We start from the raw sequence: 72089 nt of genomic DNA, 5'->3' as shown, positions 1-72089 counted from the left end.
CCCAATCATATGACATCCATATATCAGGGCCTAATGAATTTTTCAATTTACTGATTCCCTTATATACCTCAGTAAAGTCTTTGGAATTGTTGCATGTTGCGTTTATTTTTGTACAGTAGTTAGTCTTGATCAGAGATTTTGTATAAAATAAAAATTATCTATACTGGTCCCAGATCGGTTTGTCGTCTTTCCAACTACTATGGTCATTGTCATGCCAAACAGTTTGACACGTGGCTATACAAAGCTCAAACAGATTTTGGACCATCTTGTCAATTGCATTAATATAATACAAAAATCCCCATAAAAATCAGTGTTTAAGTTGGACTTTTTTTGTGTGGGCTGCGTCTCAATCCACTGCATGCGCCTATGTCAGCCTTCCACGTCTGCGATGGCAGGTGGCAGAGCTACAGCGCTGTTTGTCAGATCAGGAGACATCCCAAAAATCTGTCTTCTCACGAATACGTCTTTAGCGTTTTGCTCTACGGCCCCTTACGGGACTCGTCTGAAGTCAGTACCAACTATGTGCCAACTTCTGTCTGTAGCGTCAAAGGTTTGGCTACAAACTAATGACCACTACTGTTGTTGCGACACCAGATGTTTTAGTTGGATACCAGGTTTAGTATCAATACTCAATATCTTAACGATACCGAAATGATACCACAGCAATAAAATAAGAACCGCTGGGCTTCATTTTTTTTTAAACATTGAGCAATATGTTTAACTGGACGAACAAGTAGAATATCTGTATTACATTTCTTACAAAAAAAAGAATACCAACAATTTTCCTTATGCAAAACCATATCGGAGACTCAGAGCAGACAAAATAATGGTACAATTAGTTCATCTGTGGCCATAATATTTGGTCAAATGACATTAATTACAGCTCAATAATTTAATGTATTCAATTAAGTTTAGTTCCAAAACGACAAACACTTTGAAGCTCAATTCTGACATGTAGTCTAAATGCCATAGAAATACAATGGAATTTACACAGCATACTACGATTCCCAGAGTGCATTTCACTTCCCAGAGTGCAATGCGCCTTCCAGGGCTGGCTACTGCTAGCAAGCCCAGACAAACACAAAGTAGTTCAAATATATTGCTGTGAAGTTATGAGTGCATTTCACATTACTTTTGGGTTGTGTAATCATAATGCTCACATGAATGTCATGCAGAATATATGTTCATGTCATTCACTCAAATGATTCACATTTAGTGGAATAACGACAACGTTACAATGAATGTAATGTGTAAAATCATTTTGGAACTAAACCTCCCTTGCACTGCTTTGTTACACCTTTTTGTTGTTTCTGTGGTTTGGCCCTCATCTGCTCTGTAATCAAAGTATTCCTATAGTTTGCTTCTGTAGACGGTTTTGTAAACAAGCTGCGGGCATGGTGGTAAGCTGTTTTCGTTAGGAGGATGCCTAGTCAATTGTACAACAGTGCGTTCAACTGAAATGTGTCTTTTGCATTTAACCCAGCCATGCTGTCTGCATTTTCTCTCTGGCTTGCTTCTCAAATGTGGCTTACGCTGTGTTAGCTGCAAGCGCAGCCTTGTAGCTACTGCCCCCTTGAAGATTCAGAAAATTACTAGACAGACTCGATCCTCTCAATCCGTATATGACGTGAGACACATGACAAAAGTACCAAATGTTTTTTCATGTTTTGGTATCGGAAAAAGTACAGAAGTTTCGGTATACATTGCAACACTGACCAAGCTATGGAAACGGGAGACTCACGAACACGATGGTGTTCTCTCCGTGTTGCCCCCTACAAGTGTCACAGGACTCATCTGAAGGTAACCCGGTACCGTTTTTTTAAAAGGATTGGAAGTATGGAAGTAGTTTTGTGCCAACAAACAAATTTTCTTATGATTTATTTTTTGACTGTCTGTTTCAATGTGTTATTCAATGCATTTCTATTGGCTATAGCCAGTGGTCTAAAGTGTGACCAATTTGGTCCCATATGCAACAAAATATTTTGCTGTGTGACCAGGAAAAAAAATCTCCCAGATAATTGTTATAATGATAAGTCTCCGCTGTACCGTTGTTTCTGATTGTCCTAGAGGAAAAAAGTGAGTGCAAATTCGATAGCGTCATGATTGTACCATTATACAGCGGAAACAGCTTGCTTCTAGCACACGCCCTAGTAGTTTTAACAGATCTGGGCTGTTAAAACTACTCGGGTGTCGTTGACCATTTGTTTAAAAACTTTTCAGTCATTACATCATTGGGTTGCTAGCTAATTTGACCACATTGTTACAGCCTTAATCTAAAATTGATCAAATAAATCCCCCATAATGACAAAGCAAAAACAGGTTTAGAAGTTTTTGCACATTTATTTTAAATAAGTATTCAGACCCTTTCCTATGAGATTTGAAATTGAGCTCAGGTGCATCCTGTTTCCATTGGTCATCCTTGATGTTTCTCCAACTTGATTGGAGTTCACCTGTGGTAAATTCAATTAATTGAACATGATTTGGAAAGGCACACACCTGTCTATATAAGGTCCCACACTTGACAGTGCATGTCAGAGCAAACACCAAGCCATGAGGTCGAAGGAATTGTCCGTAGAACGCCGAGAAAGCATTGTGTCGAGGCACAGATCTGGGGAAGGGTACCAAAAAATGTCTGTAGCATGGAAGATCCCCAAGAACACAGTGGCCTCCATCATTATTAAATGGAAGATGTTTGGAACCACCAACTCTTCCGCCCAGCCAAATTAAGCAATCGGGGGAGAAGGGCCTTTGTCAGGGAGGTGACCAAGAACCCGATGGTCACTCTGACAGAGCTCTAGAGTTCCTCTGTGGAGATGGGTGAACCTTCCAGAAGGAAAACCATCTCTGCAGCGCACCAGCAATCAGGCGGAAGCCACTCCTCAGTAAAAGGCTCCTTGGAGTTTGCTAAAAGGCACCTAAAGGACACTCAGACCATGAGAAACAAGATTGAACACTTTGGCCTGAATGCCAAGCGCCACGTCTGGAGGAGGATACCTGGCACCATCCCTACGGTGAAGCAAGCATGCTGTGGGGATGTTTTTCAGTGGCAAGGACTGTTAGACTAGTCAGGATCAAGGCAAAGATAAACGGAGCAAAGTACAGAGAGATCCTTGATGAAAACCTGCTCGGGACCTCAGACTGACCTTCCAACAGAACAACGACCTTAAGCACACAGCCTTGAGTGGCCCAGCCAGAGCCCGGACTTGAACCCGATCGAACATCTCTGGAAAGACCTGAAAATAGCTGTGCCGCAGTTCTCCATTCCATCCTGACAGAGCTTGAGAGGACCTGCAGAGAAGAATGGGAGAAACTCCCCAAATACATGTGTGCCAAACTCGTAGTTCTATACCCTTGAAGAATCAATGCTGTAATTGCTGCCAAATATGCTTCAAAACAGTGCTGAGTAAAGGCCCTGAATACTTTCCGAAGTCACTAGGATATCAATGATAATAGCAATGAATGAATGACATCTCTTGCATGTCATTGTCAAACCTGACATTTTAAAGAGATTTTGTACAATTTTCTATAATTTATCTCAATATGAAAATAGTGCTTTTACACAGTAAAGAAACCCAATATTCCACAAATGACTAATTTCAATGACTGGTATTTGTATCAGCATTTTAGCTTTTATAATAAACTAATGTCTTTACATTAGTTTATTACAAAGGTTTATACTTTTAGGGATTAAAATGGACAGACCTTTTCCCCCCAGAGTTTGCTGTTTTGTTGATCACTGATTTTAATTTGGCTCCTTATGATAAGGTCCATTATCACTGGCTAACGACCCCTGCCCTGTGTCTTTCCAGGTGATGCAGAAGGACAGCGAGAAGAACATGTCCATCAAGAAACTCTGGAAGTAGACCTTTGGGATTTTTTGGGACCCGAACGCAGATATTTACCTGCAAAGTCAAACATGTATATTTTTACTCTTTTGTTTAAGATTGGTTTATAATTGTTACCCAAAATTAAGTCTAAAATAAAATGGTGTCTCCCCACTGAGAAACAAGTCCCCATTTCCATTTTTTCCCCCCACCCTCCTCTCCTGTAGCCTGATCCAAGGTCTGTTTGTGCTTGGTAAGCCTACACAACTATAGGAGTTGGCTATACAGGCTCTCTTCCCCCGCATTCAAGGTAAATACTGCAGATGTTAACTCAATTGGAAATGACCTTTTAAATGTCAAGCGCGCTATAGCCTGGTTTCTGATTGAATCCCAGCCTGAATAAGGAATATTCTTAGTAGAATTCCAGGGGTCTTTATCTTTTCTTTCCTCGATTCCTTGTGTCCCATCTTCTCGCCACTCTCATCCAATATATCTCATCCATTGGTTTGTGCAGGGCCTAGTAGAGCCCTATGCTGTAACAGTTTTACTCCACAAGTCGTGAACCACTTTTTACACGCCCACAACCCAATCATCAGATTACGAAAACCACATCTTACTGCAAGGTATAACCGGGGCTAGAAGGTCAATGACAAGTGAGGCCAAATAAACAGGGTCACCGTGTATCTTTATGGAAGAGATTTTCTTGAATGGTTTGGTTAAATTTGACATCTCACAATCAGTCATCAGTGTTATTTTTCATAATCAATATCTTCATCTTGTCAACATCTGTTTCATTTAAACCAATACTGATACTTAGTAGACTAATCTACACATTCTAGATTATTATAGAGGGCATAGCTCTGATAAATAGTATATACACTGTTTAAGACCATTGTCCAACATGCTTTTTCATGGTTTTCACATTGCCAATTAGGATTAGGCCTATTATGCACTACACAAGTCCAGCCAGTATCCACAACTCCCAAATTGCGCAAAGACACGAAATAAATACAGTAAACCGGACAAGCTCATACAATGAGAATGAGCAGTACAATTTTTAAAATTAGTCCATAATGCAAAATAATTGATCTTGAGGTGACAACATCCAATACTTCTGATCCAACTTGTAATGGCAACGACAATTCTCACAAACAGACATCCATTGTCAAGAGCTAGGCGATTCCACTGTATTCACTTGAGTCACCACCGATAGCTGTTCACCTTGAGGAAAGGTCCCATTCCCAAGTTCCCTCTTTATTCTCCACTCATCTCAATGTCCACCACCATCTCTCTGGCAGTGGTGGTCTCTCGTGATTTAACGTAAGTGCATGTGAGATTTTGTTCTGGTTTCTGAGATTATGGCAGTGAAACACTTCAGTCCAAATCCATTCCCATTATCTCTGTCACCAGCTAGTTTCCATGGTTTACTTAAAGTAATGGAGCTTTATTGTATTATATGCAGTAGCTCCAGGGATTGTATGCTAGGTGGTTTGGACCCAGCAAAGTCACCCAGTGGACCTCAATCTCAACCCTCTGCAGGATGTCCCGGAGTTCTAAACTCAGCAAAAAATTAAACGTTCTCACTGTCAACTGCATTTATTTTCAGCAAACGTAACATATGTTCATACAAATATTTACACAAGATTCAACAACTGAGACAAACTGAACAAGTTCCACAGACATGTGACTAACAGAAATTGAATAATGTGTCTCTGAACAAAGGGGGGGGGGGGGTCAAAATCAAAAGTAAGCCAGTATCTGATGTGGCCACCAGCTGCATTAAGTACTGCAGTGCATCTCCTCATGGACTGCACCAGATTTGCCTGTTCCTGCTGTGAGATGTTACCCCACTCTTCCACCGAGGCACCTGCAAGTTCCCGGACATTTCTGGGGGGAATGGCCCTAGCCCTCACCCTCCGATCCAACAGGTCCCAGACGTGCTCAATGGGATTGAGATCCGGGCTCTTAGCTGGCCATGGCAGACACTGACATTCCTGTCTTGCAGGATATCACGCACAGAACGAGCAGTATGGCTGGTGGCATTGTCATGCTGGAGGGTCATGTCAGGATGAGCCTGCAGGAAGGATGCCACATGAGGGAGGAGGATGTCTTCCCTGTAGCGCACAGCGTTGAGATTGCCTGCAATGACATCAAGCTCAGTCCGATGATGCTGTGACACACCGCCCCAGACCATGACGGACCCTCCACCTCCAAAACAATCCCGCTCCAGAGTACAGGCCTCGGTGTAACGCTCATTCCTTCGACGATAAACGCAAATCCGACCATCACCCCTGGTGAGACAACCGTGACTCGTCAGTGAAGAGCACTTTTTGCCAGTCCTGTTTGGTCCAGCAACGGTGGGTTTGTGCCCATAGGCGACGTTGCTGCCGGTGATGTCTGGTGAGGACCTGCTTTACAACAGGCCTACAAGCCCTCAGTCCAGCATCTCTCAGCCTATTGTGGACAGTCTGACCACTGACGGAGGGATTGTGCGATCCTGGTGTAACTCGGGCAGTTGTTGCCATCCTGTACCTGTCCTGCACGTGTGATGTTCGGATGTACCGATCCTGTGCAGGTGTTGTTACACGTGGTCTGTCACTGCGAGGACGATCAGCTGTCTGTCTTGTCTCCCTGTAGCGCTGTCTTAGGCTTCTCACAGTATGGACGTTGTAATTTATTGCCCTGGCCACATCTGCAGTCCTCGTGCCTCCTTGCAGCATGCCTAAGGCACGTTCACGCAGATGATCAGGGACCCTTGTAATCTTTATTTTGGTGTTTTTCAGAGAAAGGCCTCTTTAGTCTCCTAAGTTTTCATAACTGTGACCTTAATTGCCTACCGTCTGTAAGCTGTTAGTATCTTAACGACCGTTCCACAGGTGCATGTTCATTAATTGTTTTTGGTTCACTGAACAAGCATGGGAAACAGTGTTTTAACCCTTAACAATGAAGATCTGTGAAGTTATTTGGAGTTTTTACGAATTATCTTTGATAGACAGGGTCCTGAAAAAGGGACGTTTCTTTTTTTGCTGAGTTTACATGGGCGCTGTCTCAGTCCTCCTTCACTAGAACCCGGTCGATTAGGTGGCCATAACGCTCGGCCGACTGCCTCATCTCCTGAAGGTCCTCCTAGCCATGAAACAGAGAGCGAGAGATTCAGGAGTATCAGATGTTTAAAAGTATTGGTTTTACTATAGCTACTGGAAACACTTGAGTAAATGAGGATTGCAAAGTGTATTGAAACTAGGGGCTTCCACACAGGTGTGGTTCCTGGGTTAATTAATCAATTAACATCCCATCATGCTTAGGTTCATGTATACTGAACAAAATTAAATGCAACATGTAAAATGTTGGTTTCATGATTTGAAATAAAAGATCCCATGAATGTTCTTTATGCACAAAAAGCTTATTTCTCTGAACTGTTTTGCACAAATTTGTTTGGATCCCTCTTAATGAGGACTTCCCCTTTGCCAAGATAATCCATCCACTTGACAGGTGTGGCATATCAAGAAGCTGATGAAACGGCATGATCATTGCACCTTGTGCCGGGGACAATAAAATGTCAGTAAAATGTGCAGTTTTGTCACACAACACAATGCCACAGATGTCTTAAGTTTTGAGGGAGTGTGCAATTGGTATGCTGACCACCAGCGCTGTTGCCAGAGAACTGAATGTTAATTTCTCTACCATAAACTGCCTCCAACGTAGTTAGAGAATTCGGCAGTACATCCAACCGACCTCACAACCGCAGAACACGTGTAACCACGCCAGCCCAGCACCTCCACATGGTTTGATAAGAAAACTATATTGCATGGCTGTCTGTCACCAGATCTTAACACATTTGAGATTCTGTGCCCGAGACAACGCTTTCCTACACCAACAAAACACAAAATTATGGAATTCCTTGCAGAAGAATGGGGTCACATCCCTTCAATAGAGTTCAAGACACTTGTAGAATATATGCCAAGGTGCATTGAAGCTGTTCTGGCTCATGGTAGCTCAACGCCCTATGTTGATGTTTCCTTTATTTTGGCAGCTACCAGTACGTAGGTATTATCCTGTCCATTTTAACGAATTCTGCCTATTTTGTTCTCAAATTGTGAAACTGAGCTGCTTTTCCCGTTTTCAAAGTATGTATGTCAATATGATGCGATTGCTGTCCCTATGAGGGTGGGCGTGTCCCCATAGGTTGAGTTTGACTTAAAGGGAACTGCACCCGCAGACTTGGCCTCATTTTTGTGCTTGCTCCTCAAGAAATGCTAGCGGCCATGACAGAAGCCAAACATGAATTGGCTTGGGGGTATGGGTTGATGTGAGTGTTTCTTGACACACCAATCTGCCAGAACCTTGCCCACAGCTGTTAACCCCCACTCAATCACAACAAACAAACCTCCTGCAGGTTGAGTTCAATAACTACAGGCAGTAGGTATGGTGAGATGCCGGAAGAAGCTTTGCATAGGTCAGTACATGCACACCAATATTCCATTATTATTCAGAATACTGAAGTATTCTATTTTTGAGTTGACGCATGTGAACATCATATCCCATTTACAATAACCAGAAAAGGCTTCTATCCCAATTATGAGAAACCCGGATAAGATGCCTGGGATAGGCTGATCTTAGACGGGATACAGTGACATGTAAACATCCCGTTTACTGCTCAAATTTACATATAATGGTTGTTGTGTAATTATGTTTTCATCTGATTGTCAAACAAATCACTTCAAAAAGTAGGCTACCTGCGCAGTTCGATCCACTATAGTAATTCCATAATACATTTTGCTCATACTCTATATTTAAGCAATAAGGCCCGAGGAGGTGCGGTATATGGCCAATATACCACGGCTAAGGGCTGTTCTTATGCACGACGCAAAGCTGAGTGCCTGGACAGTAGCCTACTGGCTACCTTTACCCCTAATTTAAACAAGTTTCGGTTTATAATTTCATAACTTGTTGCCCTAGTAGACACCAGAATAATGTCTTAGGTTGAGAGAATGAATGCATTAGTAATCTAGTTAACATCGTTAAAGTTTTTTTTTTTTTTTTTTTTAACCAGGTAGGCTAGTTGAGAACAAGTTCTCATTTGCAACTGCGACCTGGCCAAGATAAAGCAAAGCAGTGTGACACAGACAACAACACAGAGTTACACATGGAGTAAACAATAAACAAGCCAATAACACAATAAACAAGTCAATGACACAGTAGAAAAAATAAAGTCTATATACAGTGTGTGCAAAAGGCATAAGGAGGTAGGCAATAAATAGGCCATAGGAGCGAATAATTACAATTTAGCAGATTAACACTGGAGTGATAAATGAGCAGATGATGATGTGCAAGTAGAGATACTGGTGTTCAAAAGAGCAGAAAAGTAAATAAAATAAAAACAGTATGGGGATGAGGTAGGTAGATTGGGTGGGCTATTTACAGATGGACTATGCACAGCTGCAGCGATCGGTTAGCTGCTCAGATAGTTGATGTTTAAAGTTGGTGAGGGAAATAAAAGTCTCCAACTTCAGCGATTTTTGCAATTCGTTCCAGTCACTGGCAGCAGAGAACTGGAAGGAAAGGCGGCCAAATGAGGTGTTGGCTTTGGGGATGATCCGTGAGATATACCTGCTGGAACGTGTGCTACGGGTGGGTGTTGTTATCGTGACCAGTGAACTGAGATAAGGCGGAGCTTTACCTAGCATAGACTTATAGATGACCTGGAGCCAGTGGGTCTGGCAACGAGTATGTAGCGAGGGCCAGCCGACTAGAGCATACAGGTCTGATTTGTACGGGTCCAGGTTTTGCAGCTCTTTCAGAACATCAGCTGTCTGGATTTGGGTGAAGGAGAAGCTGGGGAGGCTTGGGCGAGTAGCTGCGGGGGAGGCGGATTTGTTGACCGGGGTTGGAGTAGCTAGGAGGAAGGCATGGCCAACCTTTGAGAAATGCTTATTGAAATTTTCGATTATCATGGAATTATCAGTGTGACCGGACACGGTGACCGTGTTACCTAGCCTCAGTGCAGTGGGCAGTTGGGAGGAGGTGCTCTTGTTCTCCATGGACTTTACAGTGTCCCAAAACTTTTTGGAGTTAGAGCTACAGGATGCAAATTTCTGCTTGAAAAAGCAAGCCTTTGCTTTCCTGACACTGCGTGTATTGGTTCCTGACTTCCCTGAACAGTTGCATATCGTGGGGACTATTCGATGCTATTGCAGTCCGCCACAGGATGTTTTTGTGCTGGTCAAGGGCAGTCAGGTCTGGAGTGAACCAAGGGCTATATCTGTTCTTAGTTCTGCATTTTTTGAACGGGGCATGCTTATCTAAGATGGTGAGGAAATTACTTTTAAAGAATGACCAGGCATCCTCGACTGACGGGATGAGGTCGATATCCTTCCAGGATATCCGGGCCAGGTCGATTAGAAAGGCCTGCTCGCAGAAGTGTTTTAGGGAGCATTTGACAGTGATGAGGGGTGGTCGTTTGACCGCGGACCCATAGCGGATACAGGCAATGAGGCATTAATCGCTGAGATCCTGATTGAAAACAGCGGAGGTGTATTTGGAGGGCAAGTTGGTCAGGATAATGTCTATGAGGGTGCCCATGCTTACGGATTTAGGGTTGTACCTGGTGGGTTCCTTGATGATTTGTGTGAGATTGAGGGCATCTAGCTTAGATTGTAGGACTGCCGGGGTGTTAAGCATATCCCAGTTTAGGTCACCTAACAGAACGAACTCTGAAGCTAGATGGGGGGGGGGGGGGGCGATCAATTCACAAATGGTGTCCAGGGCACAGCTGGGAGCGGAGTGGGGTCGATAGCAGGCGGCAACAGTGAGATACTTATTTCTGGAGAGGTTAATTTTTAAAATTAGAAGTTCAAACTGTTTGGGTATAGACCTGGAAAGTATGACAGCCTGCAAAGTTCTATCTCTGCAGTAGATTGCAACTCCTCCCCCTTTGGCAGTTCTATCTTGACGGAAAATGTTGTAGCTGGGTATGGAAATCTCAGAATTGTTGGTGGCCTTCCTAAGCCAGGATTCAGACACGGCAAGGACATCAGGGTTGGCGGAGTGTGCTAAAGCAGTGAGTAAAGCAAACTTATGGAGGAGGCCTCTGATGTTGACATGCATGAAACCAAGGTTTTTTCTATCACAGAAGTCAACAAATGAGGGTGCCTGGGGACACGCAGGGCCTGGGTTTACCTCCACAACAGAGGAGGAGTAGGATGAGGGTACGGCTAAAGGCTATCAAAACTGGTCACCTAGCGCGTTGGGGACAAAGAATTAAAGGAGCAGATTTCTGGGCGTGGTAGAATAGATTCAGGACATAATGTGCAGACAGGGGTATGGTGGGGTGCGGGTACAGCGGAGGTAAGCCCAGGCACTGAGTGATGATAAGAGAGGTTGTATCTATGGATAAGCTGGTTATAATGGGTGAGGTCACCGCATGAGTGGGAGGTTGGACAAAGGAGGTATCAGAGGTATAATGAGTGGAACTTGGGGCTCCATTGTAAACTAAAACAATGATAACTAACCTAAACAACAGTATACAAGGCATATTGACATATGAGAGAGACATACAGCGAGGCATAAAGTAATCACAAGTGTGGATTTGGAGAGCTAGCTAAGACAACAACGGGTGAGACAACAACAGCTAATCAGCTAAAACAACAACAGGTAAAATGGCGATGAATGGGCAGAGAGGGTCCGTTAACTACACACAGAGCCTGAGTTCGCGGCTGGGGCCGACAGATAAACAAAAAATAAATAAATAAACAGAATGGAGTACCGTGATTAATGGACAGTCCAGTGGGCATCAGCTATGTAGCCAAGTGATCATAGGGTCCAGGGGGCAGCAATAGAAGGAACAGGGAAGCCGCGGAGTAGTCGTTACTACGCTAGCACGCGGGCGACACAGCGTTTAAAGTTAGTAGCCCGGAGCTAGTAGAAGCGTCTGCTCCGATGTCCGACGGTTGAAGGCACAGCGGATGGAGTATTCGTCGGCAGACCTGTCGTGGTGGTTGTCTGTTTCGTTTAGGGACCGGAGAGAAAACCACTCCAAAACAGATATATTGGTCCTGTGCAAAATGTCATCAGTTTGACCGGTTTAGGGAAATTAAAAGCTGAGAAAACAATTAAACATGTTTATGTTAAGACTTCAGTTCGTCTTGGGTGCATATTTTATGTGGTTGAAATACTGTCTGCTTGTATATCAGTGTCAAAGATAAACTACGCGCGTATTCACATTTTCTCAAGAGATGCTGAAAGAAATCAATCATATTTCCCTGTTCCTGAGATAAAATTAACATTTGTTCTATAATTTTACTGCAAGAAATGTGTAACGGATGTGAAATGGCTAGCTAGTTAGCGGGTACGCGCTAGTAGCGTTTCAATCAGTTACGTCACTTGCTCTGAAACCTAGATGTAGTGTTGCCCCTTGCTCTGCAAGGGCCGTGGCTTTTGTGGAGCGATGGGTAACGACGCTTCGTGGGTGTCAGTTGTTGATGTGTGCAGAGGGTCCCTGGTTCGCGCCCGTGTCGGGGCGAGGGGACGGTTTAAAGTTATACTGTTACATTGATGCTGTTGACCCGGATCACTGGTTGCTGCGGAAAAGGAGGAGGTTGAAAGGGGGGTGAGTGTAACGGATGTGAAATGGCTAGCTAGTTAGCGGGTACGCGCTAGTAGCGTTTCAATCAGTTACGTCACTTGCTCTGAAACCTAGATGTAGTGTTGCCCCTTGCTCTGCAAGGGCCGCGGCTTTTGTGGAGCGATGAGTAACGACGCTTCGTGGGTGTCAGTTGTTGATGTGTGCAGAGGGTCCCTGGTTCGCGCCCGTGTCGGGGCGAGGGGACGGTTTAAAGTTATACTGTTACAAATGCATAATGCAAAAATAACATTTCGCTACCTGTAAGAGGTTATAGGCCTACAGTCAGTGTCCATATTTCAGTTACTATTCCATTTAACCCATATGAACTTAAATTAGGAATACTCTGTTTATTCATGGATCTTGCGAGTGGGATATCAACTGTGCATGTAAACAGTTTATCCCTAATACGACCTTTAGCGAGATATGAGCCACTATCCGGAATACTGGGCGCATGTAAATGTAGTCAGTGTCATTCCCAGGCGATACAGATACTGTGCCTAGCGGTATTGTGTCTGGTGTTAATGGGTCTACAGTACCTTCGCAAACAATGTCACAGTGGTCATACCTTCGTGTGTAGTTTACAGTGCCTTCAGAAAGTATTCACACCCTTAGACTTTTTCCATAATGTGTTGTGTTAGACAGAATTTAAAATGGATTACATTTCTGTTTGTCACTGGCCTACACACAATAACACCCCGTAATGTCAAAGTGGAATTAAATAATAAAAAATTAAAAGCTGAAATGTCTTGAGTCAATAAGTATTCAACCCCTTTTATGGCAAGCCTAAATGAGTAAAAATATGCTTAAGTCACATAAGTTGAATGGACTAATAAGTTGTAATAGTAGTGTTTAACATGATTTTTGAATGACTCAGCTCTGTAAGGACCCTCAGTCAAGCAGTGGACTTCAAACACAGATTCAACCAAAGTCCAGGGAGGTATCCAATGCTTCGCAAATAAGAGCACCTATTGTTAGGTGGGTAAAAACATATATATAAAAAGCAGACATTTAATATCCATTTGAGCATGGGGAAGTTATTAATTACACTTTGGATGGTGTATCAATACACCCAGTCACTACAAAGATACAGGCGTCTTTCCTAACTCAGTTGCTGGAGAGGAAGGAAACCATGAGGCCAATGGTGACTTTAAAACAGTTACAGAGTTGAATGGCTGTAATAGGAGAAAACTGAGGATGGATCAACAACATTATAGTTACTCCACAATACTAACCTAATTGACAGTGTAACGATCGTCTGTTGAATTAGGTGTGGACCAAAGCGCAGCGTTGTAAGTGTTCATGTTATTTTTATTTAAACAGAACACTAAACAAAATAACAACGAGAATGAACGAAAACGAAACAGTCCTGTCATGTGCAGCAACACAAAACAGAAAACAACTACCCACAAACACAGGTGGGAAAAGGCTACCTAAGTATGGTTCTCAATCAGAGACAACGACAGACAGCTGCCTCTGATTGAGAACCACACCCGGCCAAACACACAGAAATAGAAAACATAGAACACAAAACATAGAATGCCCACCCTGACCAAACCAAAATAGAGACATAAAAAGGATCTCAGACAGAGTGAAAAGGTAGCCTGTACAGATTCAAAATATTCCAAAACATGCATCCTGTTTGCAACAAGGCACTAAAGTAATACTGCAAAAAAATATGGCAAAGCAATTTACTTTTTGTCCTGAACACAAAGTGTTATGTTTGTGGAAAATCCAATACAACACATTACTGAGTATCACTCTTCATATTTTCAAGCATCATGTTATGGGTATGCTTGTAATCATTAAGGACTGGGGAGTTTTTCAAGATAAAAAATACATGGAATGGAGCTAAGTACAGGCAAAATCCTAGAGGAAAACCTGGTTCAGTCTGCTTTCCACCAAACACTGGGAGATTAATTCATCTTTCAGCAGGACAATAAGCTAAAACACAAAGCCAAATCTACACTGGAGTTGCTTACCAAAGACAGTAAATGTTCCTGAGTGGCCGAGTTCCAGGTTTGAATTAAATTTGAAAATGGTTGACTAGCAATGAACAACCAACTTGACAGAGCTTAAAGAATTCTGAAAAGCATAATGTTGCACACTCTAGGTGTGGAAAGCTCTACGAGACTTACCCTGAAAGACTCACAGCTGTAGTCGCTGCCAAAGGTGCTTCTACAAAGTATTGACTCAGGGGTGTGAATACATATGTAAATAAGATTTCTGTTTTAATTTTCAATACATTTGTCATTATGGGATATTGTGTCAATTTAATCCATTTTGAAATCAGGCTGTAAAACAAAATGTGGTATAAGTCAAGGGGTATGAATACTTTTAAGGCACTGTACAACAGGAGTTCCCTGATCGTGTTGCAGAAAAAACAGGGTTCTCACTCACACCCCATATTGACTGATACCATTCAATTCAATAATGAAAAGAAAATACATTATAAGTATAAGGTGTTTCAAGTAAAATTGTAATGCCCAGTGCCATTTAGAGACATCAGTATCAAGCCCGTCTGTCAGTCTGCAAGTCTCCATATGTTGGCTCCATACATGTTTCTGTGAGCACATACACACATATTCACTGTTCTATTACCAATGGCAGTTACTGTAGGATAGGCAGACTGAACCAGTATTTTTGGGGTATGTCTCTATAACCTTGGCCCATCTAGCCACTGGGAATTTTGCCCATTCTTCAAGGCAAAACTGCTCCAGCTCCTTCAAGTTGGATGGGTTCCGCTGGTGTACAGCGATCTTTAAGTCATTCCACAGATTCTCAATTGGATTGAGGTCTAGGCTTTGACTAGGCTATTCCAAGACATTTAAATGTTTCCCCTTAAACCACTCGAGTGTTGCTTTAGCAGTATGCTTAGGGTCATTGTCCTGCTGGAAGGTGAATCTACATCCCAGTCTCAAATCTCTGGAAGACTGAAACAGGTTTCCCTCAATAATTTCCCTGTATTTAGCGCCATCCATTATTCCTTCAATTCTGACCAGTTTCCCAGTCCCTGCCGATGAAAAACATCCCTACAGAATGATGCTGCCACCACCATGCTTCACTGTGGGGATGGTGTTCTCGGGTTGATGAGACTTGTTGGGTTTGCGCCAGACATAGTGTTTTCCTTGATGACCAAAAAGCGCAATTTTAGTCTCATCTGACCAGAGTACCTTGTTCCATATGTTTTGGGAGTCAACAACATGCCTTTTGGCAAACACCAACCGTGTTTGCTTATTTTTATCTTTGATCTCTTTGTTGCCTCTGATTAATGCCCTCCTTGCCTGGTCTGTGAGTTTTGGTGGGCGGCCCTCTCTTGGCAGGTTTGTTGTGGTGCCATATTCTTTCAATGTTTTTAATAATGGATTTAATGGTGCTCCGAGGGATGTTCAAAGTTTTTTATATTTTTTTTATAACCCAACCCTAATCTGTATTTCTCAACAACTTTGTCCCTGATCTGTTTGAAGAGCTCCTTGGTCTTCATGGTGCCTCTTGCTTAGTGGTGTTGCAGACTGTGAGGCCTTTCAGAACAGGTGTATATATACTGAGATCATGTGACACTTCGATTGCACACAGGTGGACTTTATTTAACTAATTATGTGACTTCTGAAGGTAATTGCTTGCACCAGATCTTAATTAGGGGCTTCATAGCAAAGGGCACACGCACACCGCTTTTCTTTTTTTTCCAGAATTTTTTTAAGCAAGTAATTTTGGCTTGGGAAATCACCGGTGCCAAGCTTCCTGCCATCCACAACCTCTATACCAGGCGGTGTCAGAGGAAGGCCCTAAAAATATTCAGACTCCAGCCACCTACCGCATGGCGAGTGGTACTGGAGCGCCAAGTCTAGGTTCAAGAGGCTACAAAGCAGCTTCTACCCCCAAGCCATAAGACTCCTGAACATCTAATCAAATGGCTACCCAGACTATTTGCATTGCCCCCCCCCCCTTTACGCTCCTGCTACTCTCTGTTATTATCTATGCATAGTCACTTTAATAACTCTACCTACATGTACATTTTACATTGACACCGGTGCCCCCGCACATTGACGCTGTACGGGTACCCCCAGGATATAGCCTCACTATTGTTGTTTTACTGCTGCTCTTTAATTATTTCTTACTTTTTGTAGGTATTTTTCTGAACTGCATTGTTGGTTAGCGGCTCGTAAGTAAGCATTTCTCTGTAAGGTCTACACCTGTTGTTTTCGGCACATGTGACAAATGACATTTTATTTTACTCTTATTTTGAAATTGGAAATCGCAGAACTTTTATATTTGAATGACAAATTGAGAGACTTTTAGTTTGAAATGGGAGTTTCGGGATTTATTTTGGCATGACAAATCGAGGGACTTTAATTTTGAAATCGAAATCGCAGGATTTATTTTGTCATGAGAAGTTGAGGGACTGTTATTTTTCATTTTAGCATGACATGTAGGGGGATTCTTATTTTGAAGTGTTACATCCAGTTTTTAAAAATGTTTTTTTTAAACCTTTATTTAACTAAGCAGGTCAGTTAAGAGCAAATCCTATTTTACAATGACGGCTTAACAAAAGGCAAAATGCTTCCTGCGGGGACGGGGCTGGGGTTAAAAATAAAATAAAAATATAGGACGAAACACACATCACGCGAGAGACACCACAACACTACATAGAGACCTAAGACAACAACATAGCATTGTAGCAGCACAACATGGTAGCTGCACAAAACATGGTACAAATATTATTGGGCACAGACAACAGCACAAAGGGCAAGAAGGGAGAGACAACAATACATCACACAAAGCAGCCACAACTGTCAATAAGAGTGTCCATGATTGAGTTTGAATGAAGAGATTGAGATAAAACTCCAGTTTGAGTGTTTGTTGCAGCTCGTTCCAGTCGCTAGCTGCAGCGAATTGAAAAGATGAGCGACCCAGGGGTGTGTGTGCTTTGGGGAACTTTAACAGAATGTGACTGGCAGAACGGGTCGAGGATGAGGGCTGCAGTAGGTATCTCAGTTCATAGTTACATGCTGTATGTAAAATGTAAAACTCAGCCGGATGCTATGCAGGATGTTGTCACTCTGAGCTGGATGCTATACTGGATGTAACATCAGAGGATCCAGCCCCTACTTGTATAGCCCCTCCCCTTCTCATGAGAACGGTTTCCACTAGTTCCTACAGCTACAAAGTCAAAATTGGATATATCGTAAAGAATCATGAAAACAAAAATTTGCTTTTTGGTCTTAATTTAAGGTTTGGCATAAGGTTAGCAGTGTGGTTGAGGTTAGGTTGAAAATCCGATTTTAAGAAGAGAAAAGTAAGAAATAGGCGGGGGTTATGACTTTGTCGCTGTGGTAACTAGTGACGACCCGTGAGAACCGGTGAATGGAGGACACAACAGACCCAGTGCGCGTGTGTTTGAGCGACGTGAGTGAGGGGAGGGAGAAAGGATAGAGAGCCAGCCGCCTTCAAAAATGGCGTCTTCCGAGGAAAAAGACTAAAAATATAAAGAACGAGGCCTACTTTCCGTCTTCATCGATTTTCGGAATTTAGATTATGGTTTCCAGATGTCGCGATATCGTCGTAATCATTATTTTGTAATGTAAAAAAGGAGAAGGAATGGTAGAAGGCTATATAAATAGCAACCCAGTTTTAGTTTGATGCGTCGACAGGGCTAGCTAGCTATTAACTAGTAGCATCTGCTAGCCCACAACGATTTCAGGATGGGAAGGCATTTTGCATGCTAAATAAATCACGATAACTGTTCTATGATCATTTATCGTTTGATACTATTTGGAACAGTCGTGAGATATCGATGTTAAATCTTTTCAGTCGCGGAACAATGCATTTGCTCTAGCAATAAAGGGGATGGTGTACGGCATGAATGTTTCTCTGCAATTTATCGATAATTTATCATGATCGTGTATAGCGTCGTTGCAATTTGGCAGTTGTGTAAATTATTTTTAGAGGAAAGTGTAGGAAAGGAGAGACTGATTTTTGGAGGTGGTTGGAGTACATCCCCTGACCCCTCTTTTTTGTCCAGTTTTCTCCTCCCCTCCATTTCTCTTTCAATATACTGTTTTCCAATCCCGATGATTTTCTAATGAAACGGGGAAAATAGTCTAAAATCGATCACGGGGAAGACTGATACCCCAATTCTGTGAAAATTCCTAATACTCCGAGTTTTCGTCCTTGTAACTCATTTCTCATAAATGAAAAATGGATAGAAATTACCCGGGAACAGGGTTCGGTGATTTGGGCGCAGGAGCCGGATGGAGTTATGAGAGATCAGCCAAAGCAAGGTAAGCATTTGATCCAGTCCTGATAATGTTTGCACACTAGCTAATATATTGCATTCTCTTTGCGTGTATGTAATCGAATGGTCGTTCATTTGGTACATTGACATCGATCTGTAACCTGCCTGCAGGCAGCATCGCGTTGTTACCAGTATTATAAAGGGAATGGAGCAAGCCGTGTGGGGGTGGTGGGACTAGCTTGTAGGACTCTTGAAAATGTATAGAATGCGATTGACAGACTCAAAGCATGGTTTTAGGTAGACAGAGGGGGAGGGAACGAGAGTAAAGGGGGGGGGGGTTGGAGCATATGTCTGGACCATTAGAATAATTATAGTAGTATATCCTTTTAGAATAGTTTGACACATTGACTGTGAAAACAGCCCGTATTTCATTCATAGGTAAATGTACACGAGACTATTGCATTTGCAAGAAACTGCCATTACAATGCCCAGTTTCTATCTCTAGTTTTTCCTCCTGTGACATTGCATGATACGTTAGTTTCACATATTATTAACTGAGATGCGTCCGCCTGTGATGTAGCAAAGTTGTTACAATGTAAATTGTTTGCTCGTCAGTGATTTAGCGCGAGGTGGCAGTGGTCGAATGTTGCCAGCTCTCGTGCTGTGAAGAACGATAATGATTGATAGATACAAATTGGCTTCTAAAATAACACCACAACTCTAGGTTGTTGTGCATAATTAAGTTAAAATGCATTACACCCAGTCTTGATAGCAGATCAAATACATTAGGTAGCTAAGTCTTTATTTAGATTTTTCTTATCAGTGTTTTCAACATATTGCCATCATGCCATATCTACCATGATATGATTTGGTTTGCTAGCTAGTAGGCTACCTAGCTAATGACAAAAGCTAGCATGGTACATGGTCGGATCATGGCTATTTAGTAGGCTTGGGCGGTATACCGTATATACCATATACTGGGTTATTTAGAAATAGACACGGCATGGTTTTTCAATACTGTCAATACCGTTAACTATTTAATTGAAGTTTTAAAATAAATGTAAATATTTGTAGTTACTTTTTAAGTAAATACCTGCCGCCAACTTGTGCAATACGTTAGGAGATAAAGCAGATTGAGTTCTTCATGTCACATTATTTTACAGTATTGTAATGAAACAGGCAGGGAGCAGGACTCGAACCCTCGACCTTCTAGCCAGAAGTCCAGCGCGCTATCGACTGTGCCGCAAAAGTATGCTCAGCGGCAGAGTCGATATCTGCGGTTAGAAACCCAGGGTCGTTACACTATGAAGTTTACTGTAGTTCTACAGAGCAAGTCACGTGTTTATTTGTAAATAACGCAACGAGAGAAAGCCGGAGTCCAGCTGTGTATTGACAGGGGTCGAGTTTTATATTGAAAGTCAAGAGTTTTTTTTGTTGCTTAAATAGAATGATCAGAGACGTGCCCTGCAGTTTTACTTTACAGAAAATACATTAGTGCAACACATTAGGCAGAAAATGTCATTCTCATCAGATAGCAACAGAAGTGCAACGCTATTTGGCTGGCAGCCACACCAGAAAATTAGCTTACAATGAAAAATGTCATTTTTGCAAAAACTATGCATGGCCATCATGTTTCCAATGTTTATAAAAGAAAGAATGTAGCCAGCTACATTTCCTACTGATTTGCTTAAAGTTTGTCTTTAAATCTACTGGAGAAAAGTAGGCTGGCTACACCAAGAAAAGTACCAGAGAAAAGTAGCTACACATCAGTCAGAGTGCTGTCTGCTGATAGAATGATGGAGAACAGTAGCTCCACATCAGAGTGCTGTCTGCTGATAGAATGATGGAGAACAGTAGCTCCACATCAGTCAGAGCGCTGTCTGCTGATAGAATGATGGAGAACAGTAGCTCCACGTCAGTCAGAGTGCTGTCTGCTGATAGAATGATGGAGAACAGTAGCTCCACATCAGTCAGAGCGCTGTCTGCTGATAGAATGATGGAGAACAGTAGCTCCACGTCAGTCAGAGTGCTGTCTGCTGATAGAATGATGGAGAACAGTAGCTCCACATCAGTGCTGTCTGCTGATAGAATGATGGAGAACAGTAGCTCCACATCAGTCAGTGCTGTCTGCTGATAGAATGATGGAGAACAGTAGCTCCACATCAGTCAGAGTGCTGTCTGCTGATAGAATGATGGAGAACAGTAGCTCCACATCAGTCAGAGCGCTGTCTGCTGATAGAATGATGGAGGACAGTAGCTCCACGTCAGTCAGAGTGCTGTCTGCTGATAGAATGATGGAGGACAGTAGCTCCACATCAGTCAGAGTGCTGTCTGCTGATAGAATGGAGGACAGTAGCTCCACGTCAGTCAGAGTGCTGTCTGCTGATAGAATGATGGAGAACAGTAGCTCCACATCAGTCAGAGCGCTGTCTGCTGATAGAATGATGGAGAACAGTAGCTCCACATCAGTGCTGTCTGCTGATAGAATGATGGAGAACAGTAGCTCCACATCAGAGTGCTGTCTGCTGATAGAATGATGGAGAACAGTAGCTCCACATCAGTCAGAGCGCTGTCTGCTGATAGAATGATGGAGAACAGTAGCTCCACGTCAGTCAGAGTGCTGTCTGCTGATAGAATGATGGAGAACAGTAGCTCCACATCAGTCAGAGCGCTGTCTGCTGATAGAATGATGGAGAACAGTAGCTCCACGTCAGTCAGAGTGCTGTCTGCTGATAGAATGATGGAGAACAGTAGCTCCACATCAGTGCTGTCTGCTGATAGAATGATGGAGAACAGTAGCTCCACATCAGTCAGTGCTGTCTGCTGATAGAATGATGGAGAACAGTAGCTCCACATCAGTCAGAGTGCTGTCTGCTGATAGAATGATGGAGAACAGTAGCTCCACATCAGTCAGAGTGCTGTCTGCTGATAGAATGATGGAGGACAGTAGCTCCACGTCAGTCAGAGTGCTGTCTGCTGATAGAATGATGGAGGACAGTAGCTCCACATCAGTCAGAGCGCTGTCTGCTGATAGAATGATGGAGAACAGTAGCTCCACGTCAGTCAGAGTGCTGTCTGCTGATAGAATGATGGAGAACAGTAGCTCCACATCAGTCAGAGCGCTGTCTGCTGATAGAATGATGGAGAACAGTAGCTCCACATCAGTGCTGTCTGCTGATAGAATGATGGAGAACAGTAGCTCCACATCAGTCAGAGTGCTGTCTGCTGATAGAATGATGGAGAACAGTAGCTCCACATCAGTCAGAGTGCTGTCTGCTGATAGAATGATGGAGAACAGTAGCTCCACATCAGTCAGAGTGCTGTCTGCTGATAGAATGGCCTTTTGTGAATTCTCATCCCAGTGGAGAATTACAACTGAAGCACAAAATTAGTCTAATGCTGAGAAGAAATTACAAGAAGAATTTCCGATCTCCGTTTAAAAAATACATCATGATATTTCTAATGCATTTCATAATTATTTATAGCGTGAAAAAATGTAGAGTTCTGTGTTGACGCGACCCCTCATATCTAAGCAAGTGGCTGAATTAATAAGGTGACGGGGCATCATATAGTGTTTGCTTCTTGCTGTGTTTGAGAACTCATCCAAAGTGCTTTGACATCTGAACAGCTGCCTCTGCTTGATTTCCTTGCATTTTTCTCCTCTGTGTTCTTGGCCAGCAGGCAGGCCCGTTGCCCTAGCGACACCAGACTCCACACAGACACATGCTGCTTTAGCGCCAGTAGTTTTTCCTTCAGACAAGCATGTGTCAACTTAGTTAATTTGCACACTGTCTCTCATTCACATTCGCTTGTCAATATCCAAACTCGCCAACAATGACATTCGGTAGCTCCTACCTACGTATGTATAACTTTGAGCTGGATTGCCTGTCTTTGCAATTAGTCTATTTTTGTTTGTGCTCATTAGCATATTTAGCTAGCAGCTCCCATTGATATTCACTATTACTTGTGCAGATTTGGTTAGTATTCTGGTAATAGACACCCAATGGGGTTTGTGTTGTTTTTTTTGCACCCTCTTGTGTACTGTGCCGGTAATACTATAAATCCCGGGATGAGAGAAGGATGGTATGACTATGAAAATCTGGATACCGCCCAACCCTTCAGCTAGCTATGTGACTTAGTTTTTGAGAGGATCAATCTCTCGAGAAGCTGGTTTTTACATATTGTTAATATTTATTCCTTCTAAACACATTTCTGTTTTTTGGCAATGTCAATTCTTTTCAAAATACTTTTATTTTTGCTTGCTGGACAGGAAAACGCAGCTGAGTAATAAACTGTAAACCAATCAAAACTTGTGTACTTTCTCTGCTGATCACGTCTGCCTATCACGTTATCGGTATCTAAGGTACCAAGCATGGGCTGATTATCTCACCTGTGAGAACCATCCCTACCGTCACTATTTAGACATCGGGACTGCATTTGCATTTGCCTGTTGTGTTTTTGTTGAAGAACAACTACAGATAAACACACCCTGTTTGAGCATCTCAAAGACTAAATTCAATGTATAATCAGTTTAACCGGTGACCAACTGATTATTTTACAATTGTAACATTTTATTAACGAAATGTGTTTCATTGTTTATTGGGCTACTGTGCAGTCTACAATACATACTGTAGTTAACATGGGAAAGTGCCTAATTCCTTACATAAGGGAGAACAGGCCATGTCTGTACTACAGATTGCGGGAGACCAGGGTTTCCTGTTGGGGAGGAAGGAGTAGGCTGTCCTTGTAAATAGGAATTTGTTCTTAACTGATTCCATATGTGTTGTTTCATAGTTGTGATGTCGTCAATATTATTCTACAATGTAGAAAATAGTAAAAATAAAGAAAAATCCTGGAATGAGTAGGTGTGTCCGGACTTTAGACTGGTACTTGCTTAATTAATTTGATTAATATTATGGTGTTTCTATTCTATGAAAAACTAAAAACCTTCTGGGTTTCTGTTAGGATGGAAAGGAAAATATGGCGCTGTACAACGTGATGTCCGGCAGTACAGTACTGGGCTATTTAGCTAAAGAATCCCTGTGTCGTGCTTGTCTCAGAGCAGCCAAAACAGTGGTAAAATAGTTGTAGGCTTTTGCTTCTAACTTCAATATGCTCTTTAAATAAATGACCTACACCATTTTTAACAGTGTATATATAAAAAGATTTTTTTTCAATGATGTGACTCTCCGCCAACAATTACATTTAGAGGATTGGAGGAGTCTATTAATATCTAAGGTGCATTTTTCGTTAGGATCTGTGAGAATATCTGAATATCGAAGGGTCTTTTTGTATAATTCTAACAGTTTGTTAAATTAATTAATAATAATCGCTTTGTTTAAAACGTAACAATATTTTGGAGGTTTTGTTTTCATTTAACCTAGAGTGAGTGAGGAAAAAGGCAATTCTTGAACATGGTGTGAGACATTCTCACTAATTTGTAAATATAAGCAGTTTGTTTTTTAGAATTATTTATTTCTGGAGAAATCTAACTTGATTATTTAGCAGACACTACTTGCTTATATTCAGTCAACACATATAATGGAATACTGTTTGTTGACTCTGCCTGTCAGGGGTGGAGCTCCAGAGCTCACAGGTGTGCCTGGCACGGAATGTGACGCCAACCCGTTCATTTTCAACGCGTGAGTGAGTCAATGACTATTCAAGCCATTGACTCGCTGATGAATGAAGATGATGAGCGATCGGCAAAGGCAATCTGTAATCTTTGTGCATCACTGCTCGGTAAGAAATGACGTGTGTGTGTGTGTGTGTGTGTGTGTGTGTGTATACACACACATACAGTTGAAGTCGGAAATTTACATACACCTTAGCCAAATACATTTAAACTCAGTTTTTCACAATTCCTGACATTTAATCCTAGTAAAAATTCCCTGTTTTATGTCAGTTAGGATCACCACTTTATTTTAAGAATGTATAATGTCAGAATAGTACAACCAACTTCTCCTTGAGCTTCTCCTTGAAAGATGTGCTTGACCAAGGTCATGAATATCTTGAAATTCTTCAATAATAGACTGAGTGACAGACACAGGTAACAATAACTTTTCCTGAAGCTTTAAATAAAACCATGTAAGATTTCTTTTGTACAGAGAGCTTCATCAACACTGTCCAACACTGTCCTCTAGGTCCTCGGAAAAGTAATTCTCTGTAGACACCAGGGTCTCTGTAACATTTTCAGTTTGTGTTTCCAACACTGTCTCATATGCATATTTGACAAAGGTGTTTTTGTTTGTTCTGGATATATGAGATGCAAATTTAGATTTAACAGCATATGTTTTTTCACATCCCATAAAAGGGCAATTTCTCTGCCTTCTTGCAAATTATCCTTCAAATGAGAAATGCTTTCAGTCAAATGTAAACATCTGAACTGCTTTCTTCTGCTGGTTGAAATTGAGCACTTTTCACAGACCTTTGATATCCCTTGTGGTCTCTGTATAAGTGAGACTTAAAGGCAGTAAATTGCCTGAATGGACGGGAACATTTGGGCACGCCACAATTAAATGAGCAATTGGGTGCATTTCTGTGAAGTTTCATGTGCTGTACGAGTGATACTACTGTATTAGAATCATGCATACACGATTTGCACTGAAACATTTTAACTGTAAGGTTGATTCTGGATCATTTAAAAAAACTAAAAACAAATCAGCTGTCTCAGCTCAAGCTGCAGTAATCTTGATTTATTTCTAGAATCCAAAATAGAAGTTATATCAACAATTCAATTTAGAATAGTAAGCTAACGTTTGTGGCTGAGAATAGTTCACCTAAATTTACCTCAAATGTCAGTTATAATGCAGCTAGCTCGCCGACAGACTGATTAAACATTCGAACCGTCAAGCCATAACGGACATAATGAAAATACATCTAGAATCTATTCCATCTTGATTCAAACAACGTTCCAATATTTAGCTAAGGGATGGCACAGCTAACTATTAGCTCTCACAGAGAAAAAATATTTGGGGAAACACAGCATGGACTAGGCTATTAAGTATAACAGTTTTAGACTGTCAAGTATCTCTGCGAGTCTTCATTTTCAAACCGATTCACGGGCTCCCGACGCAACATTTTATATAAAAATTCAACAAATTTCATGTAGCCTACTGACCGTAATTTCAGATGTTTGCTTCCATCACGAGACTGCCCGGGCATGTGGAAAGCGAGATGTGCCCAAATGGCCAATTGTTTACAATAGGCTATGTGATTCTGTAGTTTTTTTTTTACGTCGTAAAATATGACTTAACCCACCTGATGGCTGCTTCAATGTAGAGGTCTTCTACAAGAATTCACCCAAAAAGACCCATAATCCAATGGGCCCAGGACTAACCGGTATTAGCTGTAAATCATCGTGCCTGTATTTTGTTTGCGTAACATTTACTGTTATAAACTGTAATCATTAGTTGAACCAAGATGCATTGCAGTCTACAACATATTGTTAATAGATAAAACTTGGAATTACTGTACGTTTTACTGTAAAAACTGCAACTTTGTTAGTGTACGTTGCCGCCTTATTCTAAAGTGGATTCAATTGTATTTTTTCATCAATCTACACACAGTACCCCATAATGACAAAGCAAAAATGGGTTTTTAGACATTTTTGCTAATTTATTAAAAACTGAAATAAAAGTCAAATGTTATTTGTCATATGCACTGAATACAATGAAATGCTTACAAGCCCTTAAACAACAGTGCAGTTCAAGAAATGGAGTTAATAAAATATTTACTGTATTTTTACTTTACTTAGTAACAGTAGAATTACGTAAGTAACGAGGCTAAATACAGGGGGCACCGGTACCGAGTAACTGTGCGGGGGTAAAGCTTAGTCAAGGTAATTTGTACATGTAGGTAGGGGTTAAGTGACTAAGCGTAGATGATGATAAACAGCGGGTAGCAGCAGTGTAAAAACAAAAGGGGGGGGGGGTCAATGTAAATAGTCCGGGTGGCCATCTGATTAATTGTTCAGCTGTCTTATAGCTTGGGGATAGAAGCTGTTCAGGAGCCTTTTTGACTTAGTCTTGCCGCTCCGGTACTGCTTGCAGTGCGGTAACAGAGATAACAGTCTATGACTAGGGTGATTGGACTCTGACATTTTCTTGGGGCCTTACTCTGACACCGCCTGGTATATAGGTCCTGGAGGGCAGGAAGCTTGGCCCCAGTGATGTATTGGGCCGTACGCACTACCCTCTAGCACCTTACAGTCAGATACCGAGCAGTTGCCATAGCAGGCGGTGACGCTATCGGTCAGGATGCTCTCGATAGTGCAGTTGTAGAACCTTTTGAGGATCTGGGGACCCATGCCAAATGCTTTAAGTCTCCCGAGGGGGGAAAAGGTTTTGTCGTGCCCTCTTCACGACTGTCTTTGTGTGTTTGGACCATGATCGTTTTTTAGAGAATTGGACACCAAGGAACTTGCAGCTCTCAACCTGCTCCACTTCAGCCCCGTCGACGTTATTGGGGGCCTGTTCGGCCCTCCTTTTCTTGTAGTCCACGATCATCTCCTTTGTCTTGCTCACGTTGAAGGAGAGGTTGTTGGCCTGGCACCACACTAACAGGTCTCTGACCTCCACCCTATAGGCTGTCTCGTTGTTGTCGGTGATCAGGCCTACCATTGTCGTGTCATCAGCAACCTTAATGATGGCGTTGGAGTCATGCTTGGCCACAAAGTCGTGGGTGAACAGGGAGTGCAGGAGGTGACTGAGCACACACCCCTGAGGGGAACCGGTGTTGCGGATCAGCGTGGCAGATGTGGTAAGGGTAGGCAACAACACCAGGGGGGGGCTGCCCATCAGGAAGTCCAGGATCCAGTTGCAGAGGGAGGTGTTTAGTCCCAGGGTCCTTAGCTTAATGATGAGCTTTGTGGGCACTATGGTGTTGAATGCTGAGCTGTAGGCAATGAACAGCATTCTCACATAGGTGTTCCATTTGTCCAGGTGTGAAAGGGCAGTATGGAGTGCGATTTGAGATTGTGTCATCTGTGGATCTGTTGGGACGGTATGCGAATTGGAGTGGGTCTAGGGTTTCCAGGATGTTTGTGTTGATGTGAGCCATGACCAGCCTTTCTAAGTACTTCATGGCTACTAACATAAGTGCTATGGGGCAGTAGTCATTTAGGCAGGTTGCCTTTGCATTCTTGGGCACAGGGGCTATGGTGGTCTGCTTGAAACATGGGTAGTACAGACTCGGTCAGGGAGAGGTTGAAAATGTCAGTGAAGACACTTGCCAGTTGGTCCGTGAATGCTGGGAGTACACACCCTGGTAATCCGTCTGGCCCTGCAACCTTGTGAATATTGACCTGTTTAAAGGTCTTGCTCACATCGGCTACGGAGACCGTGATCACACAGTCGTCCGGAACAGTTGCTCTCATGCATGCTTCAGTGTTGGTTGCCTTGATGCGAGCATAAAAGGAATTAAGCTCGTCTAGTAAGCTCGCGTCACAGGGCAGCTCTCGGCTGTGTTTCCCTTTGTAGTCCGTAATAGTTTGCAAGCCCTGCCACATCCAACGAGCGCCAGAGCCGGTGTAGTAGGAATCAATCATAGTCCTGTATTGACTCTTTTCCTGTTTGATGGTTCATCTGAGGGCATAGCAGGATTTCTTATAAGCGTCCAGATTCGTGTCCTGCTCCTTGAAAGTGGCGTTTCTAGCCTTTAGCTCGGTGCGTATGTTGCCTGTAGTCCATGGCTTCTGGTTGGTGTGTGTGTGTGTATATATATGTGCGTGCGTGCACGGACCACTTTCGTATTGAATGAGTCACTGGTACTTCCTGCTTTAGTTTTTGCTTGTAAGCAGGAATCAGGAGGATAGAATTATGGTCAGATATGCCAAATGGAGGGTGAGGGAGAGCTTTGTATGCGTGTCTGTGTGTGGAGTAAATTTTCTAGATTTGTTTTGAGCATTTTCTTGTTTGCTTAAGGTCTTTTATAGCTGGTTGAGTGCGGTCTTAGTGCCCGCGTCTGTTTGTGGTGGTATATAGACGGCTACGAATAATAGAGCTTATCACGATGTACTCTACCTCAGGCGAGCAATACCTCAAGACTTCTTTAACATTAGTCATCGCGCACCAGCAGGTATTGACAAATACATCTTACCAGACGTAGCTACTCTGTCCTGGCGATACACAGAAAAACCAGCCATGTATCCGTGTCGTTGTTCTGCGACGAGTCTGTGAAACATAAATTATTACCGTTTTTAATGTCCCGTTGGAAGGATAGTCTCGACTGTAGATCAGCGAGTTTGTTTTCTAGTGATTGCACGTTGGCCAATAGAACTGGAAGAGTCTTGGCGGTTCCTAACTTCTTCCATTTAAGAATGATGGAGGCCACTGTGTTCCTAGGGACCTTCATTGCTGCAGAAATGTTTTGGTACCCTTCCCAGATCTGTGCCTCGACACAATCCTGTCCCGGAGCTCTACGGACAATTCCTTCAACCTCATGGCTTGGTTTTTGCTCTGACATGCACTGTCAACTGTGGGACCTTTTATATAGAAAGGGGTTTGCCTTTCCAAATCATGTCCAATCAATTGAATTTACCACAGGTGGACTCCAAGGTAGCCTAGTGGTTGGAGCATTGCGCCAGTAACCAAAAGGTTGCTGGATTGAATCCCCGAGCCGACAAGGTAAAAATATGTTGTTCTGCCCCTGAAGGCAGTTAACGCACAGTTCCCCGGTAGGCCGTCATTGTAAATAAGAATTTGATCTTAACTTACTGGCCTAGTTAAATGAAGGTGAAATTGTTTATTTTTTATTTTTAGCAAGTTGTAGAAACATCTCAAGGATGATCCATGGAAACAGGATGTACCAGAGCTCAATTTCGATTCTCATAGCAAAGGGTCTGAATACTTATGGAAATGTGGTATTTCTGCCAACATTTCTAAACTTGTTGTTTTCTTTGTCATTATGGGGTATTGTGTGTAGATTGATGAGGAAAAATTGTATTTAATAATTTTTTAGAATAAGTCTGTAACGTAACAACATGTGGAAAAAGTCAAGGGTTCTGAATACTTTCCAAATGCACTGTAGACCTACACGATGCAACCCTGCATAAAGCAAGCTCGGTCAGCTTTTGTTTGATTGCTGTACTGATCTCTGCAATGTGGATATTTGGAATACACCACACAATGCTACTAATGAAGAAACATATCCTGTATGTAGGCCTTGAGATGGTATAACATTTTTGAGATAGTATCAAGTCATTTTTTTGGGTGGTGTTATTGGGCTTCCATATTGTAGGTCCATGCATAAAGTCATGTGTTGGTAAAATATCATGGACAGGAATTGTAAATGAAGTCTACAACAGGCATTAAGATGGCAATCATATTTTAGTATTCATTCTGAGTTGATTTTGAGTAATCATACTCTAATATTCTAACTTCTTACAATTTGAAGAATAATGAGCTACAGTAATCATTTTATTAGGACGGAGATGTACTCGAAGTTGACTAATGCATCTGAATAACTAAGATCTTACAGTTTTCTGAAGAGTGCGGTAGTTAGTCATGACCTTCAAGCTCAACAATGGTCTTAGTGTATTTACATCGTAGGCCTACTTACATAGGATTTGCATCTGTTTAAATTTCATGGCGTCTCCCAGAGGTCACCTTTTGGACAAAGGTTTATGAAAATGAAGGCAATTGGACTTGAACAGTTGAATAAATGACCTCTTCTCCTCCCTAGTCTCGTCTATGGAAGTTCCAGATCATCACACCCGGAGTCGGAACTTCTCCATCGACAAACCTACGGCACTCCCCATCCTCTGCAGGGCTATTCCACCAATCACCACCCAGGCAGCTCTGGCCAAGGCGGGGCTTGGGGAGCAGGACGGAGTTTGGGTGAGGGATATGTCACACACCTTTAATTGTGTCGCCACAGTACAGGTGTTATGACTGGCCATGCTGCTGGCACTACAGTTGCAGCCACTGAAAAATGCAGTTTCTATGGAAACCCATTTTGTGTGTACAGGAAAAACCTGTATTTTACCTGGTAAAATATAGGGCCAAATCAGATTGATAACATCTGTTAGGACTACATCATTGTATTATGTTGTAATGGACACTCCTTGACCTATTCATCAAAGTTATGCCATTTAATCACGTAGATATAGCAATCTCTCTAAATGCCCTGTTTGCATAATCTGTGAAAAGGGACATGGTCGTCACGGTTTACTCATGGTTGTATTTGTTGTCCCATCAGGTCTCTCTGGACTATTTGAAACAGGCCTGCACCATGCCAGCCCCTCTGGTCCAGATGCTTCGGTCATGAATCTGATCTCCGCTCTGGAGTCCCAGCGAGGTCCACAGGCTCCCCCCTCCGCCTCCTCCCTCCTCTCCCAGTTCCGCACGCCGTCCTGGCAGACAGGTGAGCATGTGACCAGCCCTGTGTTGACATTCAAAACGGGGTGGCAAAAGTCTTTGACATTTCCAACGCCTCACAGGTTCTATCAAATTGTCATTCCTCTTGCATGTCTGCATTATTGGTGAGATTATGTTGGTTTCATTTGCATATTGGATTATTTTGCTTTTTACTTGTTAAGGGAGGGGGGTGGGGGTACAATTATTTAGTCATGCTTGTCAGTTTTTTCTGTTGATGGATTTTGAATGATAGTCGTCTTGTCTCCATCTGGCCCTGACAGCGATACACACCCCGGCCCCTGCTGAGCTCTTCATCTCCGGGCCCCTCCCCGGCTCGGGCTCCTTCACCTCTTCCTCGGCCCTGTCCGCCTATCAGCACCCGGCCTCCTTCTCCAGCCGCTCCTTCCCCACCCTCCAGGACACGCCCACGTTCAACTCCACCTCCAACGGACTCCTCTCCCCCCACGACCCTCTGTTGCATATCAAGGGTCCCTCTCAGTCCAGCCTGGGCTTTGACCGCCTCCTGCCCTCCCAGGGCGCCACCACAGCCTACCGGGGCGGACAGGACCCCACAGGCGCCTCGTCGGCCCAGGCCTCATCAGCGCGGCACCTACAGTCCCACCAGTTCAACCTGCTGTCCTCTCAGCTGCAGGACCAGTCCTCCCAGTTGTACAACGCCTCAGTGTTCTCCTCAGCCCAGGCTCAGGCCCAGTCTAACTCGATCCAGGAGAGGGCTGTGCCCCGGCAGGACAGCGTGATCAAGCACTACCAGCGGCCCACGCCGTCCCAGTCCCAGCTCTCCTCCTCAGCGGCCCACTCCCTGCAGCACTACCTCAGCTGCGGCGGGGCTGGGTACCAGCAGATAGCCCACCACAGGCAGGCCGGCCTCTCTTGCAGCCCCCTGGGTGACCAGAGCCCCTCGGACCATAAGGCCTCTTCCCGGACGGAACAGGTGTACCGGCCCATCATCCAGCCCCCCTACTCGATCTCCACCTCATCTTCAGCAGCGGGAAAGGGTGCCAAGAGCAACTCCAGCAACGGCTACTCCTCGACCAGCTCGGCGTCCTCCTCCCGTACCCCTCACACTCCCCCTTCTGCGTCCTCCAGCTCTTCGACGACCTCCTCTTCCTCCTCTGCCTCGGGAGCCCACCCCTCCAACTCACTCCCCCCCTCCAGCTCCAGCTCGGCCCCGTCTAGACAGCAGCCTCCCCCTCAGAGTGCTCCAGCTCCCCAGCAGCAACCCCCTCCTACCTCTTCCACATCTGTCCAGCAGCCCTTACCCAAACACAGCCTCTCAGGCTACGGCTCACCCGTGCCCCCAGTGAAACCCCCCGCCGCCGCCCTCACAGGTCAAACCCCGCCACAACAGCAGAACCAGTCATACTCTCCCAGCCAGCCCCCTCCCTCCCACCTAACCCAGTCCTATGGCGGCTTCAGCTCCCCTCAGGCCCAGGACCTGAGCTCAGCCGGGGGAAGAAAAGGCTACGGCAGCCTGGGAGGGCGAAGCCAGTCGTACTCGGCTGATGTGGTCTACGGGGCTGACTCTGCCTATGGGTCCGTCCCCTCCTCTCTGGGCGGAGCGGGATGTCCATCGCTAGGTTACGGCCCCGGCCACTCCCCAGCTCTTTTACAGTCGAGCGGGTCGTCGGTGGGAGGAACCTCAGGAGGCGGTGGTAGCACCACCGCAGGAAGCGGGAACTCCGGTTCAGGAGGAGCTGGGAGCAGTATGGCCAATGAGAGAGGAGGTGGTGCCAGAGTAGGGTCTTACCATATCCCTGAGTCTAGCCCCTCTCCGTCGGCTAACTCTGGGATCATCCGTCCAGGGTTGCACTCCCCCACCCCTGCCTGCCCCACCCAGTCCCCGGGAGGAACGGGCTCCAACAAATACATCTCCTCTGTCCTCTCTCCCACCTTCATCTCCTCCCCTCAGGGCTACCCCGACACCAGAGGTCCCCCGTCCCAGTCCTACCACCCCACCGCCAACAAGACCAAGTCCGACTCCAGCCGCATGCTAGGTGTGGGCTCCCAGAGGTCCCAAGAAGATGTGGACGATGATGATGACTTTTTGATCCAGCACCTTCTCCAAGCCCAGGCCAGTCCCACACCCCAGGCGTCCCATCACCACTCCCAGCAGCAACAACCTCAACAGACGGCCCAACAACAGGCACCTCTGCAGCCTGTCCCCTCTACCACGGACGGCGGCAAGGGGCTGTCGTCCTACGAGCTGGGCAAGAGCTCTGAGGAGAGGTACCACCTCCAGAGCGTCATCCGCACCCACAGCGCCACCTCCGGTGCCGGATCTGGAGGCGCGGTCACGGGCCTAGACAGCCAGCTGGAGATGTCTCTCAAGAAACATCAACAACAACAGAGGAATGAAAGTGAAGGCGGTGGCAGGAGTGGCGGAGGAGGTGCCGAGCAAAGCCACCCCCATCTACACCACCACGACTCCCTGGGGTCGGTGGTGCACTACGGCCGGAGCGACCCGTACTCCCAGCACTCCCTGGGCCCCCAACACTCCTCCCACACGCAGCAGCAGCACGCCGCCTCCCACAGCCACCTACAGTCCCACGCTCACATGGAGCTGCAGAAGAATCCACAAGAGCGCTCCGAGCTGGTGTACCCTCGCAAGAACCCTGAGGTGCAACAGCACTCTCAATCCTCGGCCTCCCTCATGGATTCCCCCACGGACCAGTCCCACCAGCCGCCCCACCTGCTCCAGTCAGTGCTGTCCCACACCACTCGCAACAAGATGGAGCCCCATCAGCAGCAGCATTCAGTGAGCCAGCAACAAGCTATGATGGATGGAGCCGGAGGGAGAATGGGCGCGGGCAAACACCAGTCCCAGACCCAGCAGGCCTCCCAGCTTCAGCTACAACTCCAGTCCCAGGCTTTGGAGGTCGCAGCGGCAGCGGCTCACTACAACCACGGACCTCCTCGGCAAGACCAGAGCCAGTCCAAGCAGCGACAGCAGAGCTCGGTGGCGTCCTCCCTGGACATGCTTGAGCGCTCACTCTCCCAGACCTCCAGTGCGGACGGCGGGGGAGTGGAGGAGAGGAGAGGAGGAGGTGGTGGTGGTGCAGGAGGAAGAGGTGGAGGGAGCGGAGAGCGCCACAGGCAGCAGCAGCAAGAGCAGCAGAGGCTCTCGTCCCATCACCCTCAACACTCCGCCTCGGAGCTCCACTCGTTCCTCTCTGAGCCCGACATGGGCTTATCCGCCCCCTTGCACGTGCACCACCTCCCCCAACACCATCAACATCCCAACTCCCACCACCAGCAAAGCCACTCGGGGCACCACCCCCACTCCCATGGCCACGCTCACCCCCAGCCCCTTCCCTCCACCCATTCCCAGCAACAGGAGTCCCAGTCCCACCCGTCCCAGCTCACCCCAGGCCAGCAGGTCCAAATAGACCAGCATCAGCGCACCGAGCAGCACCCATTCGACACGGTCAGCCCTGTGGAGAAAAGCTGTGGCCAGAGCCAGAACCGCTTTGTCACACTCACCTCCATCTGCTTCCCGGACTCGCTCCTGCAGGACGAGGACCGCTCCTTCTTCCCCGGCATGGAGGACATGTTCTGCTCAGACGACTTCTCCAAGTCGAGCTGTGCCGGAGGCGCTGGCCCAGTGCAGGAGGAGATGAACCAGGAGGGACCAGGAGGGGGCCATGAGGAGCCCATGAAGGATAATTCAGGAGGGGGAAGTGGAGGAGCCGGGTATGAAATGCTGGGCGACCAGGGCTATGGGCAGTACTGCCACAGGCTTTCCGAGTCCGGCAACCGCACCCTGGACCTGGACTCTCTCAAGACCCATGAGCTGCCCTCCACTGTTAACACGGCGCAGCTGGGCCTGATCCAGTCCTCTAGTCCAGGCGGGTGCACCGGCGGCACTGGTGCTGGCCCTGGAGGCCTCACCTCGCCCATCTTCTGCTCGTCGCGCCCCAAGAAGCTCCTCAAGTCGAGCTCGTTCCACCTGCTCAAGGAGCGTCGAGACCCCAACACACTGCCCAAAAAGAGCTACGCGCAGGAGTACGAGTTTGAGGATGATGAGGACAAGGACAACCAGCCGGCGGACATCCGTCTGAACAGCCGCCGGCTCCCTGACCACCTCCCTGACCTGGTCTCCAGCTGCCGTAAGACAGGAGGTGGGGCCGGAGGAGGAGGCACGCTCAGCCCCCTCATGGGCGACCTCGACTTCTACCACTCCTCCGGCTACCCCTCCCTCTGCCCCCCTCCCCAGCTCCTGCCGCAGGACGGGCCCAAGAAGAGGGGCCGTAAGCCCACCAAGCCAAAGAGAGCAGGGCCTCCAAGGCCCAGGGGTAGGCCTCGCATTCGCCCGCAGCCCGAGCAGCACGAACCCCGCGGAATGATTGGAGGTGAAATGGGAGGAGCAACCGAAGCAGGAAGTGGGTATGGAGGAGGAATTGAGGTTAAACGGGGCCGTGGTGGTGGCGGAGGCCGAGGGAGAGGGAGGAGAGACGACATGTTTATGGAGATAACTGGGAAGGAGCAGATGCAGCAACACCACCTTAATCGGCAACAGCATCAACTCCACCACCAGGCTCCACCCCCACAGCATCAGGAGCCCATACCGCATCTCAAGGTGAGCGTGGATAAATTGAATGGAACTGAACTTTGTTAATTCCCAGGGGGAAATGTAGATGTCATTTTAAAAATGTTACCTTTTATTTAACTAGGCAAGTCAGTTATGAACAAATTCTTATTTTCAATGACGGCCTAGGAACAGTGGGTTAACTGCCTTGTTCAGGGGCAGAACGACAGATTTTTACCTTGTCATCTCGGGGATTCGATCTAGCAACCTTTCGGTTACTAGTCCAACGCTCTAACCACTAGGCTACCTGCTGTCCCATGTCATTGCAGGCTTATACTTAAAGGGACATTACACTTTTAAATCAAAGTTTGTCAAATGGTTTCAGATCTTTAAAGTAGTCTGTCAAGATTAAGCCACATCTCGTAAACATGGATCTACGTAACCGCTGACATAGAATGCGAACTCATGATGACATGGGATGCGAATGCATCAGGACATCAGACTTCTTTTGAGTTCCAAATACATCTGACAACTTTTAATTTGAGTGTAATGTTCCTTTAAGGTGGTGGGAGTAGCCACGTTTACTCTTGGCGTTTTATTCAAACATTTCCTCTATTTTTCCTGTCTTAGATCAAACTGCCCATCGGCTCCATGTCCTCTTCCGAAGCCCTGCTGAGGACAGACTCTCTGTCCGGCACGGACCCCGCTCTATCAGACGGCTCAGTGGGCTCTGCTCCCTCCCTTGGCCTAAGTCCTGGACCCCTGTGCGAAGGGGTAGACTCCAACAGGATCCAGGACAAGAGCAAGCAGAAGAGCCAGATACAGAGTGACGGAGTGGATGGCGAGGGGATGGATGGAAGAGTAAGGGACGATTAGACTCTGTTTGGCCACTCAATCAGTCAGCTATTATGGTTAATCCTGCGTGTTGTATGTGACAAAATGTTAGCTTTAGCTGGTCAAATGTCTCATGAACTGTCTATTTTCTCTCGCTCTCTCTATTCCCACTGTAACCTCTCCCTCTCTGTCTCTCTCAGGGGATTGAGAAATCAGACTGCATGGCCTCCTTCATGGACTTCCTCAAGTCGGGAAAGAGACCTCCGGGCTTGGAAATGCAATCAGGAAACAGTGACGTCTCCCCTCTCAAATCTGAAGGGCTCTGTCCCCTGTCCCCGGCACCCCCTCCAACACTGCCTCAGTTTGGTGAGGGCAAGAGCAACAGCGGCCTAGGGGGCTGCCCCAGTCCCTGCAAGCGCACCCTGGACGACGAGCTGAAGAGGAACTTGGAGACGCTGCCCTCGTTCTCCTCAGACGAGGAGGATTCGGTGGGCAAGAACCAGGACCTGCAGAAAAGCATCTCCTCGGCCATCTCGGCTCTCTACGACACGCCGCAGCTGGCCTCGCTTCAGCCGCCCCCGCCTTCTCCCCCCCCCCAGTCCCAAGACCAACCCAGCCAGGCCCCGCTCACACCGACCACCCTGCAGCCCCCAGCCCTTAGCCCCCAGCCCCCCTCACACAACCCTCACACCCAGCCCCAGGCGGCCGAGCCGGCAGTACTACAGCGAGAGGACCGGGAGATGGAGGAGAATGATGAGGAGGAGGAAGAGAGGAAGATGCGAGGAGGGGGTGATAATGAGAGTGAAGTGAATGATATGGAAGAGGAGGAGCTGGAGATACTTGGTGCACCCAGATTAGAAGGTAAGGGAAATACCGGGCTGATACAGATCATATGAAGACTTTTATTTTGACGGCAAACCGCAAATTCCACTATTGTGACTAATCCTTATTGTGGCTAGCTTCACAACACATAACCCGGTCCGGTCGAGGCTCACTAGCCAGATGAAGCTAGCTGGCTGCTTATAACGTTAGCTTTGGGCAACAGGGTTAAGTAGCTGGCTAGCTATTTATTTTCATTAACTGAAGATCAATTTTAATAGGCGAACAACAAGTGGCAACCTAGCTAATACCTACTCACAATGATTCCTAAATCATTGCTAAGAAAAATGAAAATGACTGCAGTTTCTACTGGTCATTGTTTTTTGGGGCTGGTTGTATTGGTGCTAGCTAGGTACCAAGCTAAAGCTAGCTACCCCAGAAGTTGTGGTCGAACAAATGATGTTTATTACAAACGCGGTATTGAAAACACATCGTTCGTGGCCGGTGTTCGCTTTGTTTGCAGACTTTTTTGTACAGCTTTGACAGTGCTACTGTATCTTTTTTGACACGCAAAGAAACGGGATTCCATAGTATGTATGTTGTGAAGCTAATTGCAGTGACGCTATTACTGTGTAACTCCGGTAGGGCAACATGTGAAAAATAGCGCACTTGGTAGTGTGTACCGGTGCTCGACCAGTCGGCGAAAGCCTACATCACCCACGACAGAGAACCGAATTCCATTATCTTGGCTTAATTGGATTTCACTTTTGAGTTGCCTCGCTGAAATTTTCTTACTCTTTCAAATGAATGCTTGATTTGTTGACTTCTTGATCCACACAGCAGACATTATTGGGCTAGGTTAGGAATGCTGTGTTGCACGTGTAGCGCAACATTTTACGTGGTGTCATTACGTCATATAGGTATGCATGGTAACTTTGACATCGGTTTTTAACATCGGCGCTAAACTAGGCATTGGGCCGATATCGATGTTGGCATTTTTAGATAATTTTGGCCAATTTCTGGTTTGTTCACCAGTATATCGTGCATCCCTAATTCAGACCCTTTACTCAGTACTTTGTTGAAGCACCTTTGGCACCAATTACAGCCTTGAGTCTTCTTGGGTATGACATTACAAGCTTGGTACACATGTATTTTGACAGTTGCGCCCTTTCTTCTCTGCAAATCCTCTCAAGCTCTGTCAGGTTGGATGGGGAGCGTTGCTGCACAGCTTTTTTTTCAGGTCTCCAGAGATGTTCGATCCGGTTCAAGTCCGGGCTCTGGCTGGACCACTCAAGGACATTCAGTGACTTGTCCCGAAGCCACTCATGTGTTTTCTTGGCCGTGTGATTAGGGTTGTTGTCCTGTTGGAAGGTGACCCTTCGGCCCAGTCTGCGGTCCTGAGCACTCTGGAGCAGGTTTTTTATCAAGGATCTCTCTGTACTTTGCTCCTTTCATCTTAGCCTTGATCCTGATTAGTCTCCCAGGTACTTGCCGCTGAAAAACATCCCCGCAGCATGATGCTGCCACCACAATGCGTCACCGTAGGAATGGTGCCAGGTTTCCTTCAGACATGACGCTTGGCATTCAGGGCAAAGAGTTCAATCTTGGTTTCATCAGACCAGAGTCTCTTGTTCCTTGTGGTCTGAGAGTCTTTAGGTGCCGATTGGCAAATGCCAAGCAGGCTGTCATGTGCCTTTTACTGACAGGTGTATAAAATTGGGCACACAGCCATGCAATATCCATAGAAAAACATTGGCAGTAGAATGGCCTTACTGAATAGCTCAGTGACTTTCAACGTGGCACCGTCATAGGATGCCACCTTTCCAACAATTCAGTTAGTGAAATTTCATGCCTGCTAGAGCTGCCCCGGTCAACTGTAAGTGCTGTTATTGTGAAGTGGAAACGTCTAGGAGCAACACTGGCTCAGCTGTGAAGTGGTAGGCCACAGAAGCTTACAGAACGGGACCGCAGAGTGCTGAAGCGCGTAAAAATCGTATTTTCGGTTGCAACACTCACTACCGATTTCCAAGCTGCCTCTGAAAGCAGTGTCAGTACAATAACTTTTTGTCGGTAGCTCCATGAAATGGGTTTCCATGGCTGAGCAGCTGCACACAACCCTAAGATCACCCTGCGCAGTGCCAAGCGTCGGCTGGAGTGGTATAAAGCTTGCCGCCATTTGACTCTGGAGCAGTGGAAATGCTTTCTCTGGAGTTATGAATCACACTTCATCTGGCAGTCCGATGGACAAAGCTGGGTTAGGCGGATGCCAGGAGAACGCTACCTGCCCCTCTGCGTAGTGCCAAATTTAAAGTTTGGTGGAGGAGGAATAATGGTCTGTTGCTGTTTTTCATGGTTCGGGCTAGGTCCCTTAGTTCCAGTGAAAGGAAATCTTAACGCTACAGCATACAGTGATATTCTAGACAATTCTGTACTTCCAACTTTGTGGCAACAGGTTGTGGAATGCCCTTTCCTTTTACAGCATGACAATACCTCTGTGCACAAAGCGAGGTCCATACAGAAATGGTTTGTCAAGATCAGTGTGGAATGGCCTGCACAGAGGCCTGACCTCAACCCCATTGAACACATTTGGGATGAATTCGAGCGCCTACTGCGAGCCAGGCTTAATTACCCAACATCAGTGCCCGACCTCACTAATGCTCTTGTGGCTGAATGGAGAAAGAACCCACAGCAATGTGCCAACATCTAGTGAAAAGTCATCCCAGAAGAGTGGAGGCCGTTATAGAAGCAAAGGGGCGACCGACTACATAGTAATGGCCATGATTTTGGAATCAGATGTTCGAGCGGTACTTTTCGATACTTTTGGTCAGGTAGTGGATGTTGCAAACGATCACTTAGTAGTCATTTTTGGGACATTCCCCACATATTCACTATTTTGGCTGAGATTTAATTGTATACATAACTGTCCCATAATATCGACTATCGTCTGGTACTGATAGCCCATATGTTTTATTGGCAGAGAATGTATGTAGGCTGTTATATTGTGCATCTCTTTGTGGAACCACAAAAAATCTTCTCATTTATTACAATACTTTTCTTTATAGTCTTGTTGTTTCAGCTCGTGCCCCATTTTTCTTAGAATTAATTTTCACGGCTTAGCTCATGAAAAATTATGATTTTAGCCTCTGGCTTTGCAGTTGCTGTAGAATTCGGTAATTGAAACCATTTCCTGTGCACACATAGTAAAGAACTGATTAAATGAAACGATAGCCCAATTGTTATGATATATCTGATAGCTTGAACTAAATCAGACAGTGATCTTTACAGCTGTTTTTGGTTATTTAAATGGATGATAGATACCCATTGCGCTATTCCACACCAAGACAGCCCAAAAATGTTTTGTATCTCAGATTGTTCTGGAAATTCTCACATAGAAGCTTCATTGGGAGGAAAGGTCTTTGACATGCTTTTTACATTTGTGTCACAAACATGGTTTATTTTAGGCCCATTTTAGACCTATACATGCCTTTTGTAAGACCCTATGATCTGTGAACCGAACCATACATCATACAGACGTCTTTGTGTAATTATACTCCTTATAGCAAAGATCATCGACTAGATTCAGCCGTTGGACGATTTTCCTTTTCTTGAGCGGCTGGTCAGGGGGCAGGAACATAATTACCAATCATTTAAGAGTGTTGGACCAGTAATCGAAAGGTTGCTGGATCTAATTCCTGAGCTGACTCAGTGAAAAATCTGTCTGTGCCCTTAAGCAAGGCACTTAACCCTCATAGCTCTTGTCAGTCGCTCTGGATAAGAGTGTCTGCTAAATGTAAATCTATTTGTAGACCGCAAATTGACTGCAAGAAGTCCAAACGGCTTTAATATTTGACTAAAACATCATTTCAAACCTTTCATTTGTTTACTATCACATATCTCTACTATGCGTGGTAATACTTTGGAACAGATTTCCAAAATGTTAATCACTTGGAGCTGATTTGCTGGTGTTTTTACAGTCTTATGTCCAACAATTAAAAAAAAAAAAATTATAATAATAAAATTATAACTCTTTTGCTAAACTTGCGGGGGCCAAATAAAATCCCCAGTGGGCCAAATTCGGGCTGCCATTTTAGTGGGCTCTCAACTGGAGTATGTCTTAATTCTGAAATACAATTTTTCACATTTTTTTCAACATATTTAATATCTCAAAAGTACCGTTTTTAAACCTTGTTTGGAACAATATACTCTTCAAACACTCCATTTCCAAAGTGGGCTCTGGTACTGTGGACGATATGACCCTATTTTATACATAGAAATTGACATTTATAGGCCATTAACCAATCACAGCCCTTATTTAGGATTGCACATTCGGCAAATCGCCAACAGAAGACGTTTCCTTTTAATCAATTTTCCCGTTCATCGTGTTGGTTGTGCACATAACATTTATCATAACTTCAAAATTAGCAGAGAGCCCATTCTGGAAATGTGATGTTCCCGTAAAGTATATTGTTTCATAAAATGAACAAAATTAAATCGGGTACTTTTGACAGATTTAATATTTTTAATGTTGATTAAATTAACGTGAGAAGTTATATTTCAGAATCTAGACATACTCCATGTGTTAGAACACACTATAACGACACAGATGTTGTCTGTATCATGTACGGTCACGGATCATAGTGTCTTACAGGAGGCATGTACAGTGCCTTCGGAAAGTATTCAGACCCCTTGACTTTTTCCACGTTTTGTTACGTTACATCCTTATTCTAAAAATGGATTAAATGAAACAAATTCGTCGTCAATCTACATACAATAATCCATAATGAAAACAGTTAATATTTTTTTGCATATGTATTAAAAATGTAAACACCTTATTTCCTTAAGTATTCAGACCCTTTGCTATGAGAATTGAAATTGAGCTCCGGTGCATCCTGTTTCCATTGATCATCCTTCAGATGATTTGGAAAGGGACACACCTGTCTTTATGTCCCACAGTTGACAGTGCATGTCAGAGCAAAAACCAAGCCCTGAGGTCGATGGAATTGTCCGTAGAGCTCCGAGACAGGATTGTGTCGAGGCACAGATCTGGGGAATGGTACCAAAACATTTCTGCAGCATTGAAGGTCCCGAAGAACACAGAGCTGGTGGTTCCAAAGAAGGGCCTTGGTCAGGGAGGTGACAAAGAACCCATGGTCACTCTGACAGTGTTCCTCTGTGGAGATGGAAGAACCTTCCAGAAGGACAACCATCTCTGCAGCACTCTAGCAATCAGGCCTTTGTGGTAGAGTGGCCAGACGTAAGCCACTCCTCAGTAAAAGGCACATGACAGCCCGCTTGGAGTTTTCCAAAAGGTACCTAAAGGACTTTTAGACCATGAGAAACAAGATTCTCTGGTCTGATGAAACCAAGATTGAAGTCTTTGGCCTGAATGCCAAGTGCCATGTCAGGAGGAAACCTGGCACCATTCCTATGGTGAAGCATTGTGGTGGCAGCATCATGCTGTGGGGATGTTTTTCAGTGGCAGGGACTGGGAGACTAGTCAGGATTGAGGGAAAGATGGAAGGAGCAAAGTACAGAGACATCCTTAATGAAAACCTGCTCCAGCGCACTCAGGACCGCAGACTGGGCCGAAGGTTCACCTTTCAACAAGACAACAACCATAAGCACACGGCCAAGACAACGGAGTGGCTTCGAGACAAGTCACTGAATGTCCTTGAGTGGCCCAGCCAGAGCCCGGACTTGAACCGGATCGAACATCCCTGGAGAGACTTGAAGAAAGCTGTGCAGCGACGCTCCTTAACCAACCTGACAGAGCTTGAGAGGATCTGCAAAGCAGAATGGAAGAAGCTCCCCAAATACACGTGTGCTAAACTTGTAGCGTCATACCCAAGAAGACTCAAGGCTTTAATCACTTCCAAAGGTGCTTCAACAAAGTACTGAGTAAATGGTCTGAATACTCATGCAAATGTTATTTCAGAATTTTTTTTAAATATAAATTTGCAAAACTTTATAGAAAATGTTTTTTACTTTGTCATTATGGGGTGTTGTTGGTAGATTGATGAGGGGGGGAAAAACAATTCAATCCATTTTAAAATAAGGCTGTAAAATATCAAAAATGGCTACTTTCATCATTATTTTCTTAGGTTCTTTCTGTGTTTTTGATACAAATTTGAAAAGCATGTTAAACGTCCTTCCTCCCAATGTAGTTTCTATGTGAGAATTGACAGAATATTCTATGATATGAAAAATATTTTTGGGCTATTATGGCATGGAATCGCATTTTGATTCTTGAAGAAAAATCACCACTTATCTCCTTTTATTCCAGCCTCCGCACCAGTGGCACCAGTCGGTCCCTCACCTCTCTCCGCCTCCCCCACTCAGTCCTTCTCTCCCTCTCCCCCGCCTTCCCCCTTACTTCTCCTCTCTCTCCCTTCATCACCCCTGCCCCCACAAGAGGCGGCACAACAGAAGCAGTCCCAACCTCCGAGCCCCCTCCCTCCTTCCATTCCTTCTCTTCCTCCTGCTCCCGCCACCCTCCCTCCCTCCTCCCAGACTCCCCCGGCCTCGGATTCCCCCGAGCCAGCACTGGAGCCCCCCGCGTCCCCGGAAGACGCCCCCGCCCCTCAGGTCACCTCGCTGCACGTGGCCCAGAAGCAGGAGGACGCCGCCATTGCTGGAGAGAGCGAGGACGACAAGAGTGAGAGTGGAGGGGAAGGCATTTTCCGAGAGAGGGACGAGTTTGTGGTGCGCGTAGAAGACATCGGAACTATGAAGGTATTTGTGTGTTTGCGTTTTTGTGTAAAATAATAAAGGCATCACTAACCACCAGATCAACAGTGTAGTCCATCTGTTCCATAAGTTGATTGTGTGTGTGTTCAGTATGTACTGTATTAAATCCCTCACCCCTCTTTCCCCAGCTGGCCCTGAAGACCGGTCGAGAACCTCCCCCCATCTGGAGGGTGCAGAAAGCCCTGCTGCAGAAGTTCAGCCCTGAGATTAAGAACGGACAGAGGCAGTTCTGTGCCACCAGCAACGTGAGTCAGTCGGTCTGTCCACCTGGCACAGTGGTATCCATACTATTCATACCCCATTTTTTCCCCCCCCTCAAATCATTTCTTGTTACCGGACCTCACAACCTTAATCTGTAAATTTAGATTTTTACATCAACAAAGAACCTTCAATTCATTGCATTTTCATCTCAATAAATACATTCACTCAATACGATTTGTATTTTTCAAATGATCTTTCTCAGAAACTATATTTTCCCATACAATAATCTGTACTCTTAATTTTGTGTTCCACTGACCCGACACATGAAGATCACTGCTCAATGTCAACACATAATGCATGTTTCTGTCTATCAGCAGGGCACGCATCGGAAAATGTCTTAAACATTTCGTAAATGAAAATGAGCGTTGCATAGTACAAGTCCGGATAGTCTCTCCCAGTACCGTTTCCAAAATTAGGTGCCAAAGGTTCCACTGACGTTCCACATGAAGATCACTGCTTTGTCCAACTGTGTGATTGTTGGTTTCAGGTCTTCTTAATTGCAGTCGCTGAGCATCTTACGAGTGCTATATCATAGTGACGTTATTCCTGAGATCTAAAAGTGTTCCTAGATCAGCATTTTTTGTTTTCGATGATAAGAAATGGACAGTGGGAACCTGGTCCTACTCTGAGACACTATGAATATAGAACCAAATAAACTGCAATAAAGATGACCTGGAACAGACCCACTGATTTGTGTGGACACCAGGATGATTATCTGTTAAATAAGTAGCTATTAGGCATCCCAATAAACAAAATGGCTGCTCTTTCTTTTTCTTAGTATCTGGGCTACTTTGGAGATGCCAAGAGGCGATACCAGCGCCTGTACGTCAAGTTCCTGGAGAACATCAACAAGAAGGACTATGTGAGAGTGTGCTCTCGACGACCCTGGCACAGACCATCCGGACTGAGGTACGCATCTATACACCTATTTCCCGACCATACGATCACATGCAACTTCAAATGCACCTCGTTAACACATAATCAGATGGTTATCGTCAGAGGATTGATTACCTAGCAAGCCAGTGAGTTAAAGATAAAATCACAAATAGAGATAGATAAAGCCAGAACAATAATATACATGCCTATAGCCATCGGTCTTGCGTGAAAATGGCTTTATTTTAGACATGTACAGTTGAAGTCGGAGTTTACATACACCTTAGCCAAATACATTTAAACTCAGTTTTTCACAATTCCTGACATTTAATCCCAGTAAAAATTCCATGTCTTAGGTCAGTTAGGATCATCACTTTATTTTAAGAATGTGAAATGTCAGAATAATAGTGAGAATGATTTATTTCAGTTTTTATTTCTTTCATCACATTCCCAGTGGGTCAGAAGTTTACATAAACTCAATTAGCCCATTCCTCCTGACAGAGCTGGTGTAACCGAGTCAGGTTTGTAGGCTCGCACACACTTTTTCAGTTCTGGCAAGAAACTTTCGATAGGATTGAGGTCAGGGCTTTTTGATGGCCACTCTAATACCTTGACTTTGTTGTCCTTAAGCCATTTTGCCACAACTTTGGAAATATGCTTGGGGTCATTGTCCATTTGGAAGACCCATTTGCGCCCAAGCTTTAACTTCCTGACTGATGTCTTGAGATGTTGCTTCAATATATACACATAATTTTCCTTCCTCATGAGGCCATCCATTTTGTGAAGTGCACCAGTCCCTCCTGCAGCAAAGCACCCACACAACATGATGCTGCCACCCGCGTTCTTCATGGTTGGGATGGTATTCTTCGGCTTGCAAGCATCCCCCTTTTTCCTCCAAACATAACGATGGTCATTATGGCCAAACAGTTCCATTTTTGTTTCATCAGACCAGAGGACATTTCTCCAAAAAGTACGATCTTTGTCCCCATGTGCAGTTGCATTCCGTAGTCTGGCTTTTTTTATGGCGGTTTTGGAGCAGTGGCTTCTTCCTTGCTGAGCGGCCTTTCAGGTTATGCGATATAGGACTCGTTTTACTGTGGATATAGATCATTTTGTACCTGTTTCCTTATGCATCTTCACAAGGTCCTTTGCTGTTGTTCTGGGATTGATTTGCACTTTTCTTACCAAAGTACGTTCATCTCTAGGAGACAGAACGCGTCTACTTCCTGAGCGGTATGACGGCTGCATGGTCCCATGGTGTTTATACTTGCGTATTATTGTTTGTACAAATGAACGTGGTACCTTCAGGCGTTTGGAAATTGCTCCCAAGGATGAACCAGACTTGTGGAGGTCTACAATATTTTTTCTGAGGTCTTGGCTGATTTATTTAGATTTTCTCATGATGTCAAGCAAAGAGGCACTGAGTTTGAAGGTAGGCCTTGAAATACATCGACAGGTACACCTCCAATTGACTCAAATGATGTCAATTAGCCTATCAGAAGCTTCTAATGCCATGACATCATTTTCTGGAATTTTCCAAGCTGTTTAAAGGCACAGTCAACTTAGTGTATGTAAACTTCTGACCCACGGGAATTGTGATGGTGAAATAATCTGTCTGTAAACAGTTGTTGGAAAAACTGCTTGTGTCATGCACAAAGTAGATGTCCTAACCGAATTGCCAAAACTATATTTTGTTAACAAGAAATGTGTGGAGTGGTTGAAAAACGAGATTTAATGACTCCAACCTAAGTGTATGTAAACTTCCGACTTCAACTGTACATTGTATATGCCTTCACTTCTGAAAGGTTTTCTTCCACCTTGTCATTGAACAGTTCATAGGACAGTGTTGTCCGAAAGATATGTCTGGACATTTTTTTACTTGCACCTTTTAAATATACATTTCAGAGCGTGCTGTCCTGTTGAATGTCCAAGGACAAGGCATAAGAGGAAAATACTAGCCTAAAGAGCTAACATGGTGTTTGTACTTCCATCTAGCCATCCAGTGTTCCCAAAAATCTGAAGTAGCCAGCATACTGAAAAAAGTTGCCAGCTAGGGGGGTGAGAGGGCATGACCCCCACAAAATTAGGGTTAGTAGTCATCTATTTGGTTGGAAGTGGGTGGTTATAGAACTGGACATCTGAAATATGGTTGCTTTCTCTTTATTCAATTCTCTACTCTTCTTCAACAGGCAACAGGCCCCCCCCAAAATGGCGTCTCCGCCTCTCACCACCCAGACCCCGCCTCGAGCTGAGAAGGAGGAGAGGGAGCAGCGAGTGGCACCGGTGCGAGAACCGGTGCAGCGTGAGCCCAGGGAGAGAACAAGGGCAAAGAACGAACAGCGAGAAAAGGAGAAGGCGGCTGCGTTAGTGAAAGAGGAGGGGGAGAAAGAGAAGCAGAGAGAGAAAGAGAAGAGGGTGCAGCCGTCTCAGAAGCCCGAGAAACGGGCCGCCACAGTGGCAACGACAGAACGAGGGAAGGGGAAGAAAGGGGGAGTGGAGAAAGGGAAGAAGGTAGAGCACCCTCCCAAGTCGAAGCCAGCCAAGGTCAAGGCGGAACCTCTTCCGAAAAAGAGGAAGTGGCTGAAGGGGGTCCCCTCGTCGTCTGATTCCGACTCATCTGAGGAGGCAGCCAGCGAGGATGAGAGTAAGAAGCGTTTTTTTGCCTGTAGGGCCAGTTTCTTAGACACAGATTAAGCCTAGTCCAGGACTAAAACGCATTCTCAATGGAGTTTCTCGGAGTAAAAAGCTATTTCCATTGAGGCTAGTCATAAACTGTGTCCGGGAATGTAGCCTGTAATACTTTATTATTTTGTGAAGCAGTTTTGAACTGATTATTGATAGTTACACCATAACACTATATAGCGCACTACTTTTGACCAGAGCCCTATGGGCCCTCGTAAGTGCCTTCAAAGTATTCATACCCTTTGACTTATTCCACATTTTGTTGTTAAAGCCTGAATTCAAAATGGATTACAGTTATATTTTTCTCACCCATCCATCTTCTCACAATACCTCATTATGAAAAAGTGAAAACATATTTTTTGAAATGTAAAAAAAAAAAAAAATGCAGAAATATCTGATTTACATAAGTATTCACACACTTTAGTCAATTATTTGTATTAGCACCCTTTGGCAGTGATTAAAGCTGTGATTCTTTCTGGGTAAGTCTCTTAGAGCAACATTTGACCATTTTATTCTTTTCAAAATTCTTCATGCTCTGTCAAATTGGTTGTTGATCCCTGCTGGACAACTATTTTCAGGTGTTGCTGTAGATTTTCAAGCAGATTGAAGTCAAAAGTGTAACTCGGCCACTCCGGAACATTCACTGGTTTCTTGGTAAGCAACTCCAGTTTAGATTTGGCCTTGTGTTTTAGGTTATTGTCCTGCGGAAAGGAGAATTCATCTCCCAGTGTCTGGTGGAAAGCAGACAGAACCAGGTTTTCCTCTATATTTTTTTCAAAACACAGAATTTCACTTCATGGGGTGTTGTGTGTAGGCCAGTGACACAAATCTCAATTTAATCCATTTTAAATTCAGGCTGCAACACAACAAAATACGGAAAAAGCCCAGGGGTGTCAATACTTGCTGAAGGCACTGTATGTTTAGCCTAATATGTATCGGTATTTGTGCAGTCCAACTGGGTGGAGGGATTCTGTGAGTGATGGGTAGTGATATGTGTCTGTATCTGCCCTATAATAAATGGAATAGGTGCGCCAGGCAGTGAATAGAAGGGAAGACGAAAAGAAGCTTTCAGGAATGTGTTTGGCAAATAGGTAGAGCTGTGTGTGTAGGGTTGTCACGATAATACGGTACAACATTTTCCATGGCATAAAGGAAAACACAATGCAGACTAGGCTCTTTGGCCATTTAGGAGTGTTATGTTACATTGTGTGCTATAGCTTGGAGATGAAACAAATGGGACTCTGGGTTGCAACATAAGAAACCATTATGCCTGTTTTCCTCAATTTCTGCTACAGGTATTGTGACAACCCTGTGTGTGTGTGTGTGTGTGTGTGTGTGTAACCTCTGCAGTGACAGTGCAAGGCAGGGTGAACAACCGGGCCATGCGGGAGATGTTCAGGAGCTATGTGGAGATGCTGGTCAGCACGGCCCTGGACCCCGACATGATCCAAGCCCTGGAGGATACAGAAGGTGAGCGCTCAACACACACACATACACACACACACACACACACGGCCCTGGACCCCGACATGATCCAAGCCCTGGAGGATACAGAAGGTGAGCGCTCAACACACACACACACACACACACACACACACACACACACACACACACACACACACACACGGCCCTGGACCTCGACATGATCCAAACCCTGGAGGACACAGACGGTGAGAGCAGAACCCGCACACCTCACAATACACAAACAGCCCTGAGGGGTGAACCACAAAGCTGGATAGAGAAGTTACTGTGCTAACTTTTGGTCAATTCCTTGTTTAACTTGGGGCCGTTGACACGAAGGTGGCTCACCTTTCAGTACATTTCTATGGCAACGAATGCTTTAGCTTTAACCTGCTAACTCTTTATCCTGAATGAAGTGTTTGAGTTGAGGACCAATCAAATTAGATTCCATCACTCTCGCAAAAAAAATGGGCCATCATCCTTTTCTCCGGACCATATTTGAGGAAGATGACTGATTTTAAAATATTTTTATTAGTCAGGTGTTCTTTTGTTAAAAATAGTCATTAAAATACATGCATTTGAAACTCCATGCTCTGTAAAACTTTCATATGACCTATCAATATTATTATTATTTTTAATTAGGAGTGATGGAAAAGGGGTTTGTGCATTGATAAGCACACCAAAGACAACATTAACAATATAATTCATTAAAGAATGATGGCACTTCTAATAGCCTATTTCCCACCATATCCTGCTGAATTTACAGGATAACCTGTCTTTCATTTTAATTTCGTAAAATGAATGACTGGCGGATGAATGGCACGACAATGGTCCTCAGGATCTCGTCACGGTATCTCTGCACGTTCAAATTGGCATCGATAAAATGAAATTTGTTCGTTGTCCATAGTTTATGCCTGCCCATACCATAACCCCACAGCCACCATGGGGCACTCTGTTCACAACGTTGACATCAGCAAACCGCTCGCCCACACAACACCATACAAGCTGTCTGCCATCTTCCCGGTACAGTTTAAACCGGGACCCATCCGTGAAGAGCACACTTCTCCAGCGTGCCTGTGAGCATTTACCCACTAATGTCAGTTATGACGCCGAACTGCAGTCAGGTCATGACCCTGGTGAGAACGACGAGCAAGCAGATGAGCTTCCCTGAGACGGTTTCTGACAGTGTGCAGAAATTATTCGGTTGTGCAATCCCACAGTTTCATCAGCTGTCTGGGTGGAAGTCCTGGGCTGACGTGGTTACACGTGGTCTGCGGTTGTGAGGCCAGTTGGCCGTACTGCCAATTCTCTTAAACGAGAGGCGGCTTATGGTAGTGAAATTAACATTAAATTATCTGGCAACGGCTTTGGTGGACATTCCTGCAGTCAGCATGCCAATTGCGCACTCCCTCAACTTGAGACATCTGTGGCATTGTGTTGTGTGACAAAACTGCACATTTTAGTGGCCTTTCATTGTCCCCAGCACAAGGTGCACCTGTGTAATGACCATGCTGTTTAATCAGCTTCTTGATATACCACACCTGTCAGGTGGATGGATTATCTTGGCAAAGGAGAAACGCTCACTAACAGGGATGTAAACATTTGTGCTCAAATTTGTGTATGTTGGAAAATATCTGCAGTCTTATTTCAGCTCATAAAACACAAGTTGTGTTTTTATATTTTTGTTCAGTGTATTTACGAGAAACTGAACAGCGCTTTTTGTTGCTGATATTTATTATTTAAGATAATATTCAGCCTATTATTCAAAATATTTTTATATTTTGTTATTTAGCCACTAATTTCAAATGGTTAACTAAAGAACTAATACAGTTGAGATTGTAATCAATCTCAACTGGGTTTGGAAAATGTATTTTTTGTTTACAATGAAAGGTAAAGTTACCCAGAAGGATTTTGACATAAGCGCTGGGAACTTTGCCCTTGTCAGTTGTTCATATCACAATTTAATGTGTGTGATGTTTTTCTGAATAAAGTTGAGTTGGGGAAAATGTTTATTATGCCTTACTTTCCTTTGCAGCCTTTTGCTGGATCCACCTGGTAACCAAATGACTTAGGCTAATATATTATGGACATTTCTTTGAGATGATGTAAGAAAGGCGGAGAGTAACTGTGCACCTTCCAAAAATAGAATTGATCAGTATTGCAAAAAATGTATTTTTTCGTGATATGGATTTTTGTCAATATCGTCATAGTTTACTCTGTCGTCTCTTTCCCTGTCTCCTGTTGCAGCTGCTTCCCACGCACACAAAGCCTTGCAGCGCACTCAAGCAGCGCAGTTCCTCCTCCCCACTGTTAGATTCAAAATAGGTTTGCATGCTGCTCTGTTAGGTCAAATGCAGTTAACCGATTGTTCCAAACAAGAACAATGCTGCTTTCCACTTTGCTTCTTAAATGCCATTCTACTTTTATGATTCCAACAGTAGACTCGTGTTTTGATCTATATTGCAAATCAGACCGCTATATTTGGTAAAAGAAATAGCAATTACATTTTTTGGCCTATATCATGTAGCCCTAGCCTAGGTCATGTTCATTAGGCTCCAAATGGAAGAAATTGGACTGAAATGGGTATGGACTATTTGGAACTGATCATGGCGTGTCCTAATGAACACGGACAGCCCTGTTCAGGAGCGCTCAAAGTTACAGAATGTTCAGATATGATGATCTATCATGTCTGATCTATTCATAACATCGCTAACTGAAAACATTCTGAATTTTTCACCTCATTCGCCTCACATCCCAGTGGCACCCAGAGAGTTAAAGTTTGGATTTGTCCATAACAAGTGCAGAAAGTCTAACTTACCCGCCACCCTTTGGACAAATCCTAACTTTCCTTGGGGCAGAGAAAGGTTCAACACTGAAGGAATGGACATTAATCTTGCAATATGTCAAGGATCTTTGTACAAGTTGTCTCATGCGTATCCCAAGTTGAGGATTTGGCCCTAAGTCATTCTTGTTATGAGTTAGATGTAATTGATATAAAGGGACACTGTAGGGACACTGGCTGAACTGGGCTAGCCTGGTTACTCATTCACCGTAGCTAATCAAATCAACGTTTATTTGTCACGTGCGCCGAATACAACAGGTGTAGACCTTACAGTGAAATGCTTACTTACAGCCTCTAACCAATGGTGCGAAAAAAAGGTGTGTGTGTAGGTAAGTAAAGAAATAAAACAACAGTAAAAATACATTTGAAAAAAGAGTAGCAAGGCTATATACAGACACCTGTTAGTTAGGCTTATTGAGGTAGTATGTACATGTAGGTATCGTTAAAGTGACTATGCATATGTGATGAACAGAGAGTAGCAGAAGCGTAAAAAGAGGGGTTGGCGGGTGGTGGGACACAATGCAGATAGCCCGGTTAGCCAATGTGCGGGAGCACTGGTTGGTCGGGCCAATTTAGGTAGTATTTCCATGAATGTATAGTTAAAGTGACTATGCATATAAGATAAGCAGAGAGTAGCAGCAGTGTAAAAGAGGGGTTGGGGGGGCACACAATGCAAATAGTCTGTTCAGGAGTCTTATGAGTTGGGGGTAAAAACTGTTGAGAAGCCTTTTTGTCCTAGACTTGGCACTCCGGTACCGCTTGCCATGCGGTAGTAGAGAGAACAGTCTATGACTGGGGTTGCTGGGGTCTGTGACAATTTTTAGGGCCTTCCTCTGACACCGCCTGGTATAGAGGTCCTGGATGGCAGGCAGCTTTGCCCCAGTGATGTAATGGGCCATACGCACTACCCTCTGAAGTGCCTTGCGGTCGGAGGCCGAGCAATTGCCGTACCAGGCAGTGATGCAACCGGTCAGGATGCTCTCGATGTTGCAGCTGTAGAACCTTTTGAGGATCTCAGGACCCATGCCAAATCTTTTTCGTTTCCTGAGGGGGAATATGCTTTGTCGTGCCCTCTTCACGACTGTCTTGGTGTGTTTGGACCATTCTTCTAGTTTGTTGTTGATGTGGACACCAAGGAATTTGAACCTCTCAACCTGCTCCACTACAGCCCCGTCGATGAGAATGGGGACGTGCTCAGTGCTCCTTTTCCTGTAGTCCACAATCATCTCCTTAGTCTTGGTTACGTTGAGGGATAGGTTGTTATTCTGGCACCACCTGGCCAGGTCTCTGACCTCCTCCCTATAGGCTGTCTCGTCGTTGTCGGTGATCAGGCCTACCACTGTTGTGTCGTCAGCAAACTTAATGATGGTGTTGGAGGCATGCCTGGCCATGCAGTCGTGGGTAAACAGAAGTACAGGAGGGAACTGAGCACGCCCCCCTGGGGAGCTCCAGTGTTGAGGATCAGCGTGGCAGATGTGTTGCTACCTACCCTCACCACCTGGGGGCGGCTTGTCAGAAAGTTCAGAATTCAGTTGCAGAGGGAGGTTTTTAGTCCCAGGTTCCTTAGCTTGGTGATGAGCTTTGAGGGTACTATGGTGTTGAACGCTGAGCTGTAGTCAATGAACAGCATTCTCACATAGGTGTTCCTTTTGTCCAGGTGGGAAAGGGCAGTGTGGAGTGCAATAGGGGTTGCATCTGTGGATCTGTTTGGGCGGTATGCAAATTGGAGTGGGTCTAGGGTTTCTGGGATAATGGTGTTGATGTGAGCCATTACCAGCCTTTCAAAGCACTTCATGGCTACGGGCGTGAGTGCTACGGGTCTGTAGTCATTTAGGCAGGTTGCCTTTGTGTTCTTGGGCACAGGGACTATGGTGTTCTGCATGTTGGTATTACAGACTCAATCAGGGACATGTTGAAAATGTCAGTGAAGACACCTGCCAGTTGGTCAGCACATGCTCGGAGCACACGCCCTGGTAATCCGTCTGGCCCCGCAGCCTTGTGTATGTTGACCTGTTTAAAGGTCTTACTCACGTCGGCTAGGGAGAGCGTGATCACACAGTCGTCCGGAACAGCTGATGCTCTCATGCATGCCTCAGTGTTGCTTGCCTCGAAGCGAGCATAGAAGTGATTCAGCTCGACTGGTAGGCTCGTGTCACTGGGAAGTTCGCGGCTGTGCTTCCCTTTGTAGTCTGTAATAGTTTGCAAGCCCTGCCACATCCGACAAGCGTCGGAGCCGGTGTAGTATGATTCAATCTTAGCCCTGTATTGACGCTTTGCCTGTTTGATGGTTCGTCGCAGGGCATAGCGGGATTTCTTGTAAGCTTCCGAGTTAGAGTCCCGCACCTTGAAAGCGGCAGCTCTACCCTTCAGCTCAGTGCGAATGTTGCCTGTAATTCATGGCTTCTGGTTGGGGTATGTACGTACAGTCACTGTGGGGACAACGTCCTCAATACACTTATTGATAAAGCTGGAACCATTCTAGAAAGGACAAGGCGAGAAGAAAGTATCTGAGTCAGCACAGTGTGATTTGGGTCGGCCATACAGTGTGAATAAGGTACAGTGTGTGTTCGGGATAGTTTCTGACCTTTAGCCTTGATTGTTTCGTGCTCATTTCTGAAAAGCAAATAGTGTTATATCAGCTGTAATATGTCGGTAAAGAGTTTGATAAGGGAAGGCACTGCCAAACGTGCAACGTTCATTTGAATGGAAACAGTGATGTTTTGAACAACCAGTTGAATGTTGTGATTATGGTAATTGTTCGGTTTTGAGATTTCAAATGGTCAAACCCATATAGGGTTGCAAAGGGTTGGGAATTTTCCATGGGAAGTTCAGCCCAGGAATTTTGCTTAACTTATAACAGTGAACCTTTTTTGTGGGATACACAAGGCAATTCTAGGTCCTGTGACATATTTTGGTTAAACTATCCCCAACTCAATGGAATTGCAACCTTCTGCATGCACAGTGCATTCTTCCATCACATGTACAGTGCACTCTTCCATCACATGTACAGCTGATTCTCAAGATCCAGCACACTAATGAGATGCTATTGAGCCCACACTACTACACTGTCTGAGCCAAGGACTACATGCTTTCTGGTAAGTTTTGATTACAATACTGGGTGGGGTGAATATATTTTATATGACATGCATGATTTGTTGTTAACTAGTAAATAGTAGCCTACAGCAAAGCGTTTAAGTAATTTCTAACTTGTTAACAATTTCTGATAGTTAGTTTTTGCTACCATGTGGGTTTTAGCTTGCTTGAGCCTGCTAACTGAGGGTTAATTCACCAGTTTCCATACATGTTTCATTTTAAAACATTTATCTTACAAAGGAGTTGTTTAATCTAACTGCTTAACTATTTATCTGTACATGGAATTGTATTCTTTTTTTTTAAACATTTTTTTTCTAATCTTCACAGGAAAATGCCACGGGCACTATCTGATGTGTGGAGACATTTCACTGCAGCTAATGTAGAAGGAAAAGCTGTGTACATTTGCAAATACTGTGCCAAATCATATGTGAAGAATGCAACAAAGATGCAGAATCATCTGGCCAAGAGCATAAAGTTCCCTCAGCGCTCACAACATGCAACCTCTGACAAAAGTTCCTCTACTTTTATTTGAGGTGAAAATGATGAATCGGACACCTTATCGATAGCAACAGCTCATGGTCCTCTTGGAATCAGATGGTTTTTTTGACTCAATGGAGGAACATAGTCCGAGAAATGCTGATGGATGTCTTGCTCGAGCTGTGTATGCAACTGGTTCACCTCTGATGCTCACAGGCAATGTGTATTGTAAGAGATTTGTGAATGTTCTTCGCCCAGCATACACTCCTCCAACCAGACATGCTTTATCTACTCATTTGCTGGACGCAGAGTTCCACAGAGTTCCACAGAGTTGAAATGATAGAGAACGCAGACTGTATTGCAATCATCTGATGGGTGGTTGAATGTTTGTGGGCAAGGAATAATTAACTACATAATCTCCACCCCTCAACCAGTATTCTACAAGAGCACAGACACAAGAGACAACAGACACCGGTCTCTACATTGCAGATGAGTTTGAAGGCAGTCATCAATGACCTTGGACAACAGACGTTATTTGCACTGGTGACTGACAATTCTGCGAACATGAAGGCTGCTTGGTCTAAAGTGGAGGAGTCCTACCCTCACATCACACCCATTGGCTGTGCTGCTCATGCATTGAAACATCATGGCACTGAAAACAATGGATACACTCTACAAGAGAGCCAAGGAAATGGTTAGGTATGTGAAGGGTCATCAAGTTATAGCAGCAATCTACCTCACCAAGGAAAGTGAGAAGAATAAGAGCACCACATTGAAGCTGCCCAGCAACTACTGTTGGGGTGTCATGTTTGACAGTCTCCTGAAGGGGAAGGAGTCTCTCCAAGCTGTATCAGTCTGCCGATATGGACAGCCCCATCAAGAGGATCCTCCTGGATGACGTATTTTGGGAGAGAGTGGTAAGCAGCCTGAAACTCCTGAAACCTATAGCAGCCATTGCACGGATTGAGGGAGACAATGCCATCCTGTCTGATGTTCAGACTCTGCTTGCAGATGTAAGAGAAGATATCTGTACTGCCCTGCCCACTTCACTGTTGCGCTAAGCAGAGGAAACTGAAGTTCTGAAATACATGAAAAAGCGTGAAGACTTCTGCCTAAAGCTCATAAACAATGGATACATGTTGGACCCCAAGTACGCTGGCAAGAGCATCCTGTCTGGTGCAGAGATCAACAAAGCCTATACTACCGTGTCTCGCCACCTTGGCCTGGAAGAGGGCAAGGTTCTTGGCAGTCTGGCGAAGTACACTTCCAAGCAAGGGCTTTGGGATGGCACCATAGGCAATTTGGCAGTCGTGCCAATATATCTCATCAGCCACCTGGTGGAAGGGACTTTGTGGATCTGAGGCTCTTTCCCCTGTTGCCTCCATCATCCTCCAAATTCCACCAACATCAGCTGCCTCAGAGTGCAACTGGTCCTTGTTTGGGAACACACACACCAAAGCACGCAACAGGCTGACCAATACAAGGGTTGAAAAATTGGTGGCCATCCGGGCAAATTTGAGGCTTTTTGGGGCTGACAATGAGCCATCCTCAACAAGGTTAGAACGTGACAGTGAAGATGAGGCCTCAGAGTCCAATGTTCAAGAGGTGGACATTGAGGAGGTCCAGGGAGAAAACATGGAAGCCTGAGAGGAAGACAACCAAAGCTTTAGTTTCTAGACTATCATTTTACAGACATATGTTGAAAATATTTTTGGGAGATGCGATGGATCATTGGGGATCATTCAATATTCCCTTCGTTGTTGTTCAGTGAAGTCATCCCATGTGACGAGTCAACTCATTTAATTAAAGTTCAATTCGTAGCTGAATTGTTTTTTTCTATTGGAAGGATTTAATAATTTGCAATTGTCTACTTATGATAAGGAAAAAGGTTTATGTTTCTGTCTCCATATGATATGGTAAATATATCCAATGCAAAAAACATCTACATTTAAATGGTATTAATATTAATTTGCATATATTCCCACGGAAAGTTTCCACCTGAATATTCCCCAAAATGTGCAACTCTACACCAATATTGATCAGGCCACACCCCGCCACACACACCAAACAGGACCAAACATACCTTGAGGAATGTTGAACAGTGCACAGCATTGTGGGAAAGCGTTAGGTTCAGTACAAACTGTTCCGCAATGTAGCAAAACATGTCATCAACTGAATATGCCCCTGGTTAGCCTCTCCAGGTTTGGAATGATTGACAGTCGTTTGAAACATATCCAATTAATCAGGCTTTCCTCTCCATCTCCATTGGTTCCCTCAGATGAGCTGTACCTCCCTGGAATGAGGAAGATTGATGGCATCATCGTGGAACAGAAGAGGAGACTGATGAGGAGAGTAAACATGAGTACTCAGCACCAGGTAACCTGCTCTGAATATACTGTAAATGTATATATTCTGAACAGAAATATAAAAGCAACATGCCACAATTTTAAAGATTTTACTGAGTTACAGTTCATATAAGAAAATCAGTCAATTAAATATTTTTTTTATTTTAAATTCGGCCCTAATCTATGGTTTTTAGTGGTTTGCGAAAGTATTCACCTCCTTTGCATTTTTCCTATTTTGTTGCCTTTACAACCTGGAATTAAAATAGATTTTTTGGGGGGGTTGTATCATTTGATTTACACAACATGCCTACCATTTTGAAGATGCAAAATATTTTTTATTGTGAAACAAACAAGAAATAAGACAAAAAAATCAGAACTTGAGCGTGCATAACTGTTCACCCCCCCAAAGTCAATACTTTGTAGAGTCACCTTTTGCAGCAATTACAGCTGCAAGTCTCTTGGGGTATGTCTCTATAAGCTTGGCACATCTATCCACTGGGATTTTTGCCCATTCTTCAAGGAAAAACTGCTCCAGCTCCTTCAAGTTGGATGGTTTCCACTGGTGTACAGCAATCTTAGTCATATCACATATTCTCAATTGGATTTAGGTCTGGGCTTTGACTAGGCCATACCAAGACATTTAAATGTTTCCCCTTAAACCACTCGTGTTGCTTTAGCAGTAGGCTTAGGGTCATTGTCTTGCTGGAAGGTGAACCTCTGACCAGTCTCAAATCTCTGGAAGACTGAAACAGGTTTCCCTCAAGAATTTCCTGTATTTAGCGCCATCCTTCATTCCTTCAATTCTGACCAGTTTCCCAGTCCCTGTCGATGCAAAAACTTCCCCACAGCATGATGCTGCCACCACCATGCTTCACTGTGGGGATGGTGTTCTCGGGGTGATGAGAGGTGTTGGGTTTTTCGTAAGACATAGCGTTTTCCTTGTTGGCCAAAAAGCTAAATTTTAGTCTCATCTCCAGAGTACCTTCTTCTATATGTTTAGGGTGTCTCCCACATGCCTTTTGGCAAACACCAAATGTGTTTTCTGATTTTTTTCTTTAAGCAATGGCTTTTTTCTGGCCACTCTTCCGTAAAGCCCAGCTCTGTGGAGTGTACGGCTTAAAGTGGTCCTATGGACAGATACTCCAATCTCCGCTGTGGAGCTTTGCAGTTCCTACAGGGTTGTCTTTGGTCTCTTTGTTGCCTCTCTGATTAATGCCCTCCTTGCCTGGTTTGTGAGTTTTGGTGGGTGGCCCTCTCTTGGCAGGTTTGTTGTGGTGCCATATTCTTTCATTTTTTTATCATGGATTTAATGGTGCTCTGTGAGATGTTCAAACTTTTGAATATTTTTTTATAACCCAACCCTGATCTGTACTTCTCCACAACTTTGTCCCTGACCTGTTTTGAAGAGCTCCTTGGTTTTCATGGTGCTGCATACTTGGTGGTTCCCCTTGCTGAGTGGTGTTGCAGACTCTGGGGCCTTTCAGAACAGTTGTGTGTGTATTTATACTGAGATCATGTGACAGATCATGTGAGACTTAGATTGCACACAGGTGGACTTTATTTAACTGATTATGTGACTTCTGAAGCTTATTGGTTGCACCAGATCTTATTTAGGGGCTTCATAGCAAAGGGGGTGAATACATATGCATGCACCACTTTTCTGTTTTTTATTTCAGGAAATTTTCTGAAACAAGAAAAAAAAATCTATTTCACTTCACCAATTTGGGCTATTTTGTGTATGTCCATAACATGAAATCCAAATAAAAATCAATTTAAATTACAGGCTGTAACGCAACAAAATAGGAAAAACTCCAAGGGGGATGAATACTTTTGCAAGGCACTGTACATGTCTGGGAATACAGATATGCATCTGTTTGTCACAGATGCCTTTAAAGAAATGGGCCTCATAATGGGCCTTGGATCTCCTCACAGTATCTCTGCATTCAGATTTCCATCGATATAATGCAATTGTGGTTATTGTCCGTAGCTTATGCCTGCCTATACCATAACCCCACCACCACCATAGGGCACTCTGTTCACTTAACAGCTCTGGTTGACAATCCTGCAGTCTGAATGCCCAATTGCACTCTCCCTCAACTTGAGACATGTGGAATTGTGTGTTGTGTGACAAAACTGCAAGTTTTAGTGGCCTTTTATTGTCCCCAGCACAAGGTGCACCTGTGTAATGACCACGCTGTTTAATCAGCTTCTTGATATGCCATTATCAGGCCCATTATCAGCATGGACATTTCTAAATGACCCCTAACTTTTGAACGGTAGTCGGCATGCATACACGCACGCACCCACTTTGAAGAATCTAAAATATACACTGCTCAAAAAAATAAAGGGAACACTTAAACAACACAATGTAACTCCAAGTCAATCACACTTCTGTGAAATCAAACTGTCCACTTAGGAAGCAACACTGATTGACAATAAATTTCACATGCTGTTGTGTAAATGGAATAGACAAAAGGTGGAAATTATAGGCAATTAGCAAGACACCCCCAAAAAAGGAGTGATTCTGCAGGTGGTGACCACAGACCACTTCTCAGTTCCTATGCTTCCTGGCTGATGCTTTGGTCACTTTTGAATGCTGGCAGTGCTCTCACTCTAGTGGTAGCATGAGACGGAGTCTACAACCCACACAAGTGGCTCAGGTAGTGCAGTTCATCCAGGATGGCACATCAATGCGAGCTGTGGCAAAAAGGTTTGCTGTGTCTGTCAGCGTAGTGTCCAGAGCATGGAGGCGCTACCAGGAGACAGGCCAGTACATCAGGAGACGTGGAGGAGGCCGTAGGAGGGCAACAACCCAGCAGCAGGACCGCTACCTCCGCCTTTGTGCAAGGAGGTGCACTGCCAGCGCCCTGCAAAATGACCTCCAGCAGGCCACAAATGTGCATGTGTCTGCTCAAACGGTCAGAAACAGACTCCATGAGGGTGGTATGAGGGCCCGACGTCCACAGGTGGGGGTTGTGCTTACAGCCCAACACCGTGCAGGACGTTTGGCATTTGCCAGAGAACACCAAGATTGGCAAATTCGCCACTGGCGCCCTGTGCTCTTCACAGATGAAAGCAGGTTCACACTGAGCACATGTGACAGAGTCTGGAGACGCCGTGGAGAACGTTCTGCTGCCTGCAACATCCTCCAGCATGACCGGTTTGGCGATGGGTCAGTCATGGTGTGGGGTGGCATTTCTTTGTGGGGCCGCATAGTCCTCCATGTGCTCGCCAGAGGTAGCCTGACTGCCATTAGGTACCGAGATGAGATCCTCAGACCCCTTGTGAGACCATATGCTGACACATGCACATTTGTGGCCTGCTGGAGGTCATTTTGCAGGGCTCTGGCAGTGCACCTCCTTGCACAAAGGCGGAGGTAGCGGTCCTGCTGCTGGGTTGTTGCCCTCCTACGGCCTCCTCCACGTCTCCTGATGTACTGGCCTGTCTCCTGGTAGCGCCTCCATGCTCTGGACACTACGCTGACAGACACAGCAAACCTTTTTGCCACATCTCGCATTGATGTGCCATCCTGGATGAACTGCACTACCTGAGCCACTTGTGTGGGTTGTAGACTCCGTCTCATGCTACCACTAGAGTGAAAGCACTGCCAGCATTCAAAAGTGACCAAAACATCAGCCAGGAAGCATAGGAACTGAGAAGTGGTCTGTGGTCACCACCTGCAGAATCTCTCCTTTTTTGGGGGTGTCTTGCTAATTGCCTATAATTTCCACCTTTTGTCTATTCCATTTGCACAACAGCATGTGAAATTTATTGTCAATCAGTGTTGCTTCCTAAGTGGACAGTTTGATTTCACAGAAGTGTGATTGACTTGGAGTTACATTGTGTTGTTTAAGTGTTCCCTTTATTTTTTTGAGCAGTGTATTTAGATTTGTTTAACACTTTTTGGGGGTTATTATATGATGCCATGTGTGTTATTTCATAGTTTTAATGTCTTCACTATTATTCTACAATGTAGAAAATAGTAAAAAATATAAAACCCTTGAATGAGTAGGTGTTCTAAAACGTTTGAGTGATTTTTTTTTTTAAATTTTATATATGTATACAGTTGAAGTCGGAAGTTTACATACACCTTAGCCAAATACATTTAAACTCAGTTTTTCACAATTCCAGACATTTTATTCTAGTAAAAATTCCCTGTCTTAGGTCAGTTAGGATCACCACTTTATTTTAAGAATGTGAAATGTCAGAATAATAGGAGAGAGAATGATTTATTTCAGATTTTTTTTCTTTCATCACATTCCCAGTGGGTCAGAGGTTTACATACACTCAATTAGTATTTGGTAGCATTGCCTTTAAATTGTTTAACTTGGGTCAAACGTTTTGGGTAGCCTTCCACAAGCTTCCCACAATAAGTTTGGTAAATTTTGTCCCATTCCTCCCGACAGAGCTGGTGTAACTGAGTCAGGTTTGTAGGCCTCCTTGCTCGCACATGCTTTTTCAGTTCTGCCAACAAATTTTCTATGGGTTGAGGTCGAGGCTTTGTGATGGCCACTCCAATACCTTGACTTTGTTGTCCTTAAGCCATTTTGTCACTTTGGAAGTATACTTGGGGTCATTGTCCACTTGGAAGACCCATTTGCGATCAAGCTTCAACTTCCTGACTGATGTCTTGAGATTTTGCTTTAATATATACACATAATTTTCCTGCTTCATGATGCCATCTATTTTGTGAAGTGCACCAGTCCCTCCTGCAGCAAAGCACCCACACAACATGATGCTGCCACCCGCGTTCTTCATGGTTGGGATGGTGTTCTTCAGCTTGCAAGCTTCCTCCTTTTTCCTCCAAACATAATGATGGTCATTATGGCCAAACAGTTCTATTTTTGTTTCATCAGACCAGAGGACATTTATCTTTGTACCCATGTGCATTTGCATTACGTAGTCTGGCTTTTTTATGGCGGTTTTGGAGCAGTGGCTTCTTCCTTGCTGAGCGGCCTTTCAGGTTATGTCGATTTAGGACTCGTTTTACTGTGGATATAGATACTTTTGTACCTGTTTCCTCCAGCATCTCCACAAGGTCCTTTGCTGTTGTCCTGGGATTGATTTGCACTTTTAACACCAAAGTACATTCAACTCTAGGAGACAGAAGGTGTGTCCTTCCTGAGTGGTATGATGGCTGCGTGGTCCCATGGTGTTTATACTCGCGTACTATTGTTTGTACAGATGAGCGTGGTACCTTCAGGCGTTTGGAAATTGCTCCCAAGGATGAACCAGACTTGTAGAGGTCTACAATATTTTTTCTGAGGTATTGGCTGATTTCTTTTGATTTTCCCATGATGTCAAGCACTGAGTTTGAAGGTAGGCCTTGAAATACACCCACAGGTACACCTCCAATTGACTCAAATTATGTCAATTAGCCTATCAGAAGCTTCTAAAGCCATGACATAATTTTCTGGAATTTTTCAAGCTATTTAAAGGCACAGTCAACTTAGTGTATGTAAACTTCTGACCCACTGGAATTGTGATACAGTGAAATAATCTGTAAACAATTTTTTGAAAAATTACTTGTCATGCACAAAGTAGATGTCCGAACTGTCTTGCCAAAACTTTAATTTGTTAACAAGAAATGTGTGTAGTGGTTGAAAAATTAGTTTTAATGACTCCAACCTAAGTGTATGTACATTTCTGACTTCAACTGTGTGTGTGTATATATTTAGCCACCCTTTGCCTTGATGACAGCTTTGCACACTCTTGGCATTCTCTCAACCAGCTTAATGAGGTAGTCACCTGGAATGTATTTAAATTAACAGGTGCGCCTTAAGTTCATTTGTGGAATTTATTTCCTTCATTACTTTAATGATGGACCAACACATTACGTGATTGACTGCTTTAATGATGGACCAGCAGATTATAGGTCAGTAAATATGGAAAATTTCAAGAACTTTGAAAGTTTCTTCAAGTGCAGTCGCAAAAACCATCAAGCACTATCATGAAACTGTCTCTCATGAGGACCGCCACAGGAAAGGAAGACCCAGCTACCTCTGCTGCAGAGGATAAGTTCATTGGAGTTACCAGCCTCAGAAATTGCAGCTCAAGTAAATGCTTCAGAGTTCAAGTAACAGACACATCTCAAAATCATCTGTTCAGAGGAGTCTGTGTAAATCTGGCATTCATGGTTGAATTCCTGCAAAGAAATCACTACTAAAGGACACCAATAAGAAGAAGAGACTTGCTTGGGCCAAGAAACACGAGCAATGGACATTAGACCCGTGGATATCTGTCCTTTTGGTCTGATGAGTCCAAATTTGAGATTTTTGGTTCCAACCGCCGTGTCTTTGTGAGACACAAAGTAGGTGACCAGATCTCCGCATCAATTATTCCCACCGTGAAGCATGAAGGTGGTGTGAAGGTGTGGGCGTGCTTTGCTGGTGACACTGTTTGTGATTTATTTAGAGTTCATGGTACACTTAACCAGCATGGCTACCACAGCATTCTGCAGCAGTATGCCATCCCATCTGGTTTGCGCTTAGTCCCACTATCATTTGTTTTTCAACAGGAAAATGATCCAAAACACACCTCCAGGCTGTGTAAGCGCTATTTGACCAAGGAGAGTGTGAAGACCAGGTCATCTTATGCAGCACTCCGTCAATCATCCAACCTCAACTCAATTTGAGATGGTTTGGGATAAGTTGGACCGCAGAGTGAAGGAAAAGCAGCCAGCAAGTGCTCAGCATATGTGGGAACTCCTTTAAGACTGTTGGAAAAGCATTCCTCAGGAATGTGGTTGAGAGAATGCCAAGAGTGTGCAAAGCTGTCAAGGCAAAGGATGGCTAATTTGAAGAATCTAAAATGTAAAATATATTTAGATTTGTTTAACACCTTTTTTGGTTACTACATGATTCTATGTGTTGTTTTGATGTCTTCACTATTATTCTAGTGTAGAAAATAGTACAAACTTTTGACTGGTTGTGTGTGTGTGTGGTTTCCTTCCATTTTCTCTCCACCCGTTTAGGAGACCCTGCACATGTATCCTCATATGGCGGCGGACCCCCTGGACTCAGGAGCTGTGTCGATGCGGCTCAGTGGGGAAGGCTACAACCGCAAGACCCTTAACAGAGTCAAGAAGAGCCTACCCAAACCAGAGGTGTGTGTTTGTAGGTAGTTCTGATGTAGGTGGTTTTGCATACCAAATATGCCAGATGTTGTTGTGGGGGGAGGCCAGAGGGAGTTGCTCATTTTGGAGGTGGGTTGCTCTTTTGATTCCTATATGGAGCAGACCTTTGCTGCCAAGTTGCTGAATTACCACCCCATCATGCCTTGATTACCAGTAGGGATGTGACAAATGGAAAACATTTATTTAATGTATAAACTGCTTTATCGGTTTTCTGTTAAAACAATAGAAATTCCTAAAAGTATTGCCACACAGGACTTTGCTGCGGTCGCTTGCCTTGCTCAGCCATTTTTCCAACTCTTACCGACGATGACGTAGCGATGGAATCGTCTCCAAAATAATTGATTCCTCGACTCCTTGCACGTCGCCTTCCGACGTCAACTCCCAAGTGTCAAGATTTAGCGTTTGTTTAACAGAGGAGACAAATTTAGATGCTGTACTGTCAAGAACATAAACACTCGCATCTTTCATAGCGAGCTAGCGAGGGACGGAGAGAGGGGAGGGTCACGATAGAGTCAGGTCGGCCACCAGGCAGACATTCAGAATCGTGTACTAGGCCTGTCTATTGGCAATCAATAGCTGTATCTCACAGTTTCTATCTCACAATGTCTCTCAACTTCTGTGAAGCGGGGCCTATCATCAATGAATAGGCTAGGATATTGAGATGCGCGAGATACAACATTTCAGTCACACACAGTATGTGTGCAGGTTCGCTTCACGCTTTTCACAGCGTGGTAGCCACGGGAGAAAAACAGCGGAGAAGTTGAGCCTCGCGCGTCAACCCTTTTAGTAATTGCGGAAATTGACCCACTATGCTGTTTACTTTCTATGTAAATTTAAAATAAATAATAATTGGGTTATTGATTCTTCTTAACGTTAAGGATCCCAATTTTGTTTAAACGTTCAAATCAAACTTTGTCACATGCGCCGTGAAATGCTTACTTACAAGCCCTTCACCAACAATGCAGTTCAAGAACGAGTTAAGAAAATATTTACCAAATAAACTAAAGTAACACAATAACAAGAACGAGGCTATATATAGGTGGTACCACTATCGAGTCAATGTGCAGGGGTACAGGTTAGTTGAGGTAATTTGTACACCAGTGCAAAGTTGTGGTACTGATGTTTGGGAGCCTCGGCCGTGTACATAGGCTTGACAGTACATGGCCTTCAGATTGCAGGCCTGCGTAAGACAGGCAAAGCAGCTAGCTAGTTACTGCTCCGTGTCAGCTGTCATGGGCAGCATAGCTGTATGGAGAAGGTGCTTGCTGTATCCCTGAGTGTCCATATACATTGACTTCAGAAAGTATTCTCAACCCTAGACTTCTTCAAGATTTTGTTTCAATTCAATTCTTCGACTGTAATGTAATTTGTGGATTCAAATAAAGTATTTTGGGTGTGTGTTTTTGAGGGGGCGGGTGTGTTTGTGGGTATTTGCAGTGAGTGGGTGTTTTGCGTTCAAGGCATTACCAACAATCAGTTCAACAGCTGCTAGGTTGCGTTGCCCATCTCTCCCATGAGTTGGTAGTTTGTTTGTAGGTATTTGCAGGTGTGCGTCATGTGCATTCTCATGTCGCACTGTTGAACCTTTGATTATATAGGTGAATTTTATTCTCTCCATATATTGTTTTTAATCTGTCTTCCCCCAGGACCTTAAACTGTCAACAGAATCATGTCGGATCTACAGCCTCTATCACTCCCTGCATCATTATAAATATCATACTTTCTTACACTGCAAGAAAGAGGTAAGGATATCCGCCCTGTATTTTATATTATTGTAATAGATACACCTATTTGATATATATTTCTCTTGTTGATATTGAAATATTGGATCAAGAACAGTTATTTGTGTCTCCTCTACTATGGTTTATTTAAATATTGTTTCAATTTACCCAGCAGAAATATTACCCAAATGTATTTTATTCCTTTATCCTTGCTTAAACACACCAGATATATTGTGGTTGAAATCCCCTGCTGACATAGAGTAAATTCAATTAATCTTTGCTAATCAATGGTTGATAGGAATTCTAAATATTGTGTTTATATATTAATGCTGTCAAACAATTTAAAATAAATAATTGCACGATTTTTCAGTAGTTAATCACGATTTAATTGCAATTTTTGAAATTGCTTAAATTTGGCTCTAAAAAGCAGGGCATTGCGTTACAGGCATACTATACTTTGATTGTAAGGGCCAGAAACACACAATTATCTGTATCAGAAACAAAATGCTCTCAATGTTTAAGTAGGCTTACTCCCTCTTATCAATGTTCTTGAAGTTTAAGACTTGCACATAGACACACACACACACTCAAGTACTGTTAAAGCTTCAGGCATTCTAAATGAGTGTTCTTCCCATTTCTGAAACACGGAGCATATCAACCTGTCCAACTATGTTGTGAGTTCCACAGAAGACAACAGATCAGCCAGGCCTAGGCTACTTATCCATGTTCTTCAACATGAACTAGTCACAAGCTGTAACGCGTTAACGCATAAACTTTGACAGCCCTAGTTTATATTAATATTGTGTTTACCCAGCATAGATAATGTTTATTCCTTGGGTAGACACACCATAGACTTGAGACATGTCCTTCTATTTTTCAAATAGACATATTACCATAGTCTAAATATACTGTATATTGTGCTTATATTTGTGTTTCCCTGGCAGACCAACACTATAGAGCAGGCGGCTGAGGACCCTGGGCAGGAGGAGGTGGTGCAGCAGTGTATGGCCAACCAGGGCTGGCTGGACACCCTCTTCAACTCCTTCATCGAGCTGCTCACACTCAGCGCCAAGGCCTGAGCGACAGACAGAGGGGATGGAAGACAGAAAGAAAAGAGAAAGCGAAAGAACAAAAGGCACAGAAACTAGGCCCCAGGAACGGTGAGGTGGGCGAACGAGGTAAGAGGTCCCATCCCACCTGGAGTCGTGTGGGTCCGACGGACAACTTGAAAGGCCACTCTAGGAACAAGAGGGTCGGTAGGTGTGACCTTGGAGAGTGACCTCTCCTTAGTTCAATGACAAAAATATAGCAATTAATTGACTTGACCTTGAGAATGGATGATGACCCCCACCGGAGCTGGTGTTGTTCCTGATTGGTCAAGAGATGACACTGACCAATCAGGAGGCAAAGACCAAGGTGAGAAAATACACCGAAGGCAGAAGGAGGAGCTATTGCACCTAGTCACGTGGATTGTCTCACAGACATCGTAAAACTGTGCGTCAGACAAAAAACGTTTCAGAGAATCTATTACTGTCTGTTTTTACATAAATTATTTGTTTTTAAACATTGCATTAGAGGAGTGCAGTGAGCGGTGTGAATATATGGCTTGTCTGTGGAAAGGATGCAACATAACGGTGTTAATTCTCTCACTTGTTCAATGCGACAGTAGGCAGCGGCACCAGTGAGCTATGTGATAATATATAAACCCATTTAAATTATTTCTATGAGGAGGATTTTAACAAACTCTCACGAGTGCTGGGATGCCGCCTTAGCATTAACATTTTTCACATGTTAAACGTTCAATTGTACGTACACCCACATATCCGAGCTGTCTTATTTTTTTTCTTTGACACAAAAGATGGGTGGATGAGACGGAAACCTGACATCAACTTTGTAGAGAATGGGTATATTTGAAACCGACATTGTAGTGCTTTAGTTCATCAGAATCATGCAGCTGCAAAGAGAAAAACATTATCAAGTTCCCCTACAGGAATGGTTATAAATGAGTCATATTTAATTTTTATGTCTGATGTTTTGCATATTACTATAACATTTTTTTTTGGGGGGGGGGGACATTTTTCCTTGGAAAGACAGTCTGTAAATATTGTACAGTTCTTGACAAATCTTTGTTTATACATTAGATACTCAGCGAAATGTTTTGCCACGAGCAGCATCGCAGATATTGAGATGAGCGAGATGTAAGACTTCTCTCTCACAGTCATACACAGTATCTGAGCATGTGAACGGGTTCGCTTCACACTGTTGCAGCCTGGTAGCCACGGGACCAAAACAGTGGAGAAGTTGAGCCTCGCGCTTCAACCCTTTTAGTTGTTGCGGAAATTGACCCACTATGCTGTTTACTTTCTGCATCCACGTCATATCGCTGAGTCTACCTTAAATAACTCTCCTGTATTTGAAACACAAATAAAAACGCAAAGAACAGTTTGTTGTTGAAGTCAATTAATGTATATGAAATAGATTAGATTACAGAAGGGAAGTTATCCAGAGCTGTTGGTGACGTAGAAGCTGGAAAAAGAAACTGTAGACACAGCATTTTTGCTCATGGGGCATTTAAACCAGGTATGACATACGGCGACTTTCCTGGTACAACCAGTTAAGCGAAACATGACATGTCCTATCTGCTTGCCCATGTCCAACAAAGAAGCCCATCTGTCATGGGGTGGGTAAATTAAAATGTCAGTCTTTTCTGGCTAGGTCGCAAGTTCTTTTTTTATTTTTTTCTTATTCTTTGTAATACGTTTTTTGGATGCGATCGTCCAAGTCAATGTTAATAAAAACCTCTTAAGGATCGGCCCCTTTTTTTTTCAATTTTCACCTAAAATGACATACCCAAATCGACCTGCCTGTAGCTCATGCCCTGAAGCAAGGATATGCATATTCTTGGTAGAATTTAAGAGGAAACACTTTGAAGTTTGTGGAAATGTGAAAGGAATGTCGGAGAATATAACACATTAGATCTGGTAAAAGATAGTACAAAGAAAAAAAACGTATTTTTTTGTACCATCTTTGAAATGCAAGGGACGGGTCATAATGTATTATTCCAGCCCAGGTGCAATTTAGATTTCGGCCACTAGATGGCATCAGTGTATGTGCAATGTGTCCGACTGATCCAATGAACCATTGCATTTCTGTTCAAACTTTTGTGTCAAGACTGTCCAAATGGGCCTAATTTGTTTATTAATAACTTTTCATGTTCAAAACTGTGCACTCTCCTCAAACAATAGCATGGTATTCTTTCCCTGTAATAGCTACTGCAAATTGGACAGTGCAGTTAGATTAACAAGAATTTAAGCTCTCTGCCAATATCAGATATGTCTACGTCCTGGGAAATGTTCTTATTACTTACAACCTCATGCTAATCTTATTAGCCTACATTAGCTCAGCCGTCCCGTAGGGGACCCACCAATCCTGAAGAAGTTTTAAGAGTTTGCTACAAGTGTAGCTAACGTTGTAGTCTGATGCTATCTACCGAAATTGCTTATGTAAAGCTATTTTTAAGTTAGCTAGCTCGATTCTTTTCAGGCTGAGCACAACGTTTTTGACACTGCTTTTTTCTGATAAATATATTCATTGCATCCGACATGGAGTCCAGTTTCATAATATTACCGTATGTCCCAGCTGCTTGCCGTAGTTTTGAAGTAATCACAATAAACAGGCCTTATTTTAGGGCACATTTCACCCTTCCAGCTGCTATTAGTTCTATTGAGCAGCGTGGCACCAACTCGCCTTTGGAACGTTCTATTCCCAGCCCATTGTTCTGCTTCATAATACAATTTAAACTGAGAAATTTGGACAATTTTTGTTTTCTAAATGGCTTCTGGGTAATTTGATATGCGTCAATCTGTTCGTTCGTAGGCATCGAATTGAGCGTATGCTGCACGGGTTCACTGAGTTACAAACCAAATGGATGGGTCTAGCTCATTTATTTGTTGATCTGATGTAGTTGGTACCTCAGATTATCAACCCAGCGAAATAAGTATGTAGTATCCGCAGATGGCCACGGTGAGGAGCAGGAGTTATAAATCCATACATTTTTTTTGCTGGGAAAAAACGCTAACCCTTATACCTATTGTAACCCTGAACAGTCAGTAAACTTAGAATTGGGTAGCCTATAACACTTTTTTCCTTTATATTATGTCAGTAAATACCATTATAGGACTAAATACTTAACCTAAGTATTTGCTGGTTTTTTGAATTTTATGGGATTTTTTATTGCAAGGCAGAACACTTCTAATAAACAAGCCACATTTAAAAAATTTAAAAAAAAAAAAAATGATTATTTAAAATGTGGTTTGAACTGTGCGACTTAGTAACCTCTATGTGAAAGTCCAGCAATTGGCATGGGCAGGTTTGAGACTGATCTCTTGAATTAATAAGAAAAATATACTCTACTTTATTTCACAGCTGTCTCCAATGTCTTTACGGTCTTTGAATATTCACAGGTCCACTCCTGGCAGCAGGTATTGCAGTAAGGAAACAGCTCAGCAGAAGCAAAGGCTCTTTTGAGAGCCACCATATTTATTAAAAACGACTAATTTCCTGTGTCTGTGTTTTTTATACAGTGCATTCCGAAAGTATCCAGACCTCTTGACATTTTCCAGATTTTGTTACATTACAGCCTTACTCTAAAACTTTGTTGAAGCACCTTTGGCAGCGATAACAGCCTCAAGTCCTGGGTATGACGCTACAAGCTTGGCACACCTGTATTTGGGGAGTTTCTCCCATTCTCTGCAGATCCTCTCAAGCGCTGTCAGGTTAGTTGGGGAGTGTTGCTGTACAGCTATTTTCAGGTCTTTCCAGAGATGTTTGATCGGGTTCAAGTCCGGACTCTGGCTGGGCAACTCAAGGATATTGAGAGACTTGTCCCAAAGCCACTTCTTGGCTGCGTGCTTAGCGTCGTTGTCCTGTTGGAAGGTGAACTTTCGCCCCAGTGTGAGGTCCTGAGCGCTCTGGACCTTTCATCAAGGCTCTCACTGTACTTTGCTCTGTTCATCTTTCCCTCTCCTGACTAGTCTCCCAGTCCCTGCCGCTGAAAAACATCCCCCACAGCATGACGCTGCCACCACCATGCTTCACCGTAGGGATGGTGCCAGGTTTCCTCCAGACGTGAAGCTTGGCATTCAGGACAAAGACTTCAATCTTGGTTTCATCAGAAACAGAGAAGTTTGTTTCTTATGGTCTGAGAGTCCTTTAGGTG

General features: G+C 44.1%; 2 protein-coding genes across 2 annotated transcripts in view; both read left to right on the top strand.

The window, feature by feature from the left end:
- The window catches only part of LOC120060915 (26S proteasome regulatory subunit 8-like), a 15465-nt gene extending 11456 nt beyond the window's left edge, over positions 1-4009 (top strand). The window contains exon 12 of the mRNA XM_039010345.1: positions 3810-4009. Coding sequence (XP_038866273.1) covers positions 3810-3863 — 54 coding nt within the window. The 3' untranslated portion in view covers positions 3864-4009. The remainder of the gene's footprint in view (positions 1-3809) is intronic.
- A 13841-nt stretch (positions 4010-17850) lies between these two features.
- Positions 17851-69679, top strand: LOC120060914 (proline-rich protein 12-like). The gene is made up of 15 exons (XM_039010343.1): positions 17851-18725; positions 30362-30516; positions 30878-31042; positions 31317-35632; positions 36212-36442; positions 36616-37276; positions 43518-43966; positions 44110-44226; positions 45021-45151; positions 47305-47759; positions 49148-49267; positions 57949-58046; positions 64989-65120; positions 66797-66892; positions 67816-69679. Exons 1-15 carry the CDS (start codon positions 18643-18645, stop codon positions 67948-67950), a joined length of 7344 nt encoding a protein of 2447 aa, XP_038866271.1. The 5' UTR covers positions 17851-18642; the 3' UTR covers positions 67951-69679.
- Positions 69680-72089: the final 2410 nt, after the last annotated feature.

The sequence above is a fragment of the Salvelinus namaycush genome, chromosome 16 (genome assembly GCF_016432855.1).
Source record: "Salvelinus namaycush isolate Seneca chromosome 16, SaNama_1.0, whole genome shotgun sequence".
NCBI classification, from domain to species: domain Eukaryota; kingdom Metazoa; phylum Chordata; class Actinopteri; order Salmoniformes; family Salmonidae; genus Salvelinus; species Salvelinus namaycush.
The sequence above is the reverse complement of the archived record's forward strand: the minus strand, read 5'-3'. Positions and strand labels throughout refer to the sequence as shown.

Excerpts from the sequence above, each read along its gene's own strand:
- LOC120060914 (XM_039010343.1), top strand. The coding sequence starts at position 18,643 with ATGGATAGAAATTACCCGGGAACAGGGTTCGGTGATTTGGGCGCAGGA. Across the intron at positions 31,043-31,316 it reads CACGCCGTCCTGGCAGACAG|CGATACACACCCCGGCCCCT; the intron begins GTGAGCATGTGA and ends TGGCCCTGACAG. Across the intron at positions 47,760-49,147 it reads GGCAGCCAGCGAGGATGAGA|TGACAGTGCAAGGCAGGGTG; the intron begins GTAAGAAGCGTT and ends TAACCTCTGCAG.